Raw genomic sequence first — 72,089 nt, forward strand, 5'->3', positions numbered from 1 at the left:
GGCTCCTATCTTGACGAGTGTTTTCACACCTTTCTCGTTGAAAATTAGGACACTTGAGCAACCTTTACATATATTTGCTAAAGTATTCACGTATGCTCCCGGTACCACTAGTGCATTATGGCTGTGAATTTTGACTATTATGACTAGTGCGCTGCAAGAACGTGGCAGCTTCGCCGAAGGTCGAAGCACGGGAAGGTTTTGTGCTTCGCTAAAGTTCCCGGATTTCTTCTGAGGAAGCGATCGATCGTGAAAAGAAAGAAATGAACATGTTACCCCACCCCTCCCCTCCCACCACGTTCAGACGGGATTCCAACAATATGTGGGAATGATAGTTTCGTGCTACGCAACACGCGCTGCAACTGCCTCTGCCTAGCAGACACAGCACCCCGAGAGCTACCAGGCGCCTCAGAATTCTGGCGCAACACGGAGTGGCGCCAGCGGCGATGGAGACGTCGCAACTCCGTGGTGCTCTAGATGACGCCGATGGTAAATAGTCAGCCGTTCGTACCTCCAAATCATCTGTCCGTACCATTCAGTGTCCTGAATGTGAATAGGATCAGAGCAAGTATGTGGGATCGCGAGCACAACGCCCATGCGTGAAGCGTAAGGCGAAACGCTGTCCCTCTCTTCCCGACGGTGTCCAACGAGCGGAGTACTACTGTTTGTTCACTGGACTTCGTCGTCTTTTTTTGTTTTGCAACTAAACGCAGCTGTGCGTCTGTCTCGTCTCTAAAAAAAACTGCGTAAGGCGCGAAAACACGTGTACAGATTAAGTATCCTCTGGTCGAGCAGCGCCGTCCCCAGTAGTCGCCTACCTTCTCGAGTCGGGTCCTTCACTAAACGCCAGCTGAGCGCACAACATTTCATGGCTAATCTTACCACCTTTTACAGAAGACAAGCTTGTTTTCAGCAGGTCAAACACATGTCAGCAAGAAAAGCATTGTCATCAGGTACAGATTTACGCCAGTCCTGAATAACAAGCGCGAAAGTTCATTGTACACTTGTGTATAAATTGAGACAGGTTAGCGCACCTCATTGGGCAAGGAACCTTCTGTCATTAGCTTTTTAATTACTCTAAGTGCTTCATTTTGCAGACCATGAGTCATCTGTACATGAATAACTTTGAAAGGAAAAAGCGGACGTTCCGCTGTGTAGGCATGGCTAAGTAAGAGGTAAACAACCGTTGAAAAAAATATGGACAAGAACAGCGCGCGTATTGTGTCCTTCCTTTTCGTCCCCGTCTGTTCTAGTCTTGTCTACCTAACAAACGCCCGGCTTAAGCACCTCAGCTGCGAAGGCGACGTTTGGTTTACGTTATGATTACAGCTGAATATCAATGCGAATAACCTGTAGCTATAGATGAAAAGAAAGGTGTACAATAATTGCATTCTACCGGTGCCAACATATGCTGCAGAAACTTGGATGTTAACAAAGAAGCTCGAGAACAGTTTAAGGACCGCACAAAGAGCGATGGAACGAAAAATCTTAGGTCTAACGTTAAGAGACAGGAAGAGAGCGGTGTGGATCAGAGAGCAGACTGGCGTAGCCGGTATTGTTTTGGCCATTAAAATAAAAAAAAATTTACCTGGGCAGGCCATGTAATGTGTAGCATGGATAACCGGTGGGCCATTAGAGTTACAGAATGGGCACCTAGAGAATGCAAGCGCAGTCGAGGACGGCAGGAAATTAGGTGGGGTGATGAAGTTAGGAAATTTGCAGGCGCAAGCTGGAATCAGCTAGCGCAAGACACCCTAGGGGTGATTGGAGCTCTCAGGGGGAGGCCTTCGTCCTGCAGTGGACATAAATATAGGCTGATGATGATACATTTGCCGCTTTTATACTGAGCCCGCGTGCTAGTTTATTTTCTTGCGCGTTTGCGCATGCGTGTATGTGCACATATGTGCGTGTGTATGTGTGTGCGCGCATCTGTTTTTTTGTGTGTTGTGCGTATGTGTACGTGTGCTGATACGTGTGTGTGTTTAGATCTCAGATCTCTCTTGTAGCAATGGGTTTAGACACCGTGGATTTTCTCGGTGTTACCTTTTCTATAAGCTGAGTGGTGGTCAACCCTTATAAATATTGAACAAGCACATGCGATAACTATGGCATCCCAGTAATTTTCAGAAAGTCGTAGAATAATATACTACTTTCGAAACACTCAATGCTCTTCAGTGCCAATACCGGAAACTGACATCGGACACAGTAATAAAAGGCGGTGCCTGATTGAACATTGTCTTAAATAGACGAATAGTAAAAAAATCACGGCTAGCGCAGTGCATATTATTTTTGGATGATTTCACTTGGGTATATAACTTAATTAATGCAAGAATCCAAGCGATTGCTCATGACGAATACCATAACTGCGCTATAGAAAATGACGATACGTAAGGTTTTCTGACAGAAGGGTAAAAACAAAAGGAAAAGAAAAGGTTCAGTATATTCAGAATGTTTTCTGATAGCGGGTCGCAAATGCTCGTTCTGCAAACTGGGTTTACCCCGCAGTCCAGATAAACAGAACGGCGGACACAGCCATATTTTATCGGAATACGGCTTTTCCGCCAAGCTATCGCGAGAGAACCGATTGTTAAACGGGCTTTTGTTTAATTTTGCAGCTTCAGTTTTTTTCCTGAAGTCAGACTATTGCAATCCCAGACAAGCAGGCAGGTATACTGTCAATAGAGTTATTATACAGAGGGCAAGCTCCTGAGAATCTTCCATGTTTAAACTTCATTTTTGGTTGACATTGTCTGCGATGTGTGTAACCACATATTTGCATAAATTTGACTTAATAGCTTAATACACTTTATACACACGCGCTGATAAATTGCGATAACACTGAACAAAAATGCTACATACATACATACATACATACATACATACATACATACATACATACATACATACATACATACATACATACATACATACATACATACATACATACATACATACATACATACATACATACATACATACATATACAAGAAATCGCCCACTAGGAGAGCAGTCCTCATACTGTCTGGAGCTGAGAAAAAAGGTTCAAACTCCGGACCGATTTAATTGTGCGCTTGAGTGAGTAATTACTCCCAAGTGTGTATAAAACGATTGATTGAAAACTGACAACAAGGTGCTGAAGTGAGTCAGCAAATAATGCGAGAAGCTCACATATTGCTGTTAAGCCAATTAAATTTCTATGATCTACTACTTATAAATTTTTGTGCTGGTGAAATGTTCCATTGTCTCATGTTTATAAAACACTATTGAATCTAAATGCCATTTTCTCCCCCGCAACGAAAATATTCGTTCGAATCTGCGGTTCGACTACAAAAAAGTGAAACTACGCTAATTTTGCAATAAACGTGCCTCGCCGGAGTACACACGTGTTGTAATATGAAAGTGAGCGTTGAAGGCAGTCGATAAGAGACGCTTTCACTTCCAAATGAGATGATACATGACAGCTTTTAAAGAGCCGCAACTCTGCAGCGTAAACAAAAAAAAATAATGCCAGCGGAAATCCGACTTTCGTCTATTTTGCCGGATCCCCACCTGTGTCCTTCTGAGCTCTCTATACCATTTCGGAAGTCTCTCTCTATCTCTCTACACACACACACAAACACACACACATACACACTATATATATATATATATATATATATATATACCTACCGCCCCATATTTTTCCGCATACTTCAGCTGGCTTTGTAGTGGGAAGAGTACGGCGCGGTCACGTATGCTCATTCCTGCTTTAATTCAGCGTCGCCTGCTGGTTCCCTTTGCGCTCAAAAAAAAAAAAAAAAGCCTACAGGAATCTCGCTCTCTCTCTCTCTGTCTTTCGCTCTTTCTTTTTAGAGTCGAGGGGACTGAAAAGCGCGGGGCGGTAGTGGCGACAGGACGCGGAGATGCGCTGGTCGCGTGACAAAAGACGAGCGCAACGCGGATAAGTGAGACTGGTGAAATGGTGAACGGACTTCTCTTGTGAAAGCGGACAATGCCGCTCGTCCAGTCGTGTCCTCCAGACAGAGGAAGAGAGAAGAGGAGGAGAAAGCGAAACCGTGGAAAGGAAAGTGCCTGTTTGCCTCCCGGGGCAAGGTCTCCGCAGCAGCGCTTGACTGCCCACTATCCGCTGGTCCGGCCAGTTTACGCCGTGTTGTGGCAACACGCAGGTCCGCTTCGCTAAAAGGGACACCGGACGGGCGCAGTCGCCAGCTAACTGGAGGGCGGTTACGACGTTGCGTTGCGTTTTTCCTTGATTTCTTCAGTTTATTTTATTTTATACGCGCGATCGCTAGCATGAGTTTGCCTCTTACACGTTCATCGGGAGTACGGAACAGCGTAGTTAACAATGCAGTTTAGACCTGACAATTTCGACACAGAACGTCGAAATCTCACCTAATCTAGAGTAACGAGGCCCTCCCCCAATTTCTGTGTTTTTTTTTTTTTCAGGTTGATTGTGTGCTCAGAGGTAGCGCTGTCAGAGTATTGGGTGACGTTTTACTAACATCTCAAGGTTATTTCGCGAAAGTCTACTGGCTGGCGGAGCCGTACCCTGAGGTACCGGAAGCAGCGCCGCGCGATTTATCCCACACCCCATATACACGTGTATGCTGGGCAACGCGTCTCGGCGTTGACTGGGTGTGCGTTGCAGAGGCGCGGCGCGGCGCGTCATATCGGCGCCGTGTTTCCCGGCGGGTGCAATCTGCAAGTTTCCCGCGATGTATCGCGCCGTTGGCACGTGTGCTGGACGTCAGGATTATAAACTCGCGCTTGCGTGCACCACGGCTACCTGTTTGCTCTACATGGGATCGCGGGTCACGGTGTGGATTGAGAGGTCGCGTTGTTTGTGCGTCAGCTAGAATACGAACCGTTGTCACCTGCGTTTTTGGAAGGAGTTCCTGCTGCGGTCATGCTGTCACCGCAACAAGGATATTCGAGGCGACGGTGCACGCCGGCGTCAATAGCACTGAAGATTGGTTTGCCTGTTCTTATTCTGCTTTTGATTCTCGTCGTGGTGCTCTTCGCTGGAGTATCCTGGGTAAGCATAATTGTTTACATAAGAACTTTCCCCACGAATTTTATACCGCGGTGTTTAGCACTCATAGAGCCTAATGCTATTAAATAATGTTTTTTGTTGTTGTTGAGCGAGTGACGTAATATGTCTAATTAGACAAAGTGCAATTTTTTATGGTGCCTTAAGTTTAGCTGGTAATTGTAACCTACGAGTAAATCATTACGGCAAGATTGTGCGCTACCTTCTTCGCACCAAGTACAGAAGACCCGCATAACAAAGTGTTTTCACGTAAGAGATTTTTGTTAGTTGTTGACGTAATTCCAAAGCAGAATTCTTGACATTGTAAATTCTGCCATATCGCCCTACGGCACTTGTTGGTTCGAATCGTTTACCCAGGGAACAATGGTTAAACAAACCCAAGCATAGCCAAGTGGCAGTGTGATGAAGACTGCCGTTAACAACTTAACCGTAAATACGGTTTACAAAAGGTTCATAACGACTGTGGGGTAACCGCCTGTCAGTCTAATAGCAGAAGTCAGAAAATGCGTGCATTGAATATTAACCAGACCAGTTTTAAAATGATTGTGCCGATACGTTGCGAAATATTGCGACCGCAACAACACACACACACACACACACACACACACACACACACATATATATATATATATATATATATATATATATATATACGTGTGAGACGTTAAGGTAACTAATTTTAGTAAAACGCTGTGCTAGCTACGCAAACTGTGCTTGCACTGTTGGTTTATGCGCTTTGGCGAACACAATCTTCATGACAAATCAGAGTGATATTAAGCACATATCTCACACATAACTCCTTAATTTTCTTGTTATCGTGTGTATGGTACATCTTTGTATTTGAAAAGTTAAGACAATCGTACGATATTTACAGACAACTTCATTTTTTTGTGATTCTCTTTGAGTGCTCCTCGTCTGAGATATTGATGATCAAATTTGACGCTCAGTCAGCTGATTTCACATTCAGGGGGGCGTGGACCTCGACACAGTGTCAGACCCTCATTGTGACGTAGCTTACTGCGTGTGGCACCCAGTTTGCAAGCAGGGCGAAGCTAATAACAGCTGCACTCTAGCTCGTGGATGGCGAAAACAAGCGACGATGACTTTTTCGATTTCCATCAGGCGCGTTGCAGCCTAATCGTCGGGCTTGAACGCTGTATACATTGCAACAAACTGACGGACACTGTAAATTCACATATAAAATTGGTCCACTTTAGGTGCTCTAACAGATTCAGTTCACAGAACTGCGACATCTGTTCTTTCTTTAGAGTTACAAATGTAAATCTAGTGTTTGAATTGTTTTTTAATATAACCAGTTTTAGGAAAATAAAAAAAGAATTGCCGGCCCTAAGACAATATACTTCCCGTTATCACTAGAAAGCAACTGTTTTCTTTAATGCAACAAATTTTATTGAACTTTGCCGAGCCTTGTCTCGTAAAAGCAAATATGATTCTTTACATGTATTTGAATAGAGAACTCGGAGTTGATACCAAGCTAGAGCTTCCCCTTAACTTAAGCAATGTTCCCTCTGAGTATGAGGACTAACCAACCAGCTTGAATGGTTATATAGTTTTTGGATTCTAGGATTTCTGTGTATTTTGCTAGCTTATATTGTTGTTGGGAATCAATTCTGCAGAATATTGCAAGCTGGAAGAAGTCTTGTATTGTCCTTCACTGCTGTTTCACTCTTAGGGTGGTTCAGTGTTGCTTTCACTGTTGGTTTTATTCAACCGAAATTTATGTGTAACTGCACATTGGACGCTAGGTATCTTCTTGGCGAATCCTCCAGCATGGGTATGCGCCGCAAGGTAAGTGCCCGGATAGACAATCAATACAAGAGGAAAGACGTAAAGAAGTCGCATGGAAAAACAACGAACTCAGCTACAGGGATGTGAGCAAATCGGCAACAAATGCAGCCGAGCGTGCAGAAAAAAAAATGAGCAGAATGGCACCAGAGTGCGTAATGTGCAAAGAGAGTTGAACTACAGAGATGTGAAGATGTCGGTAACCGAAAACTAAAACAGTCGGCTACACAGATGGGAGAAATTTGGCAGCATGGTGTGTCCCTACATTGCTTCAATGTTCATCGCAATAACGTCGACATTTATCGCAAGATGGATTTCGTGGGAATTTCTGTGCCATATAAAATGGGCATATTTCCCAGAGCCAATGTGGCAGTAATAAGGGCCCATTGCAGAGAAAGTCTCTTAGCAATCTGGTCGGTCCCCAAGCTGGTGCAATTTAAGTTGGCGACATGGTGGGCCGATCCTTTATCCAGTGGACAACAATTCAACTCGCAAGAGTAATAATTTGGTTTGTAAGGTGAGCCGATCTTGCAAGCAGTGCATTTCTGATAATACCGATAACGGCTCGGATTACGGTGGCTCAGCTGAATAGTTGTGCACCTAGCCTTTTTGTACACTTCGCGGTTTGACGTACGCGTCTCGCCGAAGATACAGCAGGTGGTCTCCGACAGACGTTTGGCTCGGATGGCAAAAGCATAAAGAACATCGGCAGGTCAAAGGACATCTACAAAATAAAAAAAAGAAATAATGAGTTCTCGTCAGATGGACTCAGCAGGAGCTCTTCTCGGTCGAATATGTCCCGTGCGTCGATCGTGCAGGTTATTCATCACGTGTTCGTCAGTGATTGAAGCGGTAAAAAGGAATCGCTATATCGTCGTTACTTCTCTGTGCATATAGATCTGATAACAATGGCTGCATTACCACTTGCAAAACGTTGCATCAGCCCACAAGTAATTACTGCACCCGTAGTCAGATACGACAAGATCATGTAAACTTGTGTTTTCATTACAGAAAAGGCCGGTAATTAAATCATTCGCAAGAAAATGCTATAGTTCGCACAAATGCATCCATTTGCATACAATTTAAGTAAAACTATTTACAGAAGCTTGGCGTAACGTTGATTTTCTACTAGAGCGTTGCAACGGCACTGATATATAGGTGTGGTTACTTGAAATGGACCTAGACAGCAAATTTTCATCCATTTTTATAATGCTTTTTATTCGTTTTCAGAGCGACGGGGATCCTGGTAAGTGGATATTTTTTTTTTGCTGTCCATATAAAAAGAAATGCAGCTAACCTTATGTCTAACTGTATAGTTCTCAAACGAAAAACACAGTGTTAGAGCGAAAATAGCAGATACCCGAAACAAATAATGCTTTTTGAAGTTCTATGTCTGCTTTAACGTTTTCTGGTGTGAATATAATTTACAAAATAATAATCTTATATCACGTGCAATTTAACAAAAAGATAAACGGAAAAATAACAAAATTTCTTAAGCAGCTTTCTTGATATGCGAGAGCCGTTAATCACAAATTCACTATGTTGCGAGGGCCCTGCAGAGCTTCAAACTTATCAATTTCAATCACAATTATGTCAGGGATGTGAAGGAATTACTGAAACAATGTTTTGACGCCGTGTATAAGACAATCTACACACCTCAGCTGGCTGGCTCCGAAAATACCTCTCAGACGTCTAATGCCAGCATGAAACAATACGTGCACTTTTATAACTTTCAGAGACAATCAGTCAGCCATTGTAATAAATCTGCATGTACATTGTAAGTAGATTTTATGGCACCGATTTGCTAGGGTTGTCCTTCCTATTATGCTTTTCCACGTCATGTATACATTGTAAGCATAATGATTCCAACAGAAATCACTGTAGTAGAAAAGGGCGAGAAAATGCAGCTCTCTTAAAAAAATTCAACCTTATTTCAATGTTTTTTTTTTATTTTGGCGCTCAAGTTTTGTCAGAGCAAGGTTCAATAACACGTACGCATAAATGATACCAATTCCTTCGCTTGCAGATCCACCAGAAGTGGCAAATCTCACCTTGGTGTCAGCGGAAAACGGAACATTTACCGTGGCTTGGGAGCGGCCCGAAGGTATCGTCGACCAATACTGGGTGCAGGTCAGCGCCAGGGCTGCCAGCGGTGATGACGACAGCGACGGAAAGCGGAGGGCGGGACTCTGCTCCAACGGAACGATCCTGAGGCCCGACCAGATGCGCCTCACGTGTGGTGGCGTCGAGCCCTGCACGAACGTTACCGTAACAGTGCGCGTACTCAACTTTCCTCGGCGACATAGTTCTACGAAGTATTCCGATGGCGTACGCCTTCCAATCTTCTTCCCTGGATACGGTAGGTGTCTAGAGGGATTCAATTTGCTTGCAAAGAGCACCAGGGAGCACTAAGGGCACATAGGGGGACATCAAAGATGCTACAAGGTACGACATATATAAGCGAAACTGGCAGTTGCTGAGCATAAGTACAATGCTCGTTCAATTGTGTTTATGCATACAAGCATAGACCGATTGAAAGAGCGTAAGCGTAATAAAACAAAAGTAATTTCTGGACATATACGCTATTATTGGCAACATGTTGCTTCCGTGAGGACATTGGGCCTTCAAGACAATCATGTCCCGGTTCCTCCTGAAGTTGTTATTTAATGTGGAGTTAATTTGTAATTGGTATTGTTTTGCAGACTTAATTAAGAACGTTGTACCGGGTGTGTGGATAGGCCGGCTCGCAATACTGCGCTGGATTGCTCACTAGCTAAGGGCCTGCGCTCCTTTCCGTATAGCTGTGCGCGTCGCCTTGTGCTTCCGTCTCGCGCAACGCTTTGAACAATGACAATGACACACACATCAATGATGATGTGTACGTTTTAATGGCGCAAGGGCCAGGTATGGCCAAAGAGCGTCATAACAAACTAAACGACATGCCTCAAGATCTTAGTGTTAAATTCTTCGTATACGCGGCGCAGTTGCTTAGCAATTGCCGGCAGTTCGCGCAAAGGAAATCCGCATGCAGGCAGCAACATCCTCCTCCTTATATAGACTTGGTTTTATAGAAGCCGCGGATGCGCCCCTTCTGGAGAATAACATCATGTTCGGATCAGCTGGTTGGCTGGCTAAAGGAATCGTAGGTGCTCTCGAGATTCAAATAGGCTGAGAAGGATCTTGTCTCAACATGTTCTTTGTTACGTTATCAACGAGGGATATGTCTTACCTATAATAACGAGGCATGAAACTCCAGTAGAATGAAGCATTTTGTTTTCTACGTACCTTCATGCTTATTTATGTCATCGGCTTACTGCTTGCAAACTACTCCTTCATTAGCGCGATTGGAAAATGAAAATTCAGTTCTTAGAAGTTTTTGTGATAGTCGTTGTGTCTCCCTATTCTTCCTTCGTGCTATCTGGGGCTGTTCGCAAGCTATAACAAACTGACTAGTCTACGAATACGTTTAGACTTTAATATGCACTGCTGAACTTAGCGAGGCCCAGGCTCAAAGAGAAGTCTACGTTCGAATGAAATACAAAACACGCCTACAAAGACGCTTTTGTCATAGTCTTTGTGCGTCCCTATTCTTCATTCGTGCCCTATGAGGCTGTTCGCAAGCCATGACTAACTCAATAGTCTAAGAATACGCCTTAACTTTAATCTGCACTGCTGAACCTAGTGAGGCCCAGACCAGGAGAGAAGCCTATGTTCGATGAAATACAAAACACGCCTAAATGAGAAACCATAGCAGCCGTCCATGCAACCAGCATGTGGGTATACGTTACTATGACGTGACTTTCATAGAGTAATTCACTACAGGAATGACCAGACATCACATAGTAGTTACAAGATGTGTTACTTGTACTCCGCTTTTCCTAATCTGGCGGCAAAGTTAACAGACTTTGGTGTGTGGCGGTAAAGAACGGAAAGCAGGGTTCCGCAACTGAACTAGAAAATGTCACGCAGTGTGTTTTTTCGGAGAGTTGCTCTGAGTCCCCAGCACATAGCAGTTGTGGTACCGCGAGATTTTGTGTGGAGCACAGTGTCGAAGCTAAATGACATTATCGGTGTTTCAATCAAAACTGTCAGTAAAGCTAAACACACAAAGACAATTTATAAAGCCATAGTCATCTTTAGACATACCGCCTGAAGAAGGTGTTCGCATGACTCTGTACGATAACACACTGTTGTCACTGTGTTGGCGGTTTTAAATCAGTCTCGAACGCTGAAAATATTCTGCGTCTAGCCAGCAAACTTTGTTCTTAGCCTACATGTCAGGAAGCAATGTTTTATATCGGTGTTGTAAGTTCCTTATTTTGGAGATCGTGTACAGCAAGTCCACATGTTACCTTCGTTGCATGCACTGTACATTGTAGCATACGCTATAAAAGACACTTTGGAGCTTTGACTACCGGCCAAGGCTTCAAGGCTGACAGCCCTCGCAGCAGCACCATCTCCGCCACGACACCAGTAATAAGCCATTTTACATACGCTTTGTGGCAGCATACAGGTGCACCATATTGCTTATTCAAATTTTGTGATTGTCGTATTATTTCTTCCACCCATGCTTTTTAAATCTTCTATTGCTGCATTAGTGCTATCTTCTAAGCTGTACGACCTTGCGTCTCTTGTTCACCAGTCACGAACCTTATGTTTCCTGTTGACCTCTCGTGTTCCCCGAGTTTTCCGAAGCAACGTTCAATAATAATTCTCCAACGGTGCACTCAGCTGCAAACGATTCTCCGGAAATCGGAATAATAAATATTAGACATTAAACGAGCATATGTTGGCGTAGTGACGTTTTGTATCACGTTCGACCGCAGGGCGCGCAGCAGGAACGGAAGAGCTTTTGCAAAGCACATGTGTTGCATTTCTATTGCCAGCTTGCACCAGCCTACGTGCGTCGGAAACGATAAATGTGTCACACTGCTTTATTGTGCATCCATCGCAATTAGTCATCCCCTGCAGATTCACTATTTTACTGGTTTATGCGGACATCTGCACAGTTATTTCGTCTATAAACCGTTCAGGAGGCAAGTGTTTGTGTTTTTGTAAAGCGACTAGACTTTATTTATTCTACGCTCACCGCCATTATACGACACAGAAGCACAATATATTTATTACTTGAAACTTTTCGTCGGCCTTGTTCACTTCATACGCTTTGGCTGTGCAACCGAAGCATGAAAAATATCGCAGCAACGCGGAAAAGGAAGATTGAGTGTGCCACGTGCAGTGCATACACGGAAGAGGCTGAGCGTTATTGGGTATTTCCGTTACGTCAAACATCTCATTGAAAACAACAAAACAGGAATTCAGGCTAAATGACTACACGCGTGCGCCGCTAACAGTCACGAACAAATAAATCTTGCTTCTCGTCTTTCTGCAGTATTAGCGCATGTTAACCACTCTTACACCGGAAGTCTGATAAGAAGTGCTTTAAGGTGTATATAACAGAATTTCAACGTGCACGGTTATCCTTTTAGTTATTCCGATTCTAATGCATACTCATTGCGAGCCACCTTCTAGACGCGAACCCTCGTCGGGGTATGTCTAACGTGGTGTGATAATTTCATTCGCGGCGGCTAACAAGAAGCCCTGCGGCCAAACATTGCGCCACAATTCATAATCCAGCAAAGTGGAGCTTCCTGGCCGTGACCAAGCGTGCATTCTCCCGCATATTTCCCCGCTTATCAGACCTCAAGCATCCCAAACAATCTGTAGGAGTGTGATGCATGAATTGTGTGATGCCTCAAAGAGGTACTGTCCACCAGAAGGAGCCATATGCGAAGGTTATATTTGTTTAGAAATCTGCTCGGTCTAATGGAAAGTAATAGCCCCCCCCCCCCCTCCCACTCATGGCCCCCCAAGCAGATCATGTTGGCGTGCTTTTGCAGCAACTTCATTCGCTTTTCTCTCCTCCCCCGCCCCCTTGTTTCTCTTAGGTAGCAGCAATGCTCTGCTGATGTTTCACGTATGACATGCCACTTGAATGAGTTTATGAATGAGTTTATTTCTCCTGTTTACAATAGAAAGAAAGCAGACGCTAAAGGCCGTGTGGCCTGACAAAGGCTTCTGCTCCTACAACTATTCGGCACGCAGGCCCTATGCAGCAACATGAATCATACTGACATACCGAAATAAGCTGGAGGGTCGCGAGACAGAATATTATTCAAGTAAAAACAGAACATGTCTACAAGAAATACGAGAACGCGAAAGAATACACTAAAGGTACATGTTGTTTCACACCAATTATAACCTGAAAACAAAAGAAAAGACTGACAATTTATAGTGCAGTTCTATTCAGAAAAACTCAATATTGTTCACAATGAGAAACGTTTGCACGATTTATTTGAACTTTCCATAATTTCATCTTGAATATCACATAGGCAATTTAGTAGTGAAGGTGCCTGGGAACTGACTAGTTTTCCGCAATCGGTTCTTATTTTTGGTGCTCTCATATTATGTTGTCGAAGGCTGTAGTGCAGATTGGTGGTTTCATTCAGGATATACTGTGATTTGTTTTGTTTAATATATTGCAACAACTTGTAGTAATATACCTGGTTTTCCTTTAAGATAGAATATTTTATAAAGGAGGGTTTGGTTATAAAGTTTTGTACAAGGCCATGATATCCCTCGAATGCGCGTAAGAGTCTTTTTTGCAGTACTATCAATTTATTATAATTTTGGGGGGAAGTAGTGCTCCAAATTATTGTGCAGTAAGTTAATCGAGAATAAAAGAGTCCGCAGTACAATGAACTCTTCAACCATGGAGGAACCAGAGTACTCAGTCTGTACAAGCAACCAACAGTTCTGCTTAGTTCCATAGCAAGTTTGTCAATGCGCATGTTCCAGGCCAAATCCTCTTGGAACCACACTCCGAGAAATTGTTGACATTTTACCAGCTCTATCAACCTATCTTCAAAATGAAGAGCCGCATTGCAGTTACGTGGTTTATTAGTAGGAGCAAATGTCATATATTATGTTTTCGAAGAATTCACTTGTAGCTTATTCTTTGTAACCAGCAAGAGAGTTGCTTCAGGTAATTGTTAACTTTCAATTCGAGCTTTTATTTACGATACTGTTGGCCATAACCCCGTTACAGGGTGAGCTTGAGGCATCACAAATAGAATTTCGGTGTTACAACAATAGGTTATCAAAAATACAAACTGGGTCTTACAACAATAAGTCATCAAAAATACAAACTGGGTGTCACAACAGTAAATTACATGAATGAAGTGTCAGTCATAGAAAACGGCTAAACTCATAACTTGAACAGTAGTTATCAAAATAGAAGCTGGGTGTTACAACAGTAAAGTACATCAACGAAGTGTCAGTGATAAAAAAATAACACGCAGAATGAAAATTTGTAGAGTAGTCTAACACTTCGGCGATCACTTTTCTAGCCTATAATTCATAAAAAAATACTCCAATTCATAAAACAAACCATACATGGTATATGGTAGCAGTTCATATAAAAGAAAGAAAAAAAGAAGCATGTGTTCATAAAACAAACCATACATGGTATATGGTAACAGTTCATAAAAAAGAAAGAAAAAAGAAGCATGTGTATTATGTACAAGTATGGAAGTAAACATAAACATTCAGGTTTGTAATGATGCCATTATGCATTTTTCGAAGGTTTCAACTGAGACGCACTGCATACGGGATGATGGCAGTGTGTTCCAGTCTTTTATTATTCGGGGTAGGAATGAATTTGCATATTCATTGATATGTAGCTGTGGCAAAGCGAAGGTCCAGTCATGATTTTTTCTAAAAGTTCGCTTTTTTGGGAGCTAAGTAATCTGAAATAACGATGTTAAAATGGTGTTTAGAAAGCAAAAATAGGAATTTCAGTCTTGCCACTAGGCGCCGCTGCGATAGAAGTAGTTGAAGTTGTTTAACATCTCTGTTACCGAGTCGGCGGATGAATATTTGGACAAAATAAACCATGCAGCCCTTTTTTGTACCCTTTCGAGTTCTTTTATTAGACCCACTTGGAACAGGATCCCATATACTGCTTGGTTACTCTAACGTTGGCCTCACATAGGTTAGAAAAACGGCAAATTTGACTGATTGAGGCGCAACCGTACACTTTCTGCACAGAAACCAAAGCATTTTTCGGTAGTTCTCGTGATACGTGTGATATGCGTTTTACAGCTTAGGTTCTTGGTGATAGTTATCCCTAGGTATTTCGGAGTTCCGTTATAGTACCAGCTTTAAAGAATATATAAGTATCATCTGCACACATAACTAATTGAGAAGACTCGGGGTGTCACAGAGATAATTATATAAATTATAAAGAAATGAGGTCCAAGTATTTATCCTTGAGCAAGACCGGTTATGATTTCCGCGTAAGATTAAACATCAGTATTTATACTGACATACGGATAACGAGTGGCTAAGTAATGTAAAAGTTCCAGTAGTATTCCTCGTACACCGTACTGATCCAGTTTGCGTATTAATAATTTCTGCCATACTGAATCACAGGCATTCCTGAGGTCCACAAATAAACCCAATGCATACATTCTAGTTTCAAGATTTGTTAATATTTTGTGTTTGATATTGAGAAGAGCTACTTCACAAGATTTTTTTTTGAAACCATACTGCGTGTCACTGATTACATTACATTTACTGAAAAATGTTTGTAGTCTAACATTCTGGGCACTCTCGAACTTCTTTGATAGAACAGGTAAGACAGATATCGGCCTGAAATTTGTTTAGCACCGCCTTTGGAAATAGCGCAAGCACGTGCTATTTTTAGACGTACTGGAAAGATACCGCTTTCAAGCATTCTGTTTATGATGTGAACAATGACAGGTGCAATTATATCCGCAATGTATTTCATTGGTACTGGTTTAATATCATCATACCCAGCAGAGACACTGTTTTTTACTTTAAGCAGTAGTTGGTCAACTTCACCACGTGTAACAGGTGTAAGTAGAACTGAGTTAGTAAGATTGAATTTGTTCACTATAGGTGTGACCATGGGTTCCTCGCTGTCGGTATGCTGGGTACTGGAAACGAAATATTCATTCAGAGCAGCTGCTGCTTCTCTGCCTGTCACCACACGCCAATGGCTGTCTGTATGTTTATACCTGTGTACTCTTTTTCGTTGAAGTCAGGCCTCTAACTTCATTCTTAACTTTCCTAGGCACTTGTGTCTATTTCAGCAAATAACCGTTATTAGTACATAATTTACGCTTGCTTTAATTCAGCGGTGACCTTATTTCTGTACTTTTTAAACCAGTACACAATTGCGCACTCCTACATTTTACAAACAAGTGATACACTTAATTTTTTCTTATCATTTTTAGCAAAGCAGCATTTATCCAGGATTCTCGTATTATCCTGCTTCTCTTATTGCACAATTTCAACGGAAACGCGTGGTCGTAGCACGTAATAATTTTACCAAAGAGCAACTTGTATGCCTAATTTGGATTTTGTTTTTCAAATACACTTGGTCAGTCTGTTGATATTATCAGGGAACGGAAATTTTCTCATGCTCATGGGTGAAAATTACGAATCTGTATTTTTTCCTCCTTTCCCTCGTTTGTGCGCGTAAGGAATGAAACAAAATACAGCTAGATGACCGCTTATCTCAGCCGATAACCGTCCCTCAAGGCAGTCAGTTGGGTGTATATTGGTTACGCATACATCGAGTAAAGTAGCCGTTTTCGCCGTGAGCCTCGTGGGTTCTTAAATCACCCTATATGATCCACACAAAAAATTGAAATAAAATGACCACAAATGAGTTGAAATGAGCTGCAAAACAGATGAACAGTCTCAGAGGAGACCCACATGCATAGAAAGCCGTAAAGTTCCAGAAATTTGAAACCGATAATTTCTTAACGCGCAATATTTGAGGCACTGTGGTATAGGGTAGCAACGGTATATTGATTGAACTGAAGACATTCGAATGGTGTGAACAAAGGCCACGATAAAATGGTATTAAGCCAGGGTAAAATACCGTAAAATGTATTCAGGGTGACGTCAAGGGCGATAAAAAATATCTGTAAAATAAATCAGCGGAAGTATTAGAAATGCCCTTTTCATTCTCACCTTTCTAAAATTTGCTTTTAAGCCCAAACTACTGAGATGCACAGGTTAGATTCTTCTGATGTGTTAATTTGGCCCAGACTGCTAAAGTATGACTTACCTCGAATCTATCAAGGAACAGTCATGCCTATGTTTTCGTGAATGGAATAAACAAGGTGAGTGCACATAAGAAAGACTGAAAACTCGCAGACATTGACACCACCTTTCTTTTTTGATATATGCCAAATTGTAAAACAGTACTTGGCCACGAGAACTCAATTCGACACGTGTACAAGCTAAAAACTCTTACATTCAGATGAACTTCATGCCGCAACACTAAATTCTTCCTTTTTTCCCACAACCAGAATGTGACTGCAGCGCTGCTGCATATTCATGACGTCAGTAGAGTAGAGGCTTGGGTTTGTTATTGCATTTTTGATGCACTAACAACCCACACACGACTGACTAACAACCCACAAACGAATGACTAACAGCCCACACAAGAAAATTGGAAAAGAGACAAATGTGTGAGGAAAGCGCTCATTATGTCATTTCTACCTCTGTCCCCATTTTCGTGCGTGCGCTTTTTTTTTTGTCTTTCGTCATGACATCAGCATCTGCAGCGCGTGTACATTTCTATGCTTTCAATGTACGCTCTTTTCTCTCTTCTCCAGCTCCTGATCCACCGAGGAACGTCTCCGTCATCGCTGCGTCGCCCACAGAAACTCGAATATTGTGGGATCCAGTCCTTTCATACTCGGGTGACGCCGTCCTGTATGATGTCAGGCTGTGCGAAGCATCGGGAACCTGCGACGCCGCCAACCCTGGCTTATGTGCCCAGTTCAGGACCCCGGACACTTCACTCGAGTTGAGCTCTGCCGGTGTGAACGGGCGCTGCCTGTTCATTGAAGCGACTACACAGTGCAATGGACAAGTTCTCAGAAGTAGTCCCAGTGTCCTTGAAGCTTCTGTTAAATAAGCTATAGTTTCGAACGTGCTTTTCTTTCTGCCACATGTATTTATCAGTTGGGTTATTCGTCATCGCCTCTCGCACTCAAGATGGGTATCATCTTAGAAACTGCCAAGTTTGTGCGAAGTCATGGCACAAACATGACAGCCACCTTCACTCAATTCTGTCAGCGGTTTGTACAGACAGTTTGGTTGTACTTAACGCGTTTCACTCACGAATATCGGGAGGTGCCTATCATTGTTGCGCACTGTCTTGGCAGAAGCTTCAAAGTCACTCTCAGACATGTTCGAATGCGCCCGTCATTGTATAATTGGATTGTTTGCATGTACTGCGGAAAATTTAGACACGAAATATTTCAATCATTCCCTTGTTTCATTATCACATGTCATATCCACAACATTCACTGTATCTTCGTCATTTCCATTTAGTCAGCATTAGAGTTCCTACAGGAATGAAATCGGTTTGTACACTTCTAAATACAGCTTTGTGATATGCCTATAGGGCAGGCTTTTAGAAGTGTAAGAGAAATGTGCATAGCAGTATGCCATTCGACATCTAGGGTCTTCCTACCATAATGTATTTATCCCTGACCTGTTAAAAGCCTGAGAAATTGCCTCTTGCTTACTTTATTTTTCACTGACGTGTGGGGCTTACACAAGCAGAATGGTAATTTCGTACAACGAACACCACGCCAAGAGTATGGTCGTATACAAAGCATTGATGGCAGGCCTTGAAAAAACCATTTGTAGTGCGAATAAAAGTTGCTGCTCATAATGCCTTTGTGGTATGTCAACGAAGGAAATAAACCACTTAGTACAAATCGCCTTCTGGATCATTTTGTCTTTATTACAGCATTTTTACCAATGACGCCAGTGTGTTAAAGGCGCCAATAAATTAACCTCTCTCAGCAACTTAGCTCGGCTGTTTGAGCGGTTTATAACGATTTAGCAATGGGTTCATCCACCTATTTTCATGTGCGCTGCAGCATGAGGGCCTCTCTCAGCGATCTCTAATACCCATGTCTTGCGCTAGCTGATTTCAACTTGCGCCTTTTAATTAGCTAACATCAGCACTGCACTTAATTCATCATCACCGCTTCCCTTCTCTTGGCACCCATTCTTTAACTCTAATTATCCACCGGTTATCTACCATACGCACAACATAGCTTTCCAGCTCATTTCTTTCTGGTAATGTCAACTAGAATATCGCCTATCCTCCTTTGCGCTCTAATCCACACCCCTATTTTCCTGTCTCTTAACGTTATGCCTAACATTTTTTTTTCAATTGTTCTTTGCACGATCCCAAGCTTAGCAGCATGTGCAAGTGAATGATCATATCTCCGTGGAATCTTCCACGGCACATGTTACGAAAAAGCTAGTAAAGTAGTCACGCTGCTGGCTTTCTTCATAAAAACCGGCCAGCCACTCACACTCTGAAGTCTCACTTACGTTGCGACTTCTGTAATGACCAGTATATTGTTATGAACTGTGCAATTCAGGTGCATTCCTCAGATAATAAACACTTAGAAATAAATGCCACAGCATACACGCCATCTATTTTTGTCAATCACAACACTGAGAGTCCTACGATTGCAGTATGGTTAAAAAAACTGGTGAAGGTTAAGTAAGAGGATATGTGGCTTTGTTTTTGTTTCACACGTGAGTATGCGCACCAATAGTTTATTATTCTGAGTAGTTTATTATTCTAAGTTTGATTACGTTTAGTCATGCTATTGAAGATATTCAAACCACCCATTTCTTCACTGGTAACCTGTAGTGGGTAAATATCATTGCTTGGAAACGTACCAAGAACAAGAATGAAACACTTTGAACCTAGACCATTCTGTGGAGAAGATACGGCAACTGACGATTTTTCTCTCATTATGTAGATTACTTGCAGGTTCAAAGAAAAACACTTTAGAAACAACATTTAGAACATTTAGAGATATGGGAGTGAATTTTGCTATTCCTGAAATTATTTCTTTCAGGGCTTCCCCTCTTCGGCTATGTAACAAGGATGCTTGCTCACCCGTTGAAGAGTTTATAGCTGTTTCAGACAGATTTTAGGAAAATTTTATAATTACTGGTTATTTTGTGTTCTCTTATTATTTCCGAATTATCTCAGTTGTTTCCTCGGAATAACTAATCACCTAATTCCATCCGCATCTTGAACAATCCATCATAGTGGGTATGAGTCAGTGACAGAGGGCAAACAGACGAGCTAGTGTTGTTCTTGACGCTTCTGAGTCAGAAAGGACGGACACAAGCCCGCAACAACGTGAGTACTTTCTAGTCGTCTGTGGTTCATCTTTGTTTTATCCATCTTCACAGATGTCGATGTTATCCTCGCGAAGCACAATATTCTTCGGCTTAAGATTGCGTTCCCCTACAGCAACCGAAATCTCACAGTATAAGGTACGGCAAACAACACTCCCTTAAACGCAGGTGGTCACAGTGTTTCTTTTGTTCATTTCTAAGCACATTGGTCAAGCTAAACTAGAGTGAAAGGCAGTAGTATAAAGCATAATTTTGGTGGACACTTGACAGCGTCAAGACTGAGTGACCGAGTTTTTTACGCATAAGCGGATGCGTTTCAACCGAAAGTGATATACTCACGACGTGACTGCCCCGTCGTATATCACATATGTGCGCAAGTTTATGGTTTCCGAAGAGTATCAAAATGTTATTAGTTGACACCGCAAGGCGCAAAGAAGATTGAATGAGTGCTTCGGCAACATCAGCCTGGAAATCTATAGGATTGGGTCTTCCTTTTTGCCAGTCCGCTCCACACTAACAGCGACACGAAGATCGATGATTGTTGTTGCACCTGATTGACATCCGAGACATACGTACAGTTCTGGTAATGTGGCAAGGAATACGGTAAATGTAGCGTGTTTTTCGTCACTAGAGTGTTTTTCGTCACTTTGACGACACTTTCGCCCTTTAGACTTTAAGTGATTGTTTTGGTGACGTAAATAAAGAGTATATTGCCGTCGTAAGATTCCTGAAGGGACTGTCAAATGTCGTCGCCTCACTCCCCTTTTATCATGAGGGCATTTGCGCCTCCATTTCTCGCTGCTGATACATTCATACTAAAGAGCTTATTGCTGAGCTATCAGGTGGAATCACAGCTAATTTTCTACGCAAAATAAAATCTTGAAATCTGGTATTGCTTAAAGAAATCAGCCACTGTTTTGCGTTTTCACATTTGATTGAGGACACCCCGGGGCAGTGGCGAAATGTAATAGTAAGGCCGACATCGAGGAGCATGTAAAACACGCGCAAGATAATATCGAGAGATACCGATCAGCATGATCGCTTCATGACTTAAAAAAATGGAGTGTACTGGACGGTGACATGGCGACCTTGTCAAAAAAAAACGAGCTACCAGCACGTACGAATAAATAGCTTCTGGCGTTACAAGTGCCAATACCGCAATCTCATTACGAGGCACACTGTAGTCTAGGACTCCGGACTAATTTTGACCCGCTCATGTTCTTAAACGCGAACATAGACCTAAGAACGCGAACGTTTCTGCATTTTGCCCCCATCAAAAAGCACCCGGCCTGGCCGCGATCTATCCCGTAGCCTCGGGCTCAGCAGAGCTAAGCTATAGCCGCAGGGCTACCGCTGCCGGTGTACTAACACTGATACTGAATCATTCAGGTTAAGCATTTTGTATTATGAAGATGACCAGGTTGCTTAAGATGTCAACACTACCCTTCACAACATGGTCTAACTACCGAGGTAAGCCTTTCAATTATGCTCATATATCAGGACGGCTGGAATGAGTTACATGCTCACACATTCATCCATTTACTGATCATGCCTAATATCGTAAAGCAACACAGCTGCCACTCAGTCGAAGTGTGGATGTACCCAGAAAATATTTTTCTACCCAGGGCTTCTTAATCTGCACAGGTGACTTGGCAAACGAAATGTTTTGCATTTGTTCTCTTCAGAATGCAGCGGTTACGCCCAGCAATGAAACATCATGATGAGTGGTAGAATATCAGAATCATTGTGTCGGGTGTGGCTAAATAATGTCAGACGCTTGCGCTAGCTAAATTGTGGCATTCACTAATGAACATTAACAGCTCATATTTGTTTTTTGTGTTCGCTTTCGAAACTGAAAAAATTAACACGCTAACAATTCCTACGTGCAAGGAAGCTCTAACTGTGCTGCAGAAGGTAATAGGAGGACGATGTGGACAGAAAGTAAAAGAGAAATTGAGAATGAATAGTAGTTAGTATGTTAGGAGCGAAATGGGCGGAGAGGCTGCCTATGTATGCGCGTCGGGACCAGATATGCAGAGTGTGCGTAGCCATGCAAAGCGAAACAGGGTCACTGCGCGAGGCAAAGCAAAATAAATGAGTGCCGTATTTATCCGTGTAGAAAACGACGCGCATCTCTGTTCTCTTTAGGCCAATAGTACTAAGATGAGTGGGACAAAAATATGTTCATGCAGTGCATATCACATTACCCAACCATAACCAAAGTATAACGAAACCAAATTGTTTCAGGACAGCGTCGCCATTTTGACCGAAGCAGTCATGTCAGCTCAGGCGTTAATTTGTGTCGTGTTTATAGGTTGGGAGGACGGTCGTACGACTCCACACCTCAGCAGTCATCCGCTTTCCCGAAAGCTGCCGGGGACCAACTGGAAAGCTTCCGTCGTAACATCAGCGTGCATTTCAATCCAACTACACCAGATTCCGCTTTATTTTTGCAGTAACGACTGCTAAATGTACTTCGTTCAATACTACTCGGCTCATGTTTACCACTATCAAACTTGTTTGGCGGAGGGCACCAGAAGTTAATGGATTTGGACATCGCCGTGACATGCTCGCTGCTGTCGTCATGCTTTTCATGATCCATCTACAACTCCATCTGGGGGCACTTCGATACACTTCCATCATCTTTTTCAAACAACCTATCGTGCAATTAACAGCGCAGCGAATGAATGTTCGCTCAGATCAAGAGAGGCGAAGCTGGACCAATAGCATGAAACGCCACACACAAACAAAAACAGGACCCGCAAGTGCTCGTGTGCACCCTCTTCTTTGTGCCTTTTGGGTTCTGGATCTTTGCGACGCCAATGGAAACGACCTACAACAAGCTGCAGTGGCGCTCGTTGAAAAGAAAGGTCTACTTTTGCACGTCATCATATTGTACCACCGAAAGCAGATGAGTACCGTCCATTTCGGTCATACTGAACTATTGGACACCGCGATGTCAGCAAGCAGTAACCTTGCTTGCTCACATTCTATTTTGAGCATCTTATTTCGCGTGCATTCTATACTTCTGGCCGTGGACGTATGGCGACGCTTCAAAGACCACACGAAATTCAGCATGATACCAACGTTCACAAATATGCATTCACGTGTCAAATTTGTGCCAAGCTTTGTGAGCCATGTTACCTACTATATTCGTATTTCTTCACAGTGTGCTTGCATCAAATAGCCTGCGTTCACGGCGTAAGTAAAACGAAATATACCGTACAGACAGCACCTCACTGCTTTACTCGACGCGATAACATCTTTTGTTATGTTACACTAATGGTTCAGAGTTCTCGACTTAAGAAAATACAACGTATGCCTTATTAGAAAAAAGCACGACAGGTGATGTCAAATTTATCAGAAATCTGATACGACGATCGGCGCACAGCTGCCAGCATGCAATGCGCTCCGATGCAAGAAGCCTGGCGATGTAAGCGTCACGTGTTAGTCTGTCGCCCTGGAAATTTTAACATTTCGTGTTTCTTTCTTGCGTCCGGTTTGCCAGCTGCTGCTTGGAAATGAAAAGCGTGACCGGCTGCATGAAAAGGGACCGGGCAAGCCCTGCCCTATATTTATGCAGTCTACGTGCTGCGGCCAGATTGGGGGTGGAATATATTCAATAGATGATAGCTTAGGGTCATGTCTACATAGTTTTCATTTTTATTTGTTTCTTCTTGGTTCTTCGCACACTTAACTATTACAAATGATGTCTACGTTTATTTGTGTGCGTATAATAAACGCACTCAATCTTAATTTCGGTATAGTCCCATCATCGTGTGGCAATGCACAATTGCGAGACTTCTGCTGAAAAAATTATGTGTATTGGTATCACCTAGAGTATTGAAGAGACAGAAGCAGAAAGTGTAGTCATTCAACACGTTTTAGCGCCAAAAAAGAACATGCGGGCCATATATTTACAAAAGAAGGGTAAGCTTGACGCGAGAAACTATCCACCGCGAAATTTCGATGAAAGTTCACGAGTTAAAATATATTCCCCGAAAAACACAGAAGTTTTGCTCGAAAGTTCCAGTGCCACGAAAAGTCACATTTAGAACCTTTGAGCTGGCACTTCTCCTAATGTGTGTGTGTGCAAAGGGTATCCAGATATATGCTAGTGTTCCTAGTTGTTTTTTTTGTTTTTTGTTTCCGGCAGCCTCCTAGAACTGAGAGACACGAGGAACGCTTTTGCTGCTATTGCTTGTGTTCTATGCTATGATCGAGACGAAAAGATGCGCTATACGTCTACCGCTATGGGCCATGAGTGGCGCTAAAGGCATGGGTGGTGCTCCAAGGGCTAATATTGTACGCGAACACAAATACACACGAAATCGACAGTACGATGGCCTCCCCGGTAGCCTAATTCGTAAAGCACCGCACGTCGAATATCGAAGATGTTGGTTCGGCTCCCACAAGCGGTAGCGTATCTTTCGTTCGATTTCATTTAACCTTCCTTTTATTATTCCGCAATTTAAATAAAGCTTCTGATTTTGTTTTCCCCGTAATTTCTCCGACTTCGTTGTGCGTTTTCTCCAAGCGCTTTTTTCTGTGTCGCTTGACTCGTTCTTTGACACACCACCTACTACGCTAAATTATTACGTGTGACGCAGTAGCCAGCGCTTTCCGAGCATCTGCCGCGAAGTTGCACGGTTAGACGACCTTGCCGTCGCGAACACGCGACGTAGCGCGGCCATTCGCCACGCTTCCTGGACGCACTCCAGCGCGAAATGGAGCAACGGCCCACTGCAGGAAGGCCGACGACGTGGCCACGCATCAATGCGCTCTCCTGCTCGGCCGCAAGCAGAGCGACCCGGCAATGGCCTCGCGGAAATCCGGACTCGGCACGCTTTGCGGTCTATGCGTATTCATTTGAGGGCAGCTTTCGCGTCGTCCAATTCCTTTGGCACGCAGCGCACGTACACCTGCCGTAATAGGTTGCGCGCACAGACGCCCGTTTTGGCCAGGCATCGATAATCGCTGCCGTACACTACGTACACTTGATGTTATGGCCCTCTGAATTTCGCTCAGTTACACGCTACAATCACACAGACTAGACCAGACTAGTACACGTTACGAAAAAAAGTAATCAACTAGAATTACAATGACTTCCATTAGATGCAATTGATTACCGAATCGATTACTGGGACGGGAAAGCTTTTGGACAAATATTTAATGTAATCAAGTGCTCTGAATGAAGTAAATAGAACGAGCTGGCCTGCCTCTTTCAGCGTGTTCAATTCAGACATTCACGCTTTCATTATCATCGCTAATCATTGCCTTTCAAAATTTTCGTCGGTAATCTTCCCACGTTTTCTTATGAAGACACCACCATCCACAATGAAAACTCACTCGAATTGAACTCTGGAGACAAGAGCTGTGCTGTAACGCACGAACACCTTGCGCACGAGATGGTGGTTACTCAATGCGGCGATGTTCGTATCTTCGTCTTCTACGAAGTGCAGTGCTTCATTGTTGCTGGTGCTCACAGAAGGCCTTCCCGGCGCGGCCAATGAAAAGCTGAGTAAGTCATCCGTGGTTGATGTTAATGATGTAATTGATAATGATGTAATGATGTAATTATTAATGCCCGAAGTGACAATTGCTTTGTACGCATAGCAGTGCCAGTTCAATTCGTCGGCCAACATCTGGTGGAGCGATAGGATGAAGAAACAAATATTGAGCGCGCCGGTTTTTCGGTTCGTCTGTCATAACATGCATATCCACAAGAGGGCTTCATGGCTCCACCGCGGACGTTCTCGTGTAGTTCCGGCCAAATTCAAGTGCTCAAAGCGGCGTCGCCTGTTACAGCTTGCCTTATCAATGAAGTTTCTGGTGACACATAATTGGTACTGAAAATAAATAAAGTAAAATGCACCTAAAAAAGACACTTCAATAAATAAAATAAATGTTTGTTTAACTAAACGCAAAGAATTCGACACGTTTTCGTGTTAGGTAAGTGAATTCTTGCAGAAGAAAACTAAAACAAAGAGATCAAGCCAATTATTAGGTCACTGCGGAATCTTAAACCAGGAGCAATAAATAAAATAGTAATCGATCATTTGCAAGCTACGAAGAAATGCAACTGTTTAAGGTAACTAACAACATGTTGTTACCACCGTACAAGTCTGCATTGGAGAAATATTATTACTTGACTGCATTAGAGGTTTGCTCGGTCAGTACTATGTGTTTCCCCCCCCAGAATCTGACACAGCTAAAGTCGGTAGTAGTTTGACCGCAGACGATTTACTTAAAAAATTTGTTACAGAAGCAGGCCATAGAACACAAGAACGCTGCCAGAGACACCTTGTGACAGTTTGTTCAACTAACCGCAAAGCATTCGACACGTTTTCTTGTTAGGTAGGTGAATTCTTGCAGAAGAAAACTAAAACAAAGAGATCAAGCCAATTATTAGGTCCCTGCGGAATCTTAAACCAGGAGCTAAGTAGAATACATTTGGTTACAGCAGTAAGAGATCTACCTCCTTTTCTAGTGTACTTGGTGCTACCAGAAGGCGCCACCAATCAGGCCAGTCAGGTTTGCGTTTCCGGTAACTCCATATTCGGCAAAGAGCAATACGTTAAGTGACAATGTAAAACTCTCTTTTCAGAAGAATGTGCAAGCTTGCCGCTTCTTTAACACTGGTGTTTAATATGCCCCTACTTCACGGGTAAGAAGGAATGTACCATGGTTATTTGCCTCTTTTCCACTGATTGCAAGGTACGGCCATTGGAAAACGCCCTCAAACGAACAAGAACAAAAGCAAGAATTGTGGTGATTGCCACTGTAGCATTTGTTTTAGTCATTTCTCGTACAAAATGACCCAGTGGACTCCTGACATATCTGTAGTGCACAAAAACTGCCACTTTGTCTAATAGGGAACAGCTTCGGATTCGCGATGAATAGGTGCAGATAGATGCAAGCAGCTTAACATCACGTAATTTTGTTCACGTATAGTTCTTCGTACTCCACGTTTTTAGGAATAAATTTTCTCCAATTCTCTGCATTTGTTATTATTCATTCTGCCTATAGCCTCTGCAGTTCATAGTAAGGACGCTACTTAGAGTGCGTATATGTTGAAGAGCAAGGACGGAAAATAAAAATAATTGTTGTAAGATACTCACCATTAGAAGAGAGGGTGAGCACGAACAATATACAGAGCTCAATATTCCATTGTAGGTCGACGAGATATAAACACTTATTTGTTTATGTTTATGCTTCTGTAATGTACGACAATGATCATGAAGGCCCGCCTTCACGAAAAATGTTCTTACGCCCAAACAGTTCCTAAAATCAGATGCCGGTTAATCCTGATGCAGCACAAATTATTAGCGCAAGCGGTCGGCAAATGGCGAAGAGTACTAATGAACAAAACGATTTGTCAATTCATCCTAGTTACACTGCGCACTATACGTGAAAGTACAGTATACCATGTTCGCTGCGTAAGCTACGTGTAGCACAGATGTTCTTTTTTTCATTCACCAAGAAGATGATCCAGTTTATCAGCGAAATCATACAGAACTCACGAACAAGATATTGTCGCGGCCAAGTATTTGGGGGATACTGACGGTTGCCTTTTCCTATCCCTCTTCTCGGTCTTTTGCTTCTAAATGCGAAGCATGTCTTGGCGAACATTTGCTACTTTGACAGTATCTATCTATCTAGCCGCCTACGACATTGTGCTCTCATGGTCGTTTCGTTAACTTGGTATGTACAAAAATTGGCATACTGTGACAAGAGTATATGACGAACATAAATGATAAGTCATGACATGAATATCATGATATTCGTGTCATGTAGGTCATCAAACAGCCGCCCACGTCTTTGTACTCTCATTGCGTTTCGTTAACTTGTTAGGTACCAAAATTGGCATAGTATGACAGGAGCGTATGACGAACATAAGTGATAGGTCATGACATAAATGTCATGACATGCGTGACATGCAAATTATGAGAATGATCCAGCGAAAAAGATTAAAACTGAAATGGGTTCGGACGTGGGTACTAAGTGAAGGAAACACTAAAGGATGGTGGTAGAAGTCATAGTCATGAGCGTGACTAAGGCTCTCGCCTTAAGGTCTCTTACGTGTAGCTAAAGGGACTCCTCAGGACTCGTGACATGCGTATCATGTAGGTCATGAAAGAGCCGCCTACGTCTTTGTGCTCGCATGGCCGTTTCGTTAACTTGGTTGTCTCCCCGCACACTGCTTCGCACAACAACGATTCCCACACGGCGTGGGATCTGCCGTTTTTTTCTTGATAATGGAAGCGATCTAGCTGCCATGTGCAACGACCACGTATTATGGCGTAAGACATTAACTGGATGTGCCATATTTTCGCGTGTACAACCTTCCCTTCACAACAGCAACCCATATACGCCTCCATGGCTAGCTGCAAGCTGAAAGTGCATGTTCATAATCATATACAGCATCATCACCATCGTTCTCACAGCTACTCTGCACGCTTTTCGCCATGATGCAAACGTTGGGCAAAATATTTTCTGCTGCTGCTGCTGCTGCTGCTCCTGCCGCCGCCGCTGCCGCCGCCGCCACCCATGAGGTCCAGGGTTTGATTCCATCAATAGTATCCACATTCCAATAATATCTGTCCGCGAAAACGCTCCCGAACAGAACCTTGTTTGCGTTTTAAAGCAAACCATGTCGGCAGGCATCCAGTTACATCACAGTCCGACGAGTCCGTGTGTTGTATTTCCGCGTTGAACAAATACATTTTGTTCAATAAACCAGATACCTAGAGAGCCGCACTTTGTTGGTACCCCGAGCGACATCTCACTCGGTAAAAAAATGCAGAACCATAGTGCGGCCGATATCTCACTGTTGACTCGGCGCTGGCTTCAAACGTTGAAAAGTCAGCTCGTCCATAAATAATAATATTATTCATTATTATTTGAAAAAAGAATGAGTATTGAGGTCGTCTTGCAGGATACATAAATGGGAACATTGTGAATAACAAGGTGACAAATTGGCATACAAATGTTTCACTGCTTCTCCGTTAAAGTACGGAGAAGCATATTTGTAATGACATCGGCGGACCCGTAAGGGCATGATAGAAGAACTTCGCCTTCTATTCGCATCACTTCGCTCTGATTAAAAAGGAGTTTAGTTCACCGACGACGACAACGATTGCAATATGCACGTTCCAAAAAATTTCGGCTATGCAATGTCTTACTTTCAGAACAACTTTGTTGCTTTTCTTTTTTGTCTGCCTGAGTCACTGACTCAAAAACGTGAATAAATGCTCCAGTAGCGCTGTTTGTATTTGGTCCCGGGGACGCTAAGCAACAATCTTTTTAGATCTTGCTATGGTAACGAATTGTGGTTTTCTTGCGCGCGTCTTGACAGTGCAGCTTTCAAAACCGTTCTATGGGGAAAATGTGGCTGTTATTCATAATCCGCTTATAATTTTTATTTCCACTAAACGTCTCTCTGCAGGTCAGTATATAGAAATATGTCTTTTACTTTGTGACCACACTGATATGTCGCTGGTGGCCCCAGGAAAAGTGTTGCCCGCTATCAAGGTTAGGTTGATCAACCGCTCCTCACATGGGCAACGTTTGCATGCCTGTTTCCAGAAGGCTAATTGTCCCCATGACGTCTATCAGCATCTCCTACTACCCCCGAATTCCGCTATGTCACCTAAAAAAATCGACGGACGCTTAAGCTTCGCCTTTAAGAGTGGAACGCGATAGCATTCAATTAAAGTTTGTTCACTAACACCTTGCGCCACGCGGAAGGCCTGCGTGGTCGGGGTGATTCGGGATGATTATTTCCGCCAACGACGCCGGCGCGCCTGCGCCGACGCTACATTTTCTGCGATATGGGGCCCTTAACGCTGTTGCGTTAAAATCTAACCGGGCTCTCCTTAACGTGAAAATCCATGGTTATGCACCGCAACTGGCCTGATTATATAAGACATCGGATGGCCCAACACTTCAATAATAAAGCGTTGCAATGAAATTAGATGCATATTAAAAGCGTTCATTGCAATGAATGAACTTCGAATCCCTGTATTGTGGTATTGATCCGGAAAGGAGCTGTTTTCGCATGCAGGGAATTACACCGTTCAAAAACAAACAGTACGTGATGTTTTTTTTTTAAGAATGTCAAAGCGAAGTGTGACAGAGCACGTTTTGTTTAGAAGGCATAACTGGTGCAATATTAGGGTGAACCAATGAATAGTAGGAGCACACAAACACATGAAAACTGCCTGTTATCAAGAGGTAGAGGCTTGTAGCAATAGTAAAGTTAGTCTGGTAGCTTAAGGAAACTCCTAAAGAAAGATACTTGATCAGTAAACTTGTACGAAAGTTTGTAAATTTCGACTGAATGACAAAAAATATAATTCTGAGTTTTTTTCCTGCCAAAATCACGATGTGATTATGAGGGACGCCGTAGTCAGTTATTCTGCTATAATATTGACCGCCTCGGGTTATTTAACGGGCACCCAATGTAAGGTACGTGGGCGTTCTTGCATTTTGCATAATACGTGGCAGGTTCATTTTGCATAATAAATGATTTATGATTGAAAAAAAAACGTCAAAGCCACCAAGCCACCCCGGCGGGTGATCACAACACTGACAGCCACAATAAAAATATCCGCTAATTCAAAGGGTAATTTCTCGCAATGTTTTTTGTTCTCCCCGCGTAGTCTGCCATCAACACACCATGGTATGGAAGGAGACGTGCTGGACGCTGTCCATGCTCTTGCTGCGTCGGGAGCGGACCACGGAAGAGAAGATCGCCTGGAGGCTCCAGAAGGAGAAAATCGTCAAGGGTGGTTCGCGACTCCTTCGCTGGCTGATCGTCATCGACATCATGCTGTTCGGCTTGTGGGTGGTGTCACCGCGGATTCCTGTCGACACGAACGCTGATGTGCGTATTTGCCGCATGAGAAGTTTGCATTACTTCTAGCAAGCAAACTTAGCGTCGACGGGACAAGATGCATTATCAACTTTTGAAGAGCGCAAATAGTGTAGATGAAAGCTATCGAAAGTAAGGCCCTTGGCCCTTGCCGGCAGCGCTTTGCAGACCCACAGGAAATACCACTGCACACCACGATGTTGCGATGATACCGCAGCGCTAATGCGCTGATATTTCGTGGACAAATGAAGTAGTACGATAGCTTATTATTGCACAGCACCCAATACAAGCAAGTTCATAGGATTAGCATATGACCTGCAGTTTAAGAAACAAGAAGTATAATATGAATTTCACAAGGAAACTTAGCCGGGACAATTTAGCAATTCTAATCCCAGTATCTTCATTTTCACGCTTCTTCAGTTGTCCGAACGATAGTCAGCCTTCATTATCACTAGTATCGACTGATCGTGAGCGATAATCTAACAAGACGAATCGCTACGGTAGATCGATCCTATTTATGGTGTGAAATCAGCAGGTAACAAATTGTCGTCATTCTTTCATTGCGTTAGTGTTCTTAGGGTACCTCACAGACTTTCCGGGTGCCAAGTATCCAGCTATGTATCTGGCTATCTATGCATGTTTCTTTTATGTGTGTTTGCACCTAACCGTTTCTCTGGCTACCTGAGTCACTGGGTAGTTCGCGTTCGAATGGGTAACACATGAAGCTGCTGTGATTAGGGAACAAGGTTTGAAACCAACCTACTGAACACCTTGGGTCACTGAGTATCTGGCAGTGGTTATTTATGTGCTACGCTTTAACGAACCTCTTTCCTGTCAACGACAGTCACACTGTCACAGCTAACGCGGGACTGGGTAGGTACCACTCTTCGACGAAAATCTTTGACGCCAACTTGGAACATTCGGTATGGGTCACTTGGTCTTTGCTGTTCTTCAATGAGCTTCTTTGATTCCTACTTTGGTGACGAGATATGTGCCACTAGGAATGTGCCGCTCCAAAACGACAAAAAAGTAACCCCTAAATTTACCACATGCTGTGCGGAATGGAAATCTCGTCACAACGGTTCCTCAAGGATAGCGACCCGAGGCTTTAGCAGTATGCGCAATAAATTCACTGGGTAAATGCCACTTTTCAATGAACGTCTTTCATGGCAAAGCTTTAACGAGCTGCGCCATGAATTTTCTTGGGATGGGCTGCTCTTCAATGAACACTTGTCAACTTGGGTCACGGTGTGCGTGCCAGTGGGTGTGCGGCAAGCGAGGCAACAATTCTCAGCGTTCGCAGGCACCTGCGCGCCACGCTTCCGGTCTCGGACCCCGCGCGCGGATTTCCTGGCAGAGCCACTAGATGACGTAGAGTGTCCAGAAAGACATGCGAGAGAGGAACCCGGTTGAACCCATCACGCATTTCGAAGTGTGTGCAAGACGGCGCCGAGTGTTCTTGGGAAAGTGCGAAAAAGGTGTACCCCTGCAGTGGACGCCTCCATATGTAACTCGTTTTGATGGTTTCAATAAGTTGTCACTATATTAATTTATTACTAAACGCGTGACCGCTGGTAGTCATCACGAGACACGTTCTACCGAATGTTTTCATAGTGGGAACGTGTCACCTTCGCTCTAGTGTTCTTTTCTGTGCTCAATTACAATTTTGAAACATTGTTGTTACTTCTTTTATTCAGTTAAGGTAATTACGCGTGTGGGACCAATTCGTCAACTAATATTTTGCTTTCTTACAATTTATGAAGACTCAAAATTAAAACTGGGAAAGAAAGAAACCAACCACCGGAAATTCCGCGCTTCTCATTTCCTTCATAAGAACATTAGGGATAGCGCTCAGTAATTAATTTTGCCAGCATATTTTACAATTCTCTTTTATGCGATTGTGATTCGTTGCGCAGACTGATCAGCCGTTCGATAACGGCGTTGCGTCTGTGTCCTCCTCTTCCGAGGAGGACACATAAAGCTTTTACGCAATCTTTATAAAATACCGCGCTTCTCGTCGTAATGAAGATGATTCCTCCTTTCCGCCATGTTGCGCAGCTGGCCGGACAAGTGGCATCAGAGCGAAGGATGGATCAGCACTACGCAGGGCAGATGTACGGACCGGATGGATACAACGAAGGCGGTGAAGCAGAACAGCACGACGTCTATCATCATGCCGATCATAACCGATACAGTGATGTAGATGTAGGCCAAGACGACGCTGTCCAACCGGGTGTTCATAAGTCAGGTACCGTGCACTAACTGTCGTACGCACAGCTTACGCATAAAATATTGTACACAGTACTGACACCACCTATGTCGCCATTTTTCACTCAGTCATCGTTTGCGTGCTGCTGCAGTCAGAGAAGCATTTTTACATGCAGGCTGAACGCAACCTAGCGGCTTTTTGCTTATTTACAAAAACACCCATTGGATTGCAGCGGGCTTTGGGTGTTGTAGGATTGTATGGGCAGGTTGGCACAGGCCAGGCTTTATCCCATTTTTTGCATGACCGGACACACGACTTTCACCACTACTGTCCGGACAATAATGTGGCGGGTTCCGTCAGCAGCCACATTGTGGTGAAGGCAAACCGCAAAATCAGTCGTATATTTAAATTCAGGCCCGTGCTGAAGAACAAAAGGGGGGGGGGGGATTGTTGTGTTGCCCCCCGTTAAACGACACATCTCATTGGTTATATGTATAGTATTTCTCTGTGGCGTTAAACTCACATGATTGAATAAATTTATGAATCAAGCAAACAAATAATGAACGTCTAAAGCCGTCCATTATAGTTAACCGTTCGTCGATGTAGTCGTGTGTGTTTAAGCGCAGGTGGTGATAGAAGCGGCGCAAGGGGACAATGCCACAGTGACAGTGAAACAAAGTTTACAACGGGAGACGGCTGCCCAGACTCGAAGAAGTGCGCCAAATGCTGTCCTTGCAAGTGTCCGGGCCTTGACGGTGGTACTGACTGGAAAGCGAGAAAAGGCGCTTCCCAAAGCGCATCTAAGCCGGAACCTGAGCGGCGGGCTCGCAGCAAGCGCCTCACTGGCACCTGCAAAGAAAGGAACGTGCTACAGCAGCCAATTCCGAGAGATGCCCGGGCACGCTATTTCATGGTAAGCAGCTGAAGAGAAATCAGAGAGAGGGGACTTCCTCATTGCAGCTGCTTGTCCTGTGTTTCAAGCTACAAAGCGTTTGTTTCGACAATAAATTTCGTAAGAATCCTGATACTGGGAACTCTGTGGCGCCCATACGTCAAGGCACACCTAAGAGCAAAACTCCGTTTGTTTTCTCAGGGGAAATGACTCGTTTCAAAACAATAGTAGCACTTATTTGGTGGGAACAGGTTGGTGTTTCCAAACAAGAAGCGCAGGACAAAATTTTTTTAAATACCCCGCGCAACCGCAGTAGATTGCCATATGCTGCTACCTCGGCCCTCCCAACGAACCCATGCATAGGAGCTGACCGAGGGAGCAGTAGCGAGTAATAGAATACCGTATTGCAGGTGACCACCTACTGTGTCATGACACAGTCGAAGTGAAACTTAAACTACCCACGAAAACGTTATATATTAAATGATTTAGGGAGCTCTGAGGCTACCTGTAGTTTTTTAAGGACATAGAGGTCCAGCAAATTTATTGAACGCAAAAATATTATCAGTCGGAAATATCACATCGATTTTCCTTTAACATGTCTAAAAAGTATTTTCGGACCTTCGTACTTAAATAATAACAGTAATTTCTGAGATATCACGTACCAAGTCATACTCTACTTATGACGTACGCCACAGTCAAGGGGTTCTTTAACGTACACCAATGTATATATAATATATATATATATATATATATATATATATATATATATACCCGAACGTTCTTGTATCTCGCGCCCATCGTAATGCGGCCGCAGCGGTCGGGATCTCGCGTATGCGAGTATTCTCGCTTATAAAAACTGTGCTTACTTTAGGATTGCCGTTTCTGTTCTTCTGGAAGTACGTATTATCCAATCCGACTTTAAAAAACACACTCCTAATGCTCCGGAGCGTGATCCTGTTTGAGTGAAGATAGGTCTGGAAACGCTTGAGTTTCAGGGACATGTTGAGCAGGACCGGCAGCCGCTTGGAGTGGCACCCCGGTACTCGCAGTGGCTTCCCATTGAGAGAGGTGGCTTGGCTCATAGTCTAGTTCATGACGTGTGTTATATTCATTGTTAGATGCGTTATGTTGCTCATGTGAAGAATAGGAGCAGTTTCGTCGCACAGAAAATCAGCATGTGCTTACTATGAGCTATTAGCTTGATTTCTTCTCTTCTCGCATAGGCGTGACCATATGTTGGCCTAGCATTTGAAGCCTGTAGGTGGCGTTCGAGAAGCACAATTGCCAGCAACCCTTGCAAAGCTAGGTACGTCGATACAGATAACAACGACATCCTTCTCCTAAGTAAGGCTACGCTTGGGTTTCAGAGCTCTCGGTTTTATGTTGTCAAATCCGACGCACTTATTTCGCGTGTCATTTGCACTCAAATATTTGCTGCCTTGGTAGCGAGTTTGCACCGGATAGTCTCGGTGTACAATTTTTCGCATAGTTGATACGAGGTGTAGTCAGTGCATAGCTGATTGACAAATTTTTTGATGCTGCATAACTTCATATCCTGGTTTGCAACATTGGAGTTGCATCATGTATGCCTCAATATAAATTTTTGTAGGAGTCTAGCAAGGACACAGCGCTCATACGTCATGCTCACTATGCAGTATTTAAGCGTACCTGAACTGGTACTCTAACGCAAACAAAATGACGCTTTTATCGTACCAATATGCGTGTACACAACACAAAAAAATCTGCGGATCCTACGCACATGTTCGAACCACTACAATGTGAAGCTTTAGTGAAGGCGTTACCTAAATGTTATAGAAGTAAATGCGATGCGTACAACTGTCTTTTTATTATCTTATCTATGCAACATGTACGTTATGCAATAATTCTGTATACGCACCGTAGCATCACCAATATAACATGACTCAATAGACAAATTTATGCGCTACAGCGTTAGCAATCTAAGGCATCCGAACAGATGTCAGTGCAGTGATGTTACGAGGAGGAAGGTGACGTTTGTCCAGGGAAGAGTTCTGAGGACAGGTGCGTCCTGCGAGATGTGTGGTGCTAATAACCCTTCTAAAGTTGACCGTTGCTTGTCGCGTTTGATTCTTGCGTTCATTGCCTAATGGAAGGTCGTGCGCGTGTGGTGTCATGCGCACATACTACGTGAAGTAAGGCGCACGCCTTTTCGGCAAGACACTCTAGTAGCCAGGGTCAGGAAGGTCAGGAAAGTTTTGCTAAGAAAGACTCGCCTTTAAAAAAGACTACATGTGACACCGGGTTGCCATCAATAAACTTACCAAGTCATTCACAGCAGCAACAACAGCGCAAACATTTCGAAGACTCGGGCAACGGCTACCCCCATCTCCAAGCATCCTCCCCTCCCGATCTCAGCTTCTTGCTTTCGTCGCATTGCACGCAAAACGGAAGGAAATAATGCATCAGTAAAGATTGCTTAGACGGCAGACAGGTGTGATAATTGACCTCATCATGCTCTTTGCATGAAAGGGTATGTCGGCTGTTTAGGAATCCGGTCCCGAAATAGAATGATTGAGAGAGGCAGTAATAGCTGGGATCCTTTTCTACTACACACTGTGCACGTCAGCCTGAATTCTGACCGCGAAGTGACGTTGGACGTAACCAACGCAGGAGCACATGTACAAGCCAACGGATGCTGACAGCTTCGTTTCGGCAGACGCTGTGCTCCACGTCGGGGTGCCGCTGGCTGCAGTCTTTTCTGGACGAGGGCGGCTTGCCCAGGAAGGAAGCCGCACGCAGGAACTTGCCCTGTACCAACTTCTACCGTCACGTTTGCGACGCCAAAACGCGCTCGCCGTACAAGCTGGGCACAGAAAAGTTGATGGAGAGCATGCGTCGCATCCTGAGCCGTCACAAGGCGCAGGAAGGCCGTCTGCCAGTAAACTCCGACTCACTGTTCAAGCGCTGCATGGAAGGTGTGGATCTCATGATCAAGGACCACATCAGATAGTAAGTTGCCTGCTTTGCGCATTGTCCTTTCACGGCAGAAGCTTCGGCTGTCGCATCGAAAAAAATAGGTTGCCACAACAAATACGCGAGCGAACTGTGGCGCTGGTGTTTACGGGAGCTGATAGAACGACGGATCAGCCAGTATGGAAATAATGGGAAATATGCGAATTTTTTTATCAACGTATGTTTGGCTCCGAGCGGCCTTGAGATTTGGAAAAGCGGTAATGTTCCGCACAATGATTCAACAGTTCGCAATGATTACGTGTGCAGAAATTTATTGCCTTTCTGCGCTTAGAAAATTATAATTGCTTCGAAATTTAGAAAGTATACGGACATAAACAACGCCGCAACAATAGCTGAAGTCATTTGAACATCTAAACCCAGAATATGCTATGGCAGCTAAATAACAACACTACCATAGCGGCCTCTATTAATTTTGGGTATTCTGTACTGACATAACGCTTAAGACTTGTGTGCCTTTTCTGCGTCATATAAGCTTCAAAAAGTTTTATTAAAAAAAAGGTTTTCTTTTTATGAAAAAAAAACGAATACTCGAAAGCGACAGAGTGCCCCCAACAATTTACTTTATCGCTTGCTTCTGCAAACAAAATTGAGTTTTAGTACTAAGTAGATGGATGGATTCGTCGTGACGTCACGACGCAGTGGCTGGTTCCGGTTTTATGATCGCTTTAGCTGCCAGACGTGTATCCATCCAAAGAAACAGGCGCTGCGCTCGTTTATTTTTAAATTTCACTTGTATTTTTTTATGAGCAACACCATCATACCGGTCTTATTTTTTCACTACTTCAGCAAATGTTGCACTGCTATTATGACGTCTTGGCAATGCCGGCTATGAAAGGTTCGGTACTTCGAGACAACTTCAGTGCCCAACTTAAACGTTCTATTAATGATCTCAACATTCATACTTGTAGAGCATACTTTTACGGGATAGGAAGCCGTGATAAAATTTCACCAATTTTGAAAAAGCGTGTCAGTACGCGCTACAATAATCGAAATGCCCCATGTTATATTCTTATACGGTCATGTTTTTGTGAATAACAACGTGTGTGATCGCAATAAAGTGATCTTAACGCGCGGTATACGGGTCTATTTCAATGCGATAAGGCATGCAAAGCAGTAGAAAATTGCTCCTCAAGTTGAGCTTCTAACACCTCTACCTCCATTCCCTACGGGAAGGGAACACCCCTCCCTACCTTTAAGATATTGTAGGGGTCTGTAGGTTATTGAACATTTATATAAGGACATAGAACCCTGTGTGCGTATCCAGTAGTATGCGTCTTTTTGTGAAAAACAATGCTAACTTTGGAATCGTCTAACTTGGCAAATTATGTAAAAGAACGATGGAAATATGATTTAGGAAAAAGTAAAGTAGTGGTCATTGTTGCACTGTTGCTATTTATTTTTCAAATACTTTTGAAATGCTCAAAATTTTCAGAAAAGAAAACACTCCATTGAGAAATGCATAACTAAGGAAATGAAGACGTATCGCCTTCAGTCCTTTAAGATGCAATCTATACGACTGATTACAGCGGCCAACTTCGAATTTCCATCATGCACCAAGATTTAAAAATATGCAAATGCCACGTAACTGAACGAAAAGCAACCAGGGTAATGTTGTTTGCCGTCGCTTTGAGATACTCAGATTATTTTTTTTGCATTGCGCCTTAAACATAATGTCTCAATTATTAATGAATTTCTCAAATGTTATAATAAATGAAAAGTTTCAATGAGAAAATTGCTGCGCAGCTTGAAAAACTTCCTATACAGCTTTCTGTTGCTCAATACGTGCGACATAAAAGTGCTCTTACGAGCGCTGAAAATTATGTTGTTTTACGTGCAAAAACAACCATCTAATTATGAGAGACGCCGTAGTGGGGGACTCCGGATTGATTTGGATGACCTGGGGTTTTTAACGTGCACCTAAATCTAAGTACACGGGTGTTTTCTGCAATTCGCTCTCATCGAACTCATTGAAATCTGACCGCCGTGGCGGGGATTCGATTCCACGACCTCGTGCTCAGCAGCCCAGCACCATAGCCACTGAGCAACCACGGGGGGTCTTTTCCGAGCGTGAAAGAAGCCCTCAAATACATACAAAGTGCCTCGAGCGGCCAGTCGCGCCGCAATTTTGCGTGTATTTCTTTCAAATGGGCTTGTCAATCATCCGGACGTCATTGCAGATTGCACAACATTATTGTTTCAAATACATAATGGTAAATGTTAGCTGTAATGTTGGTTGAACTGGAGATAAAGTAGTACAAATGTCGGTTAACTATTACATTGCGAAAATGAATACAACAGCAGTGTTTGGATTCGCGTATTTATTGGAAAAGCAGTATATTGCGTTCCTTGTCCAAGATTGCTAGGATTTGCACAAGATATCTTTTACATTGCCATTGTTAGTTATAAAAGAAATGTCCAAACCTGTAGTTCCACGCGAAAGCAAAATGTTTTCAAAGAAGGACACTACAGCTTGCTTGGCTGCACCACTGGTGGTCATGCTGCTACATAAGTAGTGTGAGAACAGAACAAAACAGAACAAACAGACACATACGTCACTCCGAGTAGCACGTCAGCTTTGAAATTTATTTTAGAAAGCCTCTTGAAAAGAGCGTTCCCGCACAAACATTTGTTCTTCCGGAGCATAATATTTATGCTTCCTAAGCAAAAGCAGCAATTAACCATGCACCAAGAAGATGTATCCTAAGCATGTCAAGCCTAGGTTATCTAATTTTATATCTGTTTCTTCTTTTGTTCTTTTCCCGGCGCCATTGTAGCGACTGGGACGAGAAGAAGCTAGATGGTTGTACCTACAACATGCCCAAAACACCGGTGACCCTCTCCGACAGATTCTTCAAGTCGGGACGCCGCCGTACGATGCCAGAGTTCTTCGATTACATCAAAGGGTAAGCAAGCAACGCATTACAAGTAAGACTGGGCAGGAAATAAATCAGCAATCTTGTACACGCCTGAGCACGCTCACAAAATGCATGCTATTAACTACGCTGAGTTCTATCAGAACCATGCGTATGGCTGTTTACCATTACAGCCAAGAGCTCCTGAACCAACTTTACTGTACTGGCAATGACATTTTGTGGGATTAATCCATATACTATTTTATATTTGCCACATTCACCTACCAACGATCGTAATTACCTTCCAGCATCAATCTCTTGTTGCATATGAAGAAAGCTTCCTGTTCGATCTTACGACTCCATCGCAAACATCCCACCGCCTAAGATATGGACACAAAATATTCTGGCAGAACCGAACTCACGATGACTGCCTAAGTTGATGCGAGAGCATTCACAGATACACACACTGTTGAACTCCCACACACACTCACATTTATTCAACTTTCATTCTATTGTTTTATTTATAGCTATGAAGGCGAAGGCCTTCCTATATTAAAACAAGGCGAAATTGCTCGCAAACAGCTCTCGCTCCTCTGATGTTTCGTTTTCCTTTTATTCCGAATGAGAAACATTTCGCGATCGATTCGGTACGTCGCCTTCGTACGGATTACGTGCCCTTCTCCAATTGTTGGCGTGGTGCAAAGAAAAAGTCACAAGCCTGCGCGGTGCACGTAGCACAGTAGCAGCCTAAGGTAGTGGAGCGGCTCAAGGGTAGCTCCAATTTGGGCCCCACGCACAACAGGGTCTTCACGGCAGTCTGTTCGCCTCGTTTTGACGAGAACGATCTGAACTGTCTGCCCGGCGTCGACGGCGAGCTGCGGCTTGTAAGCTCCCTGCACAGCAGTCTGCTGAGCCCGATCAAGCCTTATTTATTTATTTATTTATTTATTTATTTATTTATTTATTTATTTATTTATTTATTTATTTATTTATTTATTTATTTCAGTACCCCCAGGGCCCGAGGGCATTACAGAGGGGAGTGGGTTACATTCGAATGGGAAAACAAGAAACAGCAGTAACTGCAACTTACAAAGCCTTCTTACAGTACTTCAACTTACAAAGCCTTACACTGCAACTTACATGTCGGGCGCGCCGCCTTTGCAGGCACCTTAACTAGATGGCGCCACCATACTGGCGGAGGCTCGGCAGCTCGGGAGCGCGTTGATTGCGCGCCTCGTCTGAATCGCATATCGTCGTCGGCGCCTGCGGACGCTGCGTTTGCAGGCATCTTATCTAGATGGCGCCACCATACTGGCGGAGGCTCGAGTCGTCTCCCCCTGCATGCTTGCGTTATATATGGGCATTTTCGCGACCCGTTAGCAAGCGCTTGCGTGGCTCAGTGGTAGAGTACCCGACTCCCACGCAGCGATCGCGGGTTCGATCCCGGCGGGAATCAGGTACTTCTTTCACGTTTCCGGCGATAGCGGTTACGCGGCCGCGGCGGCGGCATTCATCGCGACCCGAAACGGCTATTGGAATGAACCCATAACAGCTTACGCTGTAAAAGGTATTCGCTCACCTCGCCGTGGGCCGGGTTTCAATTCCTCGTAGGGGACTGAACGCTTTCTTTCTATACTCATTTTATATTTGGCGACGGCTAACGAGTCATCCTATTCAGGCCAGTTATATAGCCAAGCCAAAGCGGGTTGGGGTAGGCAACGAAATCATCATCATCAACCTATTTATGTCCGCTGCAGGACGAAGGCCCCTCCCTGTGATCTCCAATTTCCCCGGTTTTGCGCGAGCTGATTGCAACTTGCGCCTGCAAATTTCCTGACATCATCACCCCACCTAGTTTTCTGCCGAAATGCTTTCGCATTAAGAAAAAGAAAACTTGGAAGATACCGCAGTGTGCCAAATCGTGGTGACGCCACCAGGTAAGGTGCCACCGCTTGGCCAAATGGTGTCTGTTTTGGTGTGTCGTGCTTCGTTGTGTCCTTATCGCATTCACAGAAATTTTGTCTAAGAATTGTCCAATGTATGACTGTCGTGCTTTGTGTGTTCCACTGCTGTTGCCGTCATGTCTGGGATGGCGATCAGATCCACCCGATATGAATGTCATCTATGCAGCCTGACGAACAATCTCAGCCTCGACGACTCTACAGTACCCGCGAAAGGCTTCTTCACCCGTGAGTGGATTCCGGCCGCTTGCCAATGGGTCGCTCGCGCCGCCCGATGCCACTACGCCTTAGACTTGGGAATGGAGACGGGCGAACATCTGGCACGATACCAGCTCTACTGGAAGGTCATCTACTTCTCGCCCCTTCTTGGTCCTATGGTGCGTACGCAAACAGCTTTGACATCCACTAGCCAAGTTCTTGGAACGCTGTTCTGTACCAATATGTGAAGATCGCTTTTCAATTTGTACCTGTGTTGTGAGAAATGTTCGATAAGACTTGAAACGTAAGTCAGCGCTTGTTATGTGTAATCTAATTTATGTGGGTCTATTACACGCAACGTTGAGCCAGCGTGTTGAACTTGTATTAACTCACTCAGCTCTCTCTTCTACTAAATGCAATAAAAAGTCAATAGGTCATTCGTGCTCCCATTATGAGTGAAAATACACAAAGGACAATATAAAATAAACTGGCACATGAGTGTTAGTTACTCTTATTTTGTCCTGTGTGGAACTGTATAGCGCAGTAAACAGAACGATGTCACTCGAACTAACGCCAGTCGGAGCCTTTATGACTGATGAAAAGAGAAGTTTTTAGAAATTACATAAGTTAGCGGAGAGCTTTTGGAAATGGATACAGCTTTATCGCTATTGTTAACGCTTCTGACAAGTGCTAATTTGCTACATACTATTGGCGAAGCGGCGTGGGCAATGCAAATGTTTTTTTTAACAAAGTGCGATGTTGGTGAACTACTTGGTGCACAGCTTCCAATGTATGTGAGACACATTGGCAGTTTGCCATATTTCCGCTTTCTTATATTGACCATATATTGTATACTATCTATTTTAAAAATAATGCACTTTAAAGATAGAAGCAAGGCGGAACGTAGTCGCCAATGCACACGATAAATGTGTGGATTCCTTCAGCCAAATCAGAAAAAAAAGTTCCATTGCGTTGAAAAATACCGTGCTCGGCAAGACTAAATGCAGGTAAAAGATCAAGGCGGTTTGGCGCAGTCAAGAACTAATTAGCTATACCTGTAGTTCAAAACCTTTAGCGTTACTGCATTCTTTTGGGTGGACTGCTAGCTCCGCTCATTATAGCGCACTAACACCGGCTGAATGCGCGGGGCGGCTAAGCTTGCCAATTGAAAGGTGCAGACTATAAATGTGCGATTACAAAGTTTTTAGGAATACAGCGTTTCTACTGCAAACTGAGAATCGTCCAGGTATACACAATTGTCCTGCATTTTACTTAAATGGTTTAACAGCAGAGGGAGGACAGGTGGTGAATTGTGGATTACGCATGCCGAATGGCCAACCTCTTTCAGCTTACTAATACGCCTTTCCGATGCAGACGAATCGAATCTTCGAGGCCGTGTTCGACGAACCACCGAAGGCCCGCGTTCAAGCATGCTTCAATCTGATGGAAGATCATTATATTACCAATACCACAAAGACGGCGCGCCGGGCTCTGAAGGGCGCCATACGACGGCCCCACGACGTCCTCTCGCGCGTTTCTTGGCTGCTTCGCTGGGCGTTGAGGGACCGCGTGCCGAGGTGGCTATCACGTCGCAACAGGCAAGGCTAAAGCATGGCTCATTGGCGGTGCATCTAGCGCATATTGGAACACGTGGAAACATCATAAAACCATTCATTTTTGTTAATTAATACGTTTCTTATTCTCCTGAAGTACTGAGCTCACTTTCCCTCATTAATTTATTATTCTTAAATTTGTTCTAAGTTCTAAAGAACATTAGGTAAAACGGAAGTAAAACACGAGGCAACGAAACACAGGGATGTTTAGCTGGATGGATTCTTAAGAACAGCATAGAACAATAGCTCGCAGGTAGACTGGAATGAATTTCGATACCGTCGCTCAACCACCGCGGCAGCAGGATGAATTAAAATGGTAAAGTGTTGAGAACAGGCTCTCCACAAGGATTATGCTAGTAAGACACGTGCAAGCAACCGGTGAAAAATAGAGCGCTGATTGGCGCTAAAAAGCACTTCTATTTTGGGGTTCACTTTGTCGTTCAAACTAGACGCAACTAGACGCATACATGCATGTAAAGTCAGATGATTGAGATGGTTGTGTTCCTAGTACTTTCGTACGGCAATGCCTGGAAACGTCCTCGTCAGCACCGAAAACAAAACGAAAAAAAGCAAGAAAAAACATCAATTCGACCCATATTGCATGCTCAGGATCATCTCTGCCGGGTTATCAGTGATTGCTAAGAGGGACGCTTGTCCAGCACTGAGCATAATAAGTTAGAATATGAAGTGTGGTAGTCAAAGAAGGTGGTGACCATCGACGTTGCGTTAGCGTCCTAGAAACTGGGATGGTGCTTTCGATGAAACGCACACACTTGTGTCCATTTTTTTGCGCTTCTCCTCTCGATACCGTTGTCATCGTAGACACATCACCAGTTTCCATTCTTCTGAGCAAATAGTTCATAATAACGCGTCTGATGAGATAGTGAAACCAGACATGAACGTGATCACCTCTGCTCAAGAACAGAACATTCAACAACCTCTCCGCTGAGCACGAGGTCGCGGGATCGAATCCTGGCCACGGTGGCCGCATTTCGATGGGGGCGAAATGAGAAAAGAACACCCGTGTAGTTAGATTTAAGTGCACGTTAAAGAATCCAAGGTGGTCTAAGTTATACCGGAGTCCCCCACTACGGCGTGCTTCATAATCAGATCGTGGTTTTGGCACGTAACACCACGTAATTTATTTTTATTTATTTTTTCACAATCTCACCGTTTTCCAGATGAGAGTTGGTTTGGGAACAGTTTCTCGAGATTTGGCGTATGTCGCAGAACGAAAGCCGCTGTGGAAGCTACAGTTGTTTCCGGAGCACCAGGCGCAGCCGGGACTGCAGCCGAACTTGTGATGGCACAGTTCAACGCCTCCATAGCTGCGGCAGTCCGGAGGCACCTGGAAGTAGTGGACGCTGAATTCATCAACAGCATGCGTCACCGCGACGTGCCATTGATGTCGCTCTTCAGCGCCGAGGTACGTCCGTCCGTAACAAATTTTAATTTGATAACAGGCAAAGTTTATCCCGTATGACGTGCATAGCAAGCCATAGGTTATTTAGTGTTACGTGTAGAGATTTCTCTGGCATGCGACACTAAATCGTGCAGCCTAATTTAGGTGTCGTTATTAGTCTGCGTCTCCTCCGAGTCCATTGGTGGCTTGAATGAGGGTGAAATTCGGAACCGACGGCTAGTGCGCGATTCGTTTTTTTTTTTTAACTTGGCAAGCTAAACAAAAACAACGTGCAACATTTTCGAGTTTTGTGAATGCATGGAATGACTTGAGAGGGCATGGATCTTGTTGGTTTGCGAAGAGACCTCGATTGCCCGAAAGCACTTCCCTATTTAGCGCAAGATATTGCCAGGAGCTAACCCGGCAGCGTGGTTTTACAAACAGCCAGAAAGAGGCCTGGTTGCGTCTTAGGGGTCGTACGTACCAAGCCGTGAGAAGGTATAGAAGTTACTGCAAACTTTAGCGAGCAGCCCGAGAGCCGCTATTACACCACTTTTCGCAACATTCGAAATTCGTTTTCAATTTGCGTGCTGAATACCTCTTAACGTAATAGTGTCTAACAAGATAAAGACTTGCATTTAAGCGACGAGTGGTTTAGGCCTTCAAGTGTACGCAGTGCTAGGGAGTCTTACACATTGCCTACTTTGAAATTCTCCTAAATGGTGCGTACTAATTTTGATTCAAAAGAAAGTGCTGAATTTCGAGCTTGTGGTGTTGCTTGTTTGGACGTTTCGTGTGTGCCTCTTATTCCGGGGTTAAATTGTTCTCGCTAGTTTTAAGCGCAATTGAGGCTCAAGTGCTTGTGAAACAGGCTTAATGTTTGACATTAAAATGACGATGTACGGGCTTTGATTCGTGACATTTGAAACTTGCGCAACTAAATATGGATACTTCTGTCGTCCCTACCCGCAGACGCAGTATGTGAAAAAGCGCAAGGCCATTGTCGTGTCGCCCGGTCTGGTGAGTGTCATAATGAACGTGACCCACAGCACGGATCCCATCGCGACTGTTCTCATCGGAGCACCCATCCTGCGGGCCATGGTGCCCCGCCGCCAGGGGGTGTACAAATGGCAGTGGGCCAGCCAGCGCCGTCTCAACAGTGCCATCGAATGCGTCGAAAACAAGATGGCGTCGAGCAAGACGGTAGCCGGAAGGGTGAGTTCGCAAAAACTTGATCTCGTAAAAACCTGATGCTCTACTCCTGTGCTCTGTCAAAAACAACGAAGTGTACCATTGCCATCATGTGCTTGGCATCGGCGTTGGAATAATTGAGCAGGCATGTGGCCAGTAGCAGTCTGCAATTGCAGGTGTCGAGATTGTTGTCCAAATAAAGTAAAAGTCAAGCAGCCTAGGAAATAAAATGCAATGTTAGAAAACAAAAACAAAGAAAAAAGAACCCTGAACTCAGTTCCTTACTATCACAGTGTCTCACCCAACCTAAAGAATGTTCCGTCGCGTTATGGTGCTTTTGTTGTATTTTCCGCGCCATATAATCTCGCACGCTTGTGCAAAACTGTTTGTTTACGCGTAACCAAGACGGAACGCGAAAAGAAGCAGGCATGCTTCGTTGATTGTTCTGTCGGCGTTGTTTATTCGATGCCTTTCAGGTGCGAGAAAATGTACATAGGTCAAACTACCACGTGTGTCAAAGAAAGATTAAGAGTATGAACGGTCAATGTCAAGCGGAACTGGCTTCTATTTACTATATAATTATAAGCAATGCATGTGCAAGCCTATTCTCAATGGAGTAAAGTCTTGAAAAACAGCAGCGATATGACTGCACGTGAATTAGCCAAGACAATTTTATCAAAGAACACGACCCTGAGTGCATCAATACTCAATCGATATCTTTGTATCAAATTTAATTTTGTTTTATACATCCATTTTGCAGATCATGAACTCACGGTCTACTTCTTTAGTAACCAGCTTTTCTCATAAAGCTCCAGTTGATACTGTAGCGCTCTGTCCTATCGCCCTCCGTTCTTTTGCCTAATTTGTTTGCCACTTTCGATCATGTGTACGCACCAACAAGCCAAGGTGAGCATTTTTCTCCCCGAAAACCTCAAAACCTTTCGAGCTCATTGCTCCCAAGACACTCCTTATTCCTAACAAGTTTCTAATACGCGCGCTTTTTCGGAAACGACGCCTCCTCCAAAGCGCAAGCACCGAAACAGCATACATATCCTTCATTTCCCGCCCATTCTAATGCAATAAGCAAAATGGTTCTCCCATTGAGCATTCGTCGACATTTTCTTTGACGGCCTTCAATGTTTACGATCTACATCAGATGTGGTCCTTTGACTGCACTGCCATGAAACTAACAAACAAATGTTGCAGTTTTCGACCGATAGGCGAAGCACTGAAAATGATAGCAAAGTATTGGACAGATACAGGAAGTAAGGTTTGTAATTTAACAAGCCGTATAAATTGCAGTAAACATTCGCTTTCAAACTATAAAAACATGGTCTCACTCCCGCTCAGAAAACACGAACAGATCTCACTCGATGAGTGCGACCAATGACTGTCAGCACACTGGCTGATGAGCAGCGCAGGTATAGCGAGGAGCGGGCGTGCTTGTCCCATATCGAACGATTTGTGCTGCGGCTCGCTTCGCCATGTCAGCTGTGCCGCGTCAACAAAAGTGAGATTACGCGATCTCCAGTTCTAGGCGCGTGGGAAGGCAGTGCGCATGAAGCAACGAGCCATCTTGGCTCGCCCTTGCATGCCGACCTTCCTTCACCCAAAACAGACGACCTCCAACATACGGGGCGTGAAGCCGCGTGTGCGCTCGGCCACGCAGTCAGTCACGTGCTGCCGCGGCCTGGCTAGGAACATGACGCCCACTCTCCTCCTCTACTAGGAAGCGCGGACACGATAACGCGACCTTGAACGTAAGCGGCGCGGAAGAAGGCGTTCATAAAGCCACCACCATCCTTCCGGGCTCGCCCTCTCATCAACAAAACATCACGTGGCTATCAGCATGCGTTGCGCGGGACACTCGTTCGTTTCGCACTTGGACATTATTTGGGGCAGCATGGCACCGGCGAGGTTGGAGGTAAAAATACACCTGTAGTGTCCGTAATTGTGGGCGCTAGTGCCATTTCAGCAGCAATTCCTACGGCTCTTAAGACTATTATGTCGTTAGGCGAAAAGCTTGGTCTCCTTCATTTTCTTTGCCGAATAACGCAACGAAGCTCGTGATGTTACCTGCTTCCTTATATATGAGACTGGAACACTACCATGAAGTGAGATAAGTCTTTATATGTTTCTGACCAGGTTCTGACCGAGTCGTCCATCCTGGAACCCCTGTTTGATGCGTACCGACGGAGCCTCGCCGATGAAATAGGCCTTGGAAAGCGCCTCACGAAGCAGTACAGCAACAACGAGTTGTTCTACGTGCTATGGGCGCACGGGCATTGTGATGACCCTCTGGCAGATGTGGTCGTCAACGGTGTTGCCAACAACTCTGCCCACTTCGCCTCCACGTTCGGGTGTTCCCGCGGTGACAGGCTGTGGTCCGAGGACAAGTGCACCTTCTGGGTGTAGAACAGATTCTTCCTTTGTTTCTGTTTTTCTCTTCGTGTTTATTTTTTGTTCAAATAGCTGATGCATTTTCTCCCGTTTTCTGTCGTCCTTTATTTAGTTTTTCAATGTTTCAATTTCATGCCATAATAAATGTCCTTTGTTTTAGCTGTTGCTGAAAAATAGCTGGAAATTATTTAGCTGCTTCCTACCTGCATGAACTGCACTGAATCGACTAAATTAGTAGTCATTTATTAGGCAATAATGAAACACGAAAAAGATACGCACACACATAAGGCATAGATATAGGTAAATGCCAGACCCACACTGTCCATGCATTGTATAAATTGTTTAACGTGAGGTGGCGGGTTCAAATACCTTTCAAGGGGGTGGGGGCAGCATGCAAGAACGCTCTTGTACTGGTTTCTTTGGTTGCACGTCAGTTAATGTTAGGGCACCATCTCAGTTGAAGTTATGTGACAGCTTTGCACTACAGCGAACCTTATAACACCCTGTGGTTTTCGGACGCTACACCCCATAATTTAACGTTAGGAATTAAAAGGCGGAGGGGGAGGGGGGGGGTCTGAGAGGGCATTTTACAAGAAATCATACTAAATCTGCGAAGGGATGAAGTTGTTAGAGGGCTCATGGCAGCAATTCACTGTTAAACACAGGAAAAGTGTGTCTGCACATGGTTTCAGTTACTAAAATAACAATAGTGCTTCTTCCGGGCTTCACTTGATGTGTGCTATGTTCGCAGATTTCACAAGTGTCAGCAGCGAAGTTATTTTTTTTTCGCTTGGGTTGCCACGTGGCATAACGTCATAATGGAGTTGCGTTGTAGTGCATACGCTTGACATTGTTAAAGTTAGTGCTGCCTTTCACAAATTTTAGTTGTAATTTGCAGCAATAGCGTGTCCACCTGTCGGGTTGGAGCATCCTTGTGATCTTTTTATTGAATTAATTCTTTTTTTGTTCATAACACTGCCATAATGAGTAGTGTGGTCAATCGCCATCCAGAAAAAGTCCCTCGAGTTTATGTTTAGGAAATAGTGGCGGAATAATACTGCAAATACTATTGATGTAGTGACGATAAAGCGCCACCATGACAATTGACAAAACGCAAAAAGGAATGGCATTAACATATAATTGTTACATTGTCTTGACCCAAGGCCGGGAGAATGTAACGATTCTGTGCAAATACTTGATAACTTGTCATGCTCATGCAGGTTGCACTGCACGTTGCTGTATTGGGAATGCTCCGTGAATGCAGTGGCTTCCAACTAATGAATAAAGCATCATGTGATGTAAGTAATGGGTGGCGTATTCCACGGCTTATTACTTCTGGGCAAGCCTCAAGAACACGTGCCACTGTCTAATTTGTACGTTACAATCCTACCATTCATACATCTAGAAATATTGTTTGGCGGTTAGAATAAATGAAGGGACCCGGTTGAAAAGGAAAATTTCCTAGACGCTCCCTGTCATCACGCGCATGGTTCTTCCACAACACTGAAGTAAAGGAGTGTCGTTGAGCTTGTTCCTTCATGGGGAAAGAAGCCCTCTAGGCACTCGCCTAGACGGTCACACGCAGGAATTTGCGCTGATAAAAACTTTAAGCGGGGCGAGCTGGTGCGATTCGGGGCATCGTTGTTGCAGTCGAGGGCCGTATTTCGTAACAATTATACTTACACATCCTCCCTCTCCCACTTTCTTGCCATTCGTCAATACCGCGCATTCAAGTCAATACCACCGTTATCACCAACAAAAACAAAATTTCTTGACTGGTTTGCTTATTTAAGGGCATGATAATTTATACAAAATGCACCTCCTATAACACAACCTTGTACAAAAAAGAACACAAAATTTTTATTTTAACATTTCCCCCCGTTTTGGTTGTTTTCACTTTCAGGTGGAACTTGTGTGTGTTTTCTGCATAAATATTTCTACATTTTTAATAAGCCTATCAGTCTTGAATTTGCGCTCGTGTCGTCCGTTACTTACGTTCGTGTCCTTGCGGTTATCACAAAACCCACAATACGAATTCATTGTCACTTTTAGCCAGTGCAATTAGCCGCACTATCACATTAGCGGCACGAGGCTAGAAGGGAAAATTATGCATCATTTGGTAGTGATGGTAATGTCACGAGCAATTCAGCAAGCTCATTTGTCTACTGTCCTAGGAAACACCGCAATATAGCTACGCGTTAAAGATAAACAGCACTTAGGCGAAATAAGTTACTTGCTAGCTTACTCCGGCTTTTTTCTAACGTATAGCTTCATTTATCCAATTTTTATATCACACTTTTTTCTAGCAGCGCGCTTCTAGGCCGTGTTGTTGAAGCTCGTCGTCATCATAAGCAAAACAATACGGCAGAACACATCTCACGAAGACTGTCGAAGGCAATGCGTTTAGTATTGAATCAATATAGTGACACAACTTATTGCCACCATCTAAGCTAGTTATCTACGAGGCATCTACTGCAGCGAGACTCTTCTAAGAACACTCGGCGCCATCCAGCGGCGGCACCGCGAAGCCTTCCCATGGCCTCCGAAATGCACGGCGCGCCGGTGCCTGCAAACGCTGATAATTGTTCCTTCACTTGCCGCACACACAGTGGCACATAATCAGTGACCCTATAGTTGGCCAAAGTTTCATTGAAGAGTGGCACATACCTAGTCTCCGTGAAGCAAGTTTGTCCAATGGTTGGTGTCGGACCGTTTTCTGGGCACATCAGCACGATGCTTTACCCCTTAACCGTGCATTCCCAATGATCCAAATGGTGGGAAAACGGTTAGAGATACAAACATATAGCCGCCTCAAGGATCTGACGTTCACAAAAAATGCTAATCGCAATAAAACGTGCTCTCGAGTGAGCTATATACGTGTGACAGCTTCGGTGGAGAATGTAACAGGTGTACTGATTAAAAAAAAATTCACGCCGAGCTTCCGGTTCAGGCCATGCCGATCAGACGATCCGCGCTCTCCGCACCAGCTCGTTGATTGAGCCACTTCTTTGACAGTTGTTATATATATATATATATATATATATATTGATGTACTTATACGTCACTATTGCTGTTGTACGCTATTTATCACCACAATGTGAAAATATTGACTCCCAAAATCGCCATGAACGTTTTTCATATCCTGCACCCGCCGTGTTGAGACGAAAGTCGAGTCACTGGCTACATTAAAATTTCTCTCCACGAGTTTCTCAACCACCCTCTCTCCTTTCCCTGTGCTTCATCCTTGTTCAGCTCTGAAGATCATTCAATATTTTGCCTAAACAAACGTTCACTCATGAAACAATAATTTTTTGAAACAGATTCTTGCATGTAATTTTCATTGTTGCGAGGTGGTGAATACGGTTTGCTATAGTCGCCGTGCTCGGAAATATTGCTCGCAGCTTATTTCGTTTGTAGCCATGCAATTGACTTTTCCACTAACAAGGCTACGAGTGAAGTTACTTTAGGAGCACACAGAATTTAATAATTATATGTTACCTTGCGCTAACCAAACGTCACACACGCATTAAATAAGCCGGTAAATTTGTGCTTGTGCAAGGTAAAGACGAACTTTGAGCAATGGCGATTGCCGGTATGGCTGGAATCCGCCCGTGAAAATAGAATCAGTGCTCTGAAAAAGCGTACCCACTGAAGTAATACAGCTGCATCCTCAGATCAACTGTTTGTACTTTCGGCAAAACTGTCTAGTGTAATTTCCAATGTGCGTATGAGAATCAATGCTTGCGTTCACTACTGTACTTTCATCTTGACCCCTTACTATAGATGTCCGCTACGGGTCTAAACAGGGCTTGTAATTACGTCGTACACTTTATGTCAAATAAAATTCAGAAGAACATTATCAAAATATTACCACGAAGGTTTTAGAGGAGTTAAAACACTAAAGGGTTTTCAGGGTAGGCTACAGCTCGGGAGAATTTATCTACATTCATTCAAACCGAGAAATCGTTCTACGCTGAAACCACCACATCAATTTTTGTGCGGTCTGTTGCATAATAAACAAAAAGTTAAAATTAAGGAACTGTAGAAATATATTCTCAGAATATACTATAAATCTTTAATAAAAAAATCCGGACCATTGCAAAATTTAAAAAAAAATCAGGTATCAAGTAGTGCTTCATATCACTTCGGCATCATGTATCAAGTTTTCTCAAGTTGTATAGATGTTACAATGTTGTTACCTCTGTGAAATGCAACAAATTGCATTCAAAAGAGTCTAGCAGTTGTCTCATCAGATGATTCTTGCGTTTCCCACCTCTATAAACTGTGACATTGGAATCATCACTTCGCTAAAAGCCTCTCTTAATGTCTGTTTCGCATTTGTGCACATTGTAAGGAAGATATTTTGAGGCAGTAATGCAACCAGGAATCATGCAAAGCCATAGCCTATTGCACGTTGGAAGGCTGTTTTCATTCGCTGGAATAGCTCAGATAACTAAGCACTGCAAATTTGGCGGCATATGTCACATTTAGTACATAAGAACCCTGACACCAAAAGTTCTACGGCTCACACGATAAGCACAGTCTCTAAAACAAAAACGAAAACTCTTGCGAGGTAACATCATGTCAACCACGGAGAAGGAATAAAGAAAAGAATGCATTAAAGGTTTCTGATGCTAATGTGCACTGCATGTCGACCGCATGTAGAGCAAACAAATTCACATATAAAGGAATCCAAAGCCCAAAAAACGAAATTTCATACTTCCAAAGCTACACATGACGGTGTAGTAGCAAACACTTAAACACTGAACCAATACTTCACGAGAAAAGATCAAAGAAATGTTACATAGTATTAGTACCTTTCTGAAAACTTGGACAACTAAATAAATGCTGCAGGGTATAATAACAAAGATACTGTAAAACAAGCAAGACACAACAATAGTAAATGCAGACCAAATGTCCAGGTAATACGTGAAAGCCGAAGCTCTGTAGCCATATACCAGGCGAAAAATGCGTACATACGGAACGCCCAACAGCGGTTGGATCGCGTCGCAGTTCATTTCCAAGTTTGTCAATAGGCGATAAAAATACAACAGTTCGTGCAGCATCATAATGTCACTTTAACAGCGCACTTTTTTTGTGTCTACTAATCCTATGCGTTCCAAAGTTAAAGAGGACAATTATCGCTGACAAAATCCTCTCGTAACGTGCAGTCGAACACCGCGGCAAACTCCGGCATGTTGTGCAGCGGCAAAAGGCAACCGGCCCGAGGGGACAGCGGATTGGGCTTCTGGTCGGCGTCGCAAGTCAGGAGACAGAAGCGGATAAAGAACGTCTTCTGTGCCTCGTACCACAGCGTGCGGGACTCTTGGGTCAGGACCTCTGGCCCAAAGCTCGTCAGCAGGCCCTCGTAGGCCAGCCGCAGGCTAAATGCCTGGAGGTACATAGCGTGACGCTGCACCTCACTGCGGCCGATGGCGTGGTGGTGCAGACCGAGTCGGTTGTGCAGCCGTTGCAGGCAGAGGGCGCTCGAGTTGTACTTGCTCGTCGCTGTCCCTTGTCGCGGTCCCGGGGCAATAAGCTGTAATGGGGTGTCCTGATAGACAACGTTCGAAACGGAAACGTGACTAAAAGGCGGGAATAATTTGAGCCATATAATAATTTCATTAGGGCAAATACAGGGACTGCCCTCGAGCCAATGCAAAAAAAAAGGACAGAATCCTTCCGACTCGGAAGGCTCAGGGACATTCCGTCAGGAGCATTGAGAAAACAGAATGCTCTGGATACCGAATGAGTTTACACTAATAGCTTTAATAGCTTATATATACTAATAGTCAATTTCATGCTTATATCTCCTCTCCTCTCTTGTATACATTTTCCACACTGAAAGTGCGAGTTCACGACCACTGAAGCCAAGGAACCATAAAGCAATCAAGCACAAAGAAAAATAACCATTCATTTAATAGAAGTATATAAAGAACATAAGGAAAACGGAAACGCAACTAGAAGAGACACTCTGCCGATGGTTACAGCAGAATTAACATGGCTGACTGAATCAAGGCTGTATATGTTAAACAGAAACACAAATGCCTTAAGATTTTCGACACGGGCCTGGCTGCGGCGGTAGCTCAATTACAAAGCATCGTATTTGTAATGTGAAAGATGTGGGCTGGGCGTCAACCACACGTCAAAATCATATCTTCGTCGAATTTGAATTCTCTTTACTAATAATTTACAGATACCAGTTGCGAGAATGGTTACTTTCGCTGTGCTTTTCATGGTTTCATTATGTTGGCTGCTTCTGCTTTAAAAAACAAAAAAAATATCGAGATCATTGGTTACCCTTACTCTTGCTCTACTCCAAGTGGAAGGGCACTCTACTTGTGGATGTTCAATTTCAAGTTGACGCTCTTTCAAACCGGCCACTTTTCAAACTTTCTTTGGGGGGGGGGGGGGGGGGGGGGAAACAGCCTCAGAAAATACCGTGATATTGGTGGCGTCAGATACTTACCACGGGGCATGGTACATCGGGCGATAAATTGCTAGTATTCACCATTTTTATCGGCTCAGGAAATATTCCCATTTTAAACGTCGAATGGAAACTTATCAGTGAAAGCGAAGTGCATCTCTTCGGTGGGGACTATTTTGATCTGTCAGCACGACGCTGGGGCCTTCAAATCACATGAGCACACGTCATAGATGGAGAATAAAAAATGTCTATTTTCCCTGAAGGGCGAAGCACTGACAGAGGTGAAGGCGTTTAGCGTTGCGTTTGAACTTCTTTGGTGGTCGCTGTGTGCAACTTTTTCCTTAAATTCCCCATAAATTGTACGTTTATGGAAATAAAGGCAAAGTAGAACGTGTTCCTATCCGAGGAGTCTTTATCCCGGGTGCGACGTAACACGCAAGCAAACTGCTGCCGAGCTAAAGGAACAGCTTCCCGTCTCACAACCCTAGCAGGAAGAGGTGCGTTTCCAGTGATTTTGGACATTGTTTTTAAGGCATCGCTCATCAGATGGTGCACTAGATGATTATTTCAGAGAGGGAAAAAAAAAAGATTTCAGGGTGCAAAGCGTTGAAGGAAAGAGGAAAGTGACAGGAAGGAGCACGCGTAACGGGAGGGCGCTCTGTCCGCTCACCTTCTTCCATCCTTCAGCGTTTTGCTCACTAAAACGGCCATTTCCTTGTCCGAAGTAGTGTTTCACCAAGCAGTCCAAGCAGCCACCCTTTTGGCCGAGATGAGACATCAGTGTTCATCAGCGCATAAGGTTATATAGCGTGGCGTTTGCTGCCCCTTCCGTTCAAAGCTGTACATACGCGTATATACACACAGCACCTACGCTGGGACGCTAGTGTTCATACCATGTGCATGGCCTCAAAACGCAGGCTCGCAGCCGAAGCCACCACTGGCTCCGCCATCGAGCCGATTGAGCGAAGCGCTTATAGTGCGTCTGAGTCACTTGGTCATTTTTGCAGCCAAGCAGCGGGAACGTGCTTGGAGAATTCGTATAACTGCTATCGCTATAATACTAAGACATGTTGGTAGTGTGTTCTTAGCTTTTATTGTAGGTGATGGGCTCTCAATAAATGCTGCGGAAACTACCATTGAAATGATGAATGCTGGATGCGTCAAAATTACACCAAAAAAATTGGTAACGGACTTCTTCTGAAAAGAAGAATGCAGAAAAATACTACGTGTTACACATCATCATTACACAATGGGCGGCCATCCCTACCCAGTGAAAAGGGTCAACTATACAGAGAGTAGCTATAAGTGGTGGTATGCGTATGTCATTTCGTATGATCAGCTAGATTAAAAAAAGCTGAACAAGATTGATAAGATTTTGTTACGAGAAGGCAGGTGTCCAAGACACGGACACGAGAAGAACAACAGTAGAATATGCTGTCTTTTATTCCATATTTTTAAGGCTGACTTTCCTATACTATTGTAGAGCTAGTGAAGTCAACAGGCAGGAACTGTGCTCACCGCACGTACGCCAGGCTGGGCAGCCGGCGCGACGATCTGGGCGATGCGCGCAGACAGCAGCGCCCCGATGGTGGCGTAATTGAAGTGGGGTGGCACGCCCGTCGCATACAGGTAAGGCGCCCTCTGGTACACCGTAGGCACCACAACGGACTGCAGCGCCGGCAAGTACGAAAGCTCTTGGCGACGTTCGAAGCGCGAGACGTACATTTGCGCCAGCGTAGGAGGGGACCGGGCCCGCCTTTGGTGGCCGTACGCCATGGCTTTCAGGTACATATCGACGAAATCGACGCTCTGTTTTTCGATGTAGGCGAGAAGTGGAGCGTAGTGTTCGTGCTCGGCGTCGTCGGGGGCTGTGAGAATGTCAGTCTGCAATGTGGACCATAATTCGAGGGACGTCAGGTTACCTAATATGCGCACCACGGCGCGCCTCCCCAAGTGGAAGGTTTTGCACAGATAAACATTGTGTACGTACTACAGCTGCTTCTGGGAATGAATGTTGATTGTTTGACATCGACCATCTTTCACACTGTGTGGGTTGCAAACAGAAGTCGGGAAGCGCTATTTAGTGCATTCCAACAGCCAGTTTTTGACCAATGCTTATCGTTTCATTTTTTTCGCCGATTTCTCTCACTCGTCAACCAGCTGCATTTCTGGTTAACGTCCCTGCCTTTCGTCTTCCTTTTTTTCCGATTTGCCTCATACCGATTTGCCTCACTGCGAAGAGCGCTTGCGGTTGAGTTGTTACACTCAACACTCAAGGTTTGACAGTTATCTACTACTACGGATGAGCTGTTACACTGCGTACCGATGAGCTGTTACACTACACTGGCCATGGCTGCGCATATCTTTCCGCACGTCTAAGCGCATACGTGACCCCCGAGCCCCATCTAGGAGCTAATCAGTGGCAGATACGATGACTGGGCAGGCCTAAAGTCCCTATATAAGAAAACTACCACCATCCTTTAATCAACGACGCTTCGCTCTGTCCTATATCTCCGATTGGACGATGACAGCGCGCGCTTTGAATTCTTTATATGTTGATTTTTTCCCTCCTCAGAGCCATGTTGAAAGTCCTCAGCGCAGCCGCAGTTGCCGGCGGCCGCGGCGGCGCGCGCCCGGCCTGAAAGTTTCAACGTGGACTTTCTAGGGCCGCCACCGTCGACTTGCTTTTGCAAGCAAAAAATAAAGAAAAAAGCACGCGCTTTAGAAGAGGAGACGACGGAGGAAAGAGTAGATGGTGGTACTTTTCTTATATAGGGACTTTAGGCAGGCCGTGATGGCTGCTGGCTTCATGTGCTGTGTCTTATCGAGCGCCTAGCTATGTCTTATCGAGAGCCTAGTATTGGAAGTCGCGTAATATCAAATTTCGGAAACAAACTGAAGCGAAAGGCAGCACGAAGCGTTCTGTCCCGCGATCAGCGCTCTTCACTACGTCAGCATTGTGAACAGAGTGTTTGCGTTCATCAAGTAAGATGCGTTCATAGTTGCCTGGTGCGGGCGTTACATCATGTATGGCAACTGAATTAGCAAGCAAATTTTTGTTTCAATTGATAGGGCCTATAAGTATACAAATCTTACTACAAAATAAGTTAAATTGGGTTTGTACGTGCCAAAACCAGGAAATTATTATGAGGTACGTTGTAGCGGGGGACTCCGGAATAATTTTGGCAACCAGGGCTTTTTTTAACGTGCACCCAACGCAAGGTACACGGGTGTGTTCGCAAAAACTTTCTACATGCAGTTGTCTATTAATTTGCTATCGCTATCGATGCTTCGCCTTTCGGGCGAGACTGCTACTGTTCTATTCCTCCTTCTTGTCTACTTCTTTTCAAGCTTCTTCGTTAACCTCCAAAATTCTTCTGCATATACTAGTAGCTGTAGAAGGGGGTGATTGTCCATTTATACTTCCAAGGAAAGCGGGAAGCAGCCGGGTATGACTTCGTCTAGATAAACGTACCCTTAGACAGATTCTAGGGGCTGACTTCCAATCAGGAATTCTTTTACTAGTTCCAGAGTGTTTAACATTACCTTAGTCCTTTGCATATTAGTCTTCAAACCAACACCGAAACTTGGTGGTCCAAGGTCCACAATCATTCCTTGCAAGTCATCTTAATCATTGGTGTTAAGTGCAATGTGAATTGCAAATCGCGAGTTGCTAAGGTTTCCCCATTAATCCTCACTTCTTCCCAGCGAAACAGCATGAATACTTCATATCTAAGCAATCAATGAATAGCATTAGAAAGGTTGTATCCCCTTGGCTCACTTCTGCATTCAGTATATTGCCACATTTCCTGTGAAGAAATAAGAAAGCTGCAAAAACCTCGTAGATATGTACTCAGGTGTTCAGAGCTACTCTTTTACTACACAATGCCTGCATGACTGCTGGTATCTCAACTGAATAGAAAGCCTTTTTGTAATCTATTAAAACCGTATAAATAGATCGGTTGTGCTCCACATATTTATTACTTACCTAATAATTGTCGTGGATGGGAAACATTGTTGATTACTCCTTCCAGCCTGTACTCTGAATGGACTGAAGGCAAGTAGGGTCTGACTCTATAGGAAATTATCTAGTTCAATATTTTGCACAATATTGAAAGCAAGCAAATGCGCCTATATTTCTTCACCAAGCGTTCGTTCCCTCCTTGGGGATTAAGATATTGCCGCTTTATTCTAATTCTCTGAAACCTATGAAGTCTTAGGGAATTGGGAATAAAGGGTCGCAAACTTTTCGTGTATGATATCTCCTCCATATATGATGAAATAGAGGATGATTTCCATTATCCCTTGCTGTTTATCCCTGTGAAAATGCCTTGCAAAGCCACACTAAACTTATCGCTTGTTATGCATGTAACTTCAATTTCCTGTTCAACATTTATATATTTATTTATTTGTTATTTATTTGTGAATTTATTTTTTTACCTTCACGAGAAAGGGAAACAAAGAGGGGAGGTACAAAACTTCATGATAAGCATAAGCAGATTACAATGAGTGTTGTTATTACACAACAAATCGCTCCTACTTACACAATGTTAGCTAAAGCTGCGTGAAAATGTTTATCGATATGGCTACAATTTCTACCGAAAAGTGGTTCCTATTCATGGATATGCGCGGGTTAAGGTATTGAAAATGTACGGTACTTAGTGCAGCATGGTTCAATTCCAACTTTGTACCTATAGTTAAAGCGGTGCGCGTGTTTCCATTTTGTCAAGGGCGCAGACTGGCGAGAGGTAAGCCTCGTTTTCCTGACCCGCGCGTGTATGCGAGAAAATTTTCGGGAATGGGCGAAATTCTCCCTGGCAACTCACACATGCGCACAAGCGTCGGGCAACGCCAGCGTAATAATCGCGTGTCCGAGCCGGTGACAAAACGAGATACTTATTGTGAACGTGTGTTTAAGGTATGAATAAGGGTGGAATGATGGCTCATTGCCTAATTCATTCATTCATTCATTCATTCATTCATTCATTCATTCATTCATTCATTCATTGCATAGTTCTTCAGCTAATTCATCATATCTATGTTATCAATATCTTCATCATATTTCTCCAAAGCCTCATATTTGTTTTTGAGACGTAGCCTTAAGTGTACTTTTTTACCATGACTTCTTCAAAATTAACCTCCATGACTAATTTTGCTTTTTCTATCTTAACATTCAGAACAATTCTTCACCGAACTAAAGTGTGATCACTACCCTTTACTATAAATAATGCGTTTATATCAGGGTAAATGCTTGGGTTGGCCCTGAGTACAAAATCTATTTCATTTCTTGTTTCCCGGATAGCAGTTTTCCAGATACACTTCCTGTTACTGCTCATGTCAAAAAAGTTTACATCAATCGCAATTACTTACTTTACAGGAAATATACCAAGATATCTTCTCTACCATTCCTAGAGTTGATGCCATAGTTGACAACTGCCTGTTCCCCAGCCTGCTTCTTCCCTGCTTTAGCACTCAAGTCGCCCTTGACTGCAGTATAGTGAGTACTGACCTTTCTCATTGCTAATTCAACAACCTCATAGAACAATTCTACCTCTTCGTGATGAAAACGTTGGTCTGTAGGCTTGTAGTACCTGTAGTTCATATTTCAGATTTGCTTTTATTACATTGACTGCTATCCTTTCATTATCAATGTAGAACTCATCAATTTTGACAATTTCACCTTATGAATGAGAACTCTTTCCTAGTATTCTGTGTCATCACGAACACATTTCTAGCGGAGGACGTGGCCAATTATTCAGCATAGTATGAGCCTCACCAGTAATCCTAACCTCACTAAGATTTACCAGGCCATGACTGAAAACTCAACCTGGCAGTGTTCAACATGCAAAGCCTCTCGAGTGATGCTGGGTTAGCAGGACTCTGACAAAATATCAGGAGGGGCCTAGTATATATTTGAACTTAGTGAGGAAGGAATAATTATTTTGACTGGAATCTCGTACTCACCAAAACACTGTTAGACACCACAATAAGAGACGTCATATCAACCTTTCTTGCTGTAGTACTTCGCATTGTGTTTGGAAGCCACGCGAGCAGGACGTCGGAATCGTGTGATGCCTGCGCCAGATCCTGGTACATCCCTTCTATGAGATTCACACTATCTCTGACGTCCATAAGTTTCGCGACGATCAGCGGCCACGATTGCGTGAGACAACTCTCAGCCAGCGCGAGGCAGAAGCGAGCGGTCTTCGCGGGGTCCGACGATATCCATTCTCTGGACAACTCTAAAGACAGAACTTCGGCGTCCAGGTGCGATGCCAAGTACAATGCCGTCGTTGCGACATCGTTCGCGTCGGCCAAGTTACGGAACGCTTTCCCGAAATATTCTGCGCCGGTGGCGAAAGCGTCATCAGCTGAACGCACATGCTTGCCACCGGAATGCAGGACTTCATTGAGCACGTGCACCCAGTCCTCCACTGTCACGTTCGGAAAGATGCCGCCTAGAAAGTCCTGCAGAGCTCCAGCCACTTCCGGTTCTTCTTGTCCTTCTGCGAAACGGTTTCCGTCCAGATCGGCGTCGACGACGAGGTCGACTTCGACTATCGCGGAGAGGTCGTTCTTGAGAACATGCTGCAGGGCCTTTTCCAAGTCTTCCTGGTTGCCCGTCGCGGTGAGCTTGCGCAGGAGAGAAAGGCCACGTGAGAGCTTGAGCACCAGCTGATCGTGGTCGCTGAACATCTGCACGGTCATTATCGTTTGGCACCCCGAGAGGATCGCAGCTCGCAAGAGACGCTCCACGAGCGCCTTGTAGCTTGGGGCGTTGCGAACTGCGTTCCAGTTCAGCTGTTTCCGCGCCGACTCCAGCGTGGTCTCGAACGACGGCGCACGTCGACTGGTTCCACACGTAATTATGGCAATTGCCGTAGATGAGGCGCATGACGCGGATGCCGGCTTTTTCTTTAGCGTTGTGTCCTGCGTTTCCAATGAAACACGGTGATTCAAGACAAGTGCGCAACCAGACTGAGAGCGAGTGAGAAATAACGTCTCACTTGACATCTCATATACGTAATCAACTCGCATATATTGTGTTAAAAAGAGGGAGAGAGGTCACAGAGTGGAAGACGCCGACAAAACAAAAAGGTTAGGGTCACGGTTTGCTGCGTCTGTTTCTTGCCCTATGTCTCCCGTCTTCCGCTATTCTTCACAATAAGCAATGTAGCAACCAGCCCAAGCGAAAATATTAGAACTTAGAAGCCCGTATTCACAAACACTTTGACAAATGATTTGTAGCCTAGATGCGCCAGAAGATGATCACGGTGAGCTTATTCGCTGAAACGCCAGCCAAGTTGAAAATATTTCTTGCAAAAAAAAAAAAAAAAAACGAAAAGGCGTCACCGTAATCTGAAAACACGTCACACGCCTTGGTGGTTTGGAGAGGTCCGAGTGATACAGAAACTCTGGAGTGGTTCCTTACTAGAGAAGAGTGATTCAATATGGCCTACACAGGACAGCGTCCAAGTAACAACACTGTACTAATCTTTAGCGCCGCTCAGTTGCTTGTGTTGTTAGTTGCTAACGAATGCATACGAATACCTATGTGCATCTTGGAGCCAATTCCGCGGTGTATTTTTTTACGGTCTCAATTAAATTTGTAATTATTGAATAAAGCCTTAGCCGGTTCAATCATCACGAAAATTATATTTAAAAAAGCCCTCTAATTTCTTAGAGAAGTCAATTAAACGAAGTTGTGGAAAAATCAGTCACGCACGTACCTAGAAATAAAATATTTCGGCACCATCTTCAAAGACAATTGCATTAACGAAGCCGGTGAACGTATTTAAAGAGCATTTTTTATCGTGTAAACGTTTTTTTTTTTTACGTACGCTGGGCGTGAATTTTCTCTGAATCAGTAGCTATGGGGTACCAATTGCTACTGAGTATTTATTCGTTTCGTTCCTCGCTCGACAACGTTAGGTACGGCTATTTCCACCAGCTTGCATAGTGCAGAATCTTACATTGCGCTGCATGAGAGCTGATGTGTGGTTAAAATTTAGATTGTTATAGCTTACTTGGACTAATTATTCCACACCCTTCCGCATAATGACTAGTGTGTCTGTCTTAGCGAAATATAGGCAGTTGAGGATGCCGTATCGCATTAACGACAATAATGAAGCAGGCACGGCTGGTGCAAGGTAGATATACCTGGTAGCGAAGCTTCCATAGAAGCCCATACGTTCAGAACATGGTTGCTTACCGGCGGTTCATGGGGCTTAGCGCCATCTGTGTGAGGAGGGAAGACTTCCGGCGGAAGAAAAAATAATTTGACGTCATATCCGTCAAAAACAGAACGCATAGGCGCGAAACTTGTTTTCGGAGGCCTACCATTAGAGCTGTATATTCAAATGCCCCGCCATTCGACTTCATTGGCGTTCCGAGTTTTCAGCGCGAAAAGCTATGCCGGAAAAGATCAGCCGTACGGGTGTCGAAATCGCATCGCTGCACAGAACATACTTTCTTAGGAGGCCGACGAACACTTTGGGCTTAGATTTAGTTGAGTGCTCGTCCTTTCGTCGGACGCCAAGCCCGTCGGCCAGGGCTGTTGCGCGAAAACAACTAGAGTAAACAAGTATCTGACGGTCGCTACTATTACTTTTGACTGCACAGGTTAAGAAAGAATAAAACTACCCGCGTCACCTAATTCAGACAAACGTCGACAAGCAACACAACACATGTGAAGGGGGGCGTATTGTAACAGGTGAACTTTACGAACGCGCCTTTCCACGCACTCCAAGAGTTGCATGGCATTGCAAGTGATAGCGGCGTCAACGCCCACCGCTATCGATGAGCGCTCTCACGGTGGGCCCTGAAAAAAGGTATATATTGATAATGATCTAGTAAAATACAGTTGTATCTTTTCTCGCCATGCATATATAAAATGAATTAGGAATTTTATTTTCGTTGAATTAATCTAACTGTGTCTCGCTTTAATTTAAAAACGCTTTTTTTTTCTTTCCCAGTGTTTATTCCCCCCAAGTATAGTCGCGCTTAAATCGCTGCTCCCATAACCACCCTTGCTGATGTCGGTGACGATTGGCTCTGAACCGCTTTTCGCCCGAAGCTTCGCGACCTATGTGGATCGACCTTGGTTGGTCTGTATTGACAAACTATTTGATATAGCAATTTTTCTGCAGTATTATTGTACGGCATACTTAATTAGATTTACTAAATTATACGCTATAGCGCTTTGTTTCTTCGGACAAACACGCAAGTTGTCCACGAAAACACACCAAAATGTCACACAGCCGAGTATTGAACGTCCACCTGCGTGTTCGTGGCCACAGTGCCTTATCCTGTGGTGTTGAATATAACCAACAATGGCACAAAAACCTTTCGTTCCGGAAAAAGAAATGTGCGCGACCGGTGGACAAGAATGAAAACGCAGATGAGCAATGCGGCATCGCCTCAAAGAGCGGCGCCGATCAAACGCCAACAGTCTGTTTCTTAGTTTCCGCACTAGATGGCGCGACCTGTCCAGTCGCCTGTCACCTTATCGATGTTTTTTGTTCGTGGCTGGGTCTGGAAGGTGCGACAAGATTTGCAAATTTGTCAAGTTCATTGAGCAATATTCTGGAAAAGAAGACAAAAAGAAAGAAAAAGAAAACGTATCAAGCTACAAGACGACAGGAAGATCACAATGTTCGTTGCAGTGCTATGTCTTGCTGTCGTCCTCTAACTCCCTCTTTTTTTATTTTGTTGAAATGTTGGTTATTCCATGTTCCTCATAAGTTAAAGGTTCACAGGTGCACCGACCGCATAAATAGGATCGCCTAGTAGCATATCAGTGGAGGGAGGGCAGTAAACTTGAGTTTGAGTCACAGAGCGCCAACTTGCTAGCGAAATATGACAACACAGGGTGTTAGCGCTGTTAGTTTTTAATGATATATAAGTGGCACGTTTTCTCGTTGAGGAATTAGTCAATGTAACCAGTGGCGTAGCCAAGGGGGGGGTTGGGGGGGTTCAAACCCCCCCCGAAATTTTTTGCACCCCCCCCCCCCCCACTAACCCACCCTTTGCTCTCGTCGCTTCGCGCTGACATATTTCAAGAAACCGGTGCTACTTTCACACTTTCATTCCTGGGCGCTTCCGTTTGGGTTGGTAATTTACAGGGAATCATGTCTGCATATGGAAAAAAACTGTCACGGTGTTTGTCAAGGCCTTGACACTCTGTGAGGTTTTGGGCGCGAATGTGGCGGCCGCATTCTGAAACAACAAATGCGCAACAAATGAAGCAACAAATGCGGCAGCCGCATTTTAGATGAAGGCGAAAATGCTCGAGGCCCGTTTACTTAGATTTAGGTGCACGTTAAAGTCCCCAGGTGGTCGAAATTTCCGGTATACATTTCCGCCGCTTCCCTTCAGGTGCCGGTTAGGCCGCGTTCGCGTAGGAACTTGGTCTCGAAGCTGGCGGAAGCGGCAAAATCTTGCAAAAATCCGCCCGCCTAGGCGGCAAAACAGGCAGAAAAACAGGCGGCGAGCCCAATTGGTCTCGGACCGATTTTTTCGCCATGGCGAAGCGGAAACGTGGCGGAAAGTCGTTCTGCTCGACCGGAAGCTACACTAGCATGTAAACTTCCGGTCGTAACATTGAACATGGCACCAAAAGTGTAGGCTGCAATGCTGATCGACGCGATCAAGAACCACCCCTTGCTCTACGACAAGAGAAGCACTAAAACGTACTGTCAGCAATACTCGCGATAGTATTCAACTTCGCGCGACCGGAGGTGCGGCAACGAAGCCAACGGAGTCGCGTGACCCAACTTCTCGCGCTTTTGCAAAGCCAGGCGAACCCACCACCGCCGTTTCCGAGGTTTTCTTGTCTTCCGTTTATTCATTGTCCATTTCTAGAAAACAAGTAGGTAGAAGTATAAAAGCCATTTCTTCTTCCACTTCCATGACAGACAATAGTTAGGCAGATTCATCGTTGGCGCTCCATAATTCTCCTCGCACGTGTACGGTATGTTGCAGAAGTCGCGGGGTGCTTTTCTCGTCGCGACGATAGATTGGGAGCGTAGGTCTCACGTATAGGACGCGCAGGCTTCGGCGAGCCTCAACACAAAGGGCCAGCCCGGGTTTTAGCTTTGGTGTTCCCGTTGCCACTTTCGTGTCCTGGAGGCGCCGAAAATAATACGAAATGATGAAATGTTATTACAACTTGTAAATAAAAGCTATTAAAGAAATATAATCACGCCTAGGCAGCAACCTGTGACACAGCGCTACCGCGCCCGTGTGAGGAGAATTACAGAACGCCAACGAGGAATTCACCGAAGGTCGCAGATGACACGCGAAATTGCGCAAGATGATCACTTTTGATGACGGGTGGGTCAGTGAATGAACATACCGCTCCAAATAATGCGATAATAAGCGCCACCACGCCGACAAACGTACGCAGACTAGATGGATGTGGACGAAAGCGGCAGCGGCGGCCGCGGTGGTAGCAAAACAAATGTGAACTTGGACATGCGCGGAAAAGATTTTCCGGCCGCTTTGGCCTTTCCGGCCGCTTTGGCCTCTCCACCCGCTTGCCGCTTCCCAAGTGTGAACGTAGCCATAGTCTGCAGCGCAAAACGTCTCTCGTTTGCGATTGCGCCCCTACGGAAGGCTGGTAGTTACTGTTGTGTTGCTGAATCTCAAACCAGCAATTACGAAAGGCTGGTAGTTGCTGTTGTGTTGTGGAATCCCAAACCAGCAATGTACACACCAAAGGGTTGATGCCAGCAGTGAAATTCCACCGACTCGCAACAGAATGCACGAAACAGACAGCCGACAAGCATGGATTACATGTGCGCAGTACAGCGTAAGTAAACTCTTGTTGCAGGCGCTGACAGTTCTCGTCGGAGTTCACGCGTCCTGAGAAATTGATTATGTGCACTATGCACTGAACAAGACCGGAGTTCATTCCTGCATCACTAGTACACCAATCAGTCGAGATTCTGTGAGGTTCAAGGCCGCTTCCTGTTCGCACCGGCCTAAGTGAAGCAGAAATGACTCGCACGCACTACTTAAAATGCGTACACATGCCATAACTATGCAGTGCGGTGAAATATTCTGTACAATTCTGAATCTGTTGACGTAAATGCAAATGACGGCTGCACGCTCGCACACAGCGGAAGACACAGCGGCCCATGCACTTGCCGCAGGAAATGCAAGGCGACGAAAGCTTCGTAAAAAAAGCATTACTAGTTCTTGCGCGTATTTCAGTTTTCTAGCGCAAAGACGCAGCGAACAAGCTATTGCTATGGGAGTAGGTATATACCCTGCATGGTCACACGTGCATTTTCACGTGTATAGCCGTCCTTGACTTGTGAAACGCACTTCGCCCCGACGAGGACGACACCATCTACGCTTAACGGAGATTAACAATTAATGATGTCTTCTCCGATCGGGCGGGTCGTCTCAATGATGCGTTTTCGAAGACTGGTCCATTCAGTGGCGCGATGAGAGACGGTTGCTCCAAACGCCCACTGTACCTGTCGTACTTACTGTATTTTACTGAGCTTACATTACTTTTTACTTAATTTCTTCACAAGCACACAGTGCTAGAGCACTGCACGGGCCGATTTTTTCAGCCCGGGCCCGGCCCGGGCCCGTTATTACGTTGGGTGGCCCGCCCGAGCCCGATCAAAACTTTTATGGCGAGACCCGGGCCCGGCCCGGGCCCGGAAATAATCTACGTTACCCGCCCGGCCCGGCCCGCCACCCCTTTACCTTGGGCCCGAGGCCGGCCCGAGCCCGAGACCGAAAAATAATGTTTTTCAGAGTTGAGTCGCCCGAGAATAACTCACTGCACGTTACATGCACACGACCAGAAAGCCCGAGCCCGGCCCGGGCCCGGGTCAAAAAGCACACGCCGTGCCCGAGCCCAGCCCGAGCCCGTGAAAAAACAGTTCTACCCGGCCCGGCCCGGCCCACGGGCCCGGGCTTTCGGATAAGCCCGAGCCCGTGCAGTGCTCTAGCACACACACACGCGAGGGGGGAGGGGGGGGTCCCATGTCTTTGATATACATACATAGAGGGTGCTTAAACTACGGATATTTATTATCGATCACGTCACGTAGAGGAAAGCAGACGCTTGCCCCCCCCCCCCCCCCCCCCCCGGTCGGGCCGATGAACCCCCCCCCGAAAAAAATTTCTGGCTACGCCCCTGAATGTAACAGCAATTCAGCATGTGAGAACGAGGTGTAAGCTTCGATATGTGGAAGCGGATGAAATTATTGTTGTTATTACTCGCTTTTAGTCAACGAAACACGATACCTTTTAATAATCCTTGAAATGATTTGAAAGGCGGGTCCGCTCTTGGTATATTATGAACCGTTGAATGAACATTTGTGGCAAGAGGTTTTTCGAAAAACGTTTTCAACACGTTCACCCCGAAAAGCATTTCTAACGCTCTTGTTTTCACCCGTGAATATTTCCTCCTTTATTGCATTTTGTTACATTATAAAATTTGGAGAATAAAGTTTAAGAAGGCTCATTTGGTTTCCAAAAGGCTGTATTGCTTCGACTATCCAGTGGAGTAAGGCAAATTCATTTAAATGTGCTTAGCAAGCTGGAATTCGCGAATTGCATGAATATGGCCCCCTAGGATGCGAAAAAAACTAACGACATGTAATAACCACAGCCAAACAAAATCTGCATTTCCTATGACAGCTAGATTTGCATATACACTGAACTAAATTATAGCGGCGTTGACTGCGTGCAGACGTTCCACATCGCCTGCCTGGGCCTCACGGGGTTACATACACAGATATTGGCAACCTCAGTCTAACAGTCGAAAATGCTCTTCTGGACTTGCAAACAATTAATGGCGTAAAAGGGTAGTTCTGTTCCATGGAAGTCCAGCCACTTCGTTCTGCGGCTTAACCAGGCCAATAACTTTTTGACGTGTTGTCTTACTATACCATTGCTCTGGACAGTTGTATAGGAAAGGTACTGGAGACAGTCTGAAGTGGCACCTAGAACATTATCTAGACACAATAAAAGCCTTCCGACTTGGACGCTCTTCTACAGACAACGTCGCTGAGTTTGCCATCGTCTGTTCCACATGCAAGAAAAAAAAGCCTAAGGTGATTATCCGCGGCGATGTTACTGGGCGTTAAAAGTGCTTTCGACATAAGTTATCGAGCCATCCTTGATGATTTCAGCGATGTTCGTGTTAGGTTGTGGTGCCTGCCGCTGTGGTGCCTGCCCCAGCTACAAGCCTTTCTTTTCATTCCAGGCATAAAAAAAACAGATGCCACCTTTCACCCAAATTGTACATTTGTTCTTGAATGAGAAGCACAGTGAACGCCCTTACGTTTACATGAACGGTTCCGTTCCCTCAAAATCTTTAGTGGGAGCAATGGCAATGCCGGCGAAATATATATTTTTCAGTGCAAATTGTACCACATTACATCATCCACAACTGCAGAACTTGCCGCTATCCGTGATGTTTTGGAGTTTATTGGTAACGAATCATCACCGTCATGGTTCATTTTCTGCGACTCGAAAGCAGTTCCCCAGTGTCTGCTGTCCCCGTTAAATCACGGACCTAACCACTAGCTAGCAGCAGACATCCCAATACATCACCATCACGCAATCGACAAGTGGTACAACATAATCAGTGGATACCGGGCTACTGATGAATTTCTAGCAACGACAGTTGGGATGACCGTTCGCCCATTCAACCCATAACGCTGTCCACTGTATACAAATACCACTGTCCAGAATAGATGCAGCTACAAGGCTTTGCTCGCGCCCGAACTTTCACTGACGCTTTGGTGCAGATGTGAATTTACCACACGCGTCGTCTCGACAGTTTGGATTCACGTCGGTAACTCCGTCTTCCACCAGGGTTACCACGAGCGGAAGCTATGCTTTTGGGCCGCCTATGAGTCGGCGTGGTATTCGCGAACGCTTATTGCTTCGGCATTAGAAATACTGACTGTCCTGCTTGGAACAACTGCGGCTGCGCAGAGACGATCAAGCACCTCTGCTGTGACTGTCCCCTTTACAGTGTGGCAAAAACAGTAGTGCAGGCGACCGCACTCGAAAAAGAATCCTGGATGATCGCCCCTTTACAGAGAAAAAGGCATAGGGCACTAGGCGCGTTTTGGCACTCAAGGCCTTGTAGGTGTTGTTCATATTCTTAAGGACTTGTGAATTCTGCGGCCGATTTTGAAACTTGTAGCGCGTTGCATCGCGTTACTGTATGCATTTTTCCTCTCTGTATTTTTATTGCTTCTAAAACATTTTATTCTCTTAACCCTTTCTCAGCCCAGGGTAGTCAGCCGGTACTTACTTTGGCTAATCTCCCTGTCTTTCCCTCTCCTTTTTTGTTACTCTCAATGTCATTCTTTATGCAGGCATGTGTACATATTTGTAGACAAGGAATTGTCCTTTAAATCCATGTGGAATCAAAAAACACGGGAAGCGTACATTAAGACGTTATCTTGATCCTTGGACTCACAATATGTGGAAGACACGTATGCAAATGAGGCATGCAGATCTCGACAACAACGTACGCCCTGTGCGCGAGAAGTTTTTCAAGGATGTCGAATATGTATAAGAAAGAGATATATGTCGGGCAGAGTCTGAACCTCTTGAGTAGAATAATGTACGATTTGGTGATCCTTATGAATTTTTTTAATACCTTGTCTTCAGCCTCAGCGCAGTTTTCACCCCTATTTAAACATTTCTGTCGGCTTGTTATACTGCGCCAAGCAAAGCAAAGAAAAAAATGCTAACCCGGCCTTCTGGTTAAGACATCTCACTCGGGAATGTGAGGACGTAGGCTCCAACCCTGCAGTAGTGCTGCTTCGTCGCTACGACGAAGGCAACGTATGACGCTTGTATAGAGAAGAACATTGAAAGTTGTAAGCACAGAGAAGTGCGACATACATAGTAATTCATTGAATGCTTCTATACCGCTTGTGTCCCTGTGACACATTCTCTAATGGCCATTTCCACTTGCTCAAATTGTCTATTCGGAGAGAAGCGTTAACGCCCGTATGCACGCCAAACCTTAAAGACTAGTCAAACAAAAATCATCGCTTTAAAACGGTCAGAGGAGCGCCGTACGTGCGCTTCTTTCGCTCGTACGTGCTGCGGGAATGTACCTCGCCTAGGCGTAGTTATACCCTCGTGAGATTGCAAAGTACAGATTTCCGTTCGTACGCATACCGACCTTCCCAGCTGACGTCGCGCAAAAGAGACTGGTTGATCTTGGCCAGCCACGCGGCGATGTTGTCCCGGTGAAAGCTGCCGCCATCCTTTCGTCGCTCCAGCCACGAATCGCAGACGTAGCCGTAAAAGTCGCTGCAAGCGTCCCTGCTCGTGTTGATCATACGGCGCAGGTAGCCGCGCGCCTCGATGCACTCGGGCGTCAGGCACGCCAGCGGCGACAGGGAATGCTTAGGGTAAAGGAACAGCACCAGGCCTACCGCAAACATGGCCAGGATCACGGCACAGGCGATGATCAAGCCGGCGTACAGGATAATCTCTTCTCGGCTGTTCAGCTCGGTCATGAACGACACGTTCAATGCTGCACACGACGAGAGTTCAGGTGTTGATGGCGTTGAAAAGAATCAAGAGCAAGGAAAAATGGGGAAAGAGAGGGAGCTTAAAGAGAGGCTGCACCAGTTTTTATCGAAGTCGAGAACTACTTTGCGGCAACAAGTGCCTCAGTGATCTATAAGCGTGAGCCATTGCGCTAGTAGGTGAGAGATTTGAAGGTAGAAGAGCTCAGAAGTTCGGATGAAAAGAACACAGACGAAAACAGACCTATACAGAAAGAAAGGTACTCCCTTGCTACACTGTAGCTGTGTTCTTTTCATCAGCAATAGAACGGTCTTATGCCTTCATTCTTCAATGCGTTCAGCAAAAGCGGAGTTATCGGCAATCAAAGATTACCTGCGATCCCCTTA

The 72,089-nt window shown here is 44.5% G+C and overlaps 3 protein-coding genes across 3 annotated transcripts; all 3 read left to right on the plus strand.

Annotated features, from left to right (window-relative positions):
• The first annotated feature begins 3,917 nt into the window (after positions 1–3,917).
• On the plus strand, positions 3,918–18,685 carry LOC119463439 (uncharacterized). The gene is made up of 4 exons (XM_037724285.2): positions 3,918–5,032; positions 8,084–8,099; positions 8,880–9,212; positions 17,566–18,685. Exons 1-4 carry the CDS (start codon positions 4,904–4,906, stop codon positions 17,868–17,870), a joined length of 783 nt encoding a protein of 260 aa, XP_037580213.1. The 5' UTR covers positions 3,918–4,903; the 3' UTR covers positions 17,871–18,685.
• A 12,101-nt stretch (positions 18,686–30,786) lies between these two features.
• LOC119463780 (uncharacterized) lies at positions 30,787–43,745 on the plus strand. Its single transcript, XM_037724605.2, has 7 exons — positions 30,787–31,025; positions 33,072–33,261; positions 33,849–34,135; positions 36,764–37,102; positions 39,901–40,029; positions 42,109–42,316; positions 43,512–43,745. Exons 3-7 carry the CDS (start codon positions 34,113–34,115, stop codon positions 43,743–43,745), a joined length of 933 nt encoding a protein of 310 aa, XP_037580533.2. The 5' UTR covers positions 30,787–31,025; positions 33,072–33,261; positions 33,849–34,112.
• A 1,211-nt stretch (positions 43,746–44,956) lies between these two features.
• On the plus strand, positions 44,957–48,869 carry LOC119464883 (uncharacterized). The gene is made up of 3 exons (XM_037725760.2): positions 44,957–45,176; positions 46,125–46,367; positions 48,489–48,869. Exons 1-3 carry the CDS (start codon positions 45,054–45,056, stop codon positions 48,756–48,758), a joined length of 636 nt encoding a protein of 211 aa, XP_037581688.2. The 5' UTR covers positions 44,957–45,053; the 3' UTR covers positions 48,759–48,869.
• Positions 48,870–72,089: the final 23,220 nt, after the last annotated feature.

The sequence above is a fragment of the Dermacentor silvarum genome, chromosome 9, assembly GCF_013339745.2.
Source record: "Dermacentor silvarum isolate Dsil-2018 chromosome 9, BIME_Dsil_1.4, whole genome shotgun sequence".
NCBI classification, from domain to species: Eukaryota; Metazoa; Arthropoda; class Arachnida; order Ixodida; family Ixodidae; genus Dermacentor; species Dermacentor silvarum.

Excerpts from the sequence above, each read along its gene's own strand:
- LOC119463439 (XM_037724285.2), top strand. The coding sequence starts at position 4,904 with ATGCTGTCACCGCAACAAGGATATTCGAGGCGACGGTGCACGCCGGCG. Across the intron at positions 9,213-17,565 it reads AATCTTCTTCCCTGGATACG|CTCCTGATCCACCGAGGAAC; the intron begins GTAGGTGTCTAG and ends TCTCTTCTCCAG.
- LOC119463780 (XM_037724605.2), top strand. The coding sequence starts at position 34,113 with ATGCCCGGGCACGCTATTTCATG. Across the intron at positions 34,136-36,763 it reads CCCGGGCACGCTATTTCATG|GAGCACATGTACAAGCCAAC; the intron begins GTAAGCAGCTGA and ends TAACCAACGCAG. Across the intron at positions 37,103-39,900 it reads ATCAAGGACCACATCAGATA|CGACTGGGACGAGAAGAAGC; the intron begins GTAAGTTGCCTG and ends GCGCCATTGTAG.
- LOC119464883 (XM_037725760.2), top strand. The coding sequence starts at position 45,054 with ATGGCACAGTTCAACGCCTCCATAGCTGCGGCAGTCCGGAGGCACCTG. Across the intron at positions 45,177-46,124 it reads TGTCGCTCTTCAGCGCCGAG|ACGCAGTATGTGAAAAAGCG; the intron begins GTACGTCCGTCC and ends CCCTACCCGCAG. Across the intron at positions 46,368-48,488 it reads GCAAGACGGTAGCCGGAAGG|GTTCTGACCGAGTCGTCCAT; the intron begins GTGAGTTCGCAA and ends GTTTCTGACCAG.